General features: G+C 29.1%; 7 protein-coding genes across 10 annotated transcripts; 6 read left to right on the top strand and 1 right to left on the bottom strand.

Annotated features, from left to right (window-relative positions):
- Positions 1-13,341: 13,341 nt before the first annotated feature.
- On the top strand, positions 13,342-15,579 carry LOC114192826 (NC domain-containing protein-like protein). The gene is made up of 3 exons (XM_028082650.2): positions 13,342-13,556; positions 13,697-13,770; positions 14,700-15,579. The coding sequence occupies exons 1-3, from the start codon at positions 13,537-13,539 to the stop codon at positions 15,398-15,400; spliced, it is 795 nt and encodes a 264-aa protein (XP_027938451.1). The 5' UTR covers positions 13,342-13,536; the 3' UTR covers positions 15,401-15,579.
- A 352-nt stretch (positions 15,580-15,931) lies between these two features.
- On the bottom strand, positions 15,932-18,578 carry LOC114190154 (uncharacterized). The gene is made up of 9 exons (XM_028078940.2): positions 18,450-18,578; positions 18,244-18,363; positions 18,031-18,098; positions 17,582-17,690; positions 17,433-17,501; positions 17,281-17,338; positions 16,587-16,822; positions 16,391-16,442; positions 15,932-16,314 (listed from the first exon to the last, which is right to left on the bottom strand). The coding sequence occupies exons 1-9, from the start codon at positions 18,450-18,452 to the stop codon at positions 16,247-16,249; spliced, it is 783 nt and encodes a 260-aa protein (XP_027934741.1). The 5' UTR covers positions 18,453-18,578; the 3' UTR covers positions 15,932-16,246.
- A 15,238-nt stretch (positions 18,579-33,816) lies between these two features.
- On the top strand, positions 33,817-37,452 carry LOC114192069 (receptor protein kinase TMK1-like). Its single transcript, XM_028081640.2, has 2 exons — positions 33,817-36,322; positions 36,648-37,452. Exons 1-2 carry the CDS (start codon positions 33,955-33,957, stop codon positions 37,154-37,156), a joined length of 2,877 nt encoding a protein of 958 aa, XP_027937441.1. The 5' UTR covers positions 33,817-33,954; the 3' UTR covers positions 37,157-37,452.
- Positions 37,453-41,827: 4,375 nt separating this feature from the next.
- LOC114189580 (uncharacterized) lies at positions 41,828-45,127 on the top strand. 4 transcript variants are annotated; one of them, XM_085675483.1, is made up of 3 exons: positions 41,828-42,747; positions 43,469-43,511; positions 45,035-45,127. In XM_085675483.1, exon 1 carries the CDS (start codon positions 41,963-41,965, stop codon positions 42,629-42,631), a length of 669 nt encoding a protein of 222 aa, XP_085531609.1. In that variant the 5' UTR covers positions 41,828-41,962; the 3' UTR covers positions 42,632-42,747; positions 43,469-43,511; positions 45,035-45,127. The 4 variants fall into 4 exon arrangements, with proteins under 4 accessions (XP_085531609.1, XP_085531610.1, XP_027933985.1 ...); XM_085675484.1 differs by having other exon boundaries at positions 44,837-45,127; XM_028078184.2 differs by lacking the exon at positions 45,035-45,127 and having other exon boundaries at positions 43,469-43,637.
- Positions 45,128-48,136: 3,009 nt separating this feature from the next.
- Positions 48,137-49,263, top strand: LOC146884505 (uncharacterized). The gene has a single exon (XM_085675441.1). It carries the CDS (start codon positions 48,332-48,334, stop codon positions 49,115-49,117), a length of 786 nt encoding a protein of 261 aa, XP_085531567.1. The 5' UTR covers positions 48,137-48,331; the 3' UTR covers positions 49,118-49,263.
- A 7,454-nt stretch (positions 49,264-56,717) lies between these two features.
- LOC114192808 (uncharacterized) lies at positions 56,718-58,040 on the top strand. Its single transcript, XM_028082630.2, has one exon. The coding sequence runs from the start codon at positions 56,854-56,856 to the stop codon at positions 57,682-57,684; it is 831 nt and encodes a 276-aa protein (XP_027938431.1). The 5' UTR covers positions 56,718-56,853; the 3' UTR covers positions 57,685-58,040.
- Positions 58,041-62,101: 4,061 nt separating this feature from the next.
- On the top strand, positions 62,102-62,689 carry LOC114189913 (uncharacterized). The gene has a single exon (XM_028078639.1). The coding sequence runs from the start codon at positions 62,102-62,104 to the stop codon at positions 62,687-62,689; it is 588 nt and encodes a 195-aa protein (XP_027934440.1).
- Positions 62,690-72,089: the final 9,400 nt, after the last annotated feature.

Below are 72,089 nucleotides of genomic sequence, written 5' to 3'. Positions count from 1 at the left end.
AGATATCTTTCTATATATCATTTGTATTCCGAAAATCCAGCTACTAACTTTTTCTTGAATCAACAAAAAAAATTTTAAATAAATGGCTTTACGATAATGAACCAAATACAGAAAGAAGTTATAAAACAAATCAAAGTATAATTCCCTTTCTTTTAAAATTACACAAATATTTTAATAATAAGAATGTGAATTCACATAATTATTTTGATATATATATATATATATATATATATATATAGTTACAAAATATCTAAATCATATAAAAAAAGTTACATTGAAGTTATTATAGATAAGTTAAGAGATATAAAGATCATTTAATAAAAGAGAAACAAAATATCTATGTTTTCATTGATAGAACGTTAAATCCAAAATCCATTGTGTCATGAAATAACTTATTATTACTATCTTTTTCTAGTTGACTTTTATCTAAGCATTGACTTGTAATTTACCACCTCCAAAAATCTTCGATATAATTTTTATTTCGTCTTTTCTTTCCCTTCTAATAAAATAATGTTTCTTTTAGTTTTGTTCCGTTGATTCAAAATTTTCACAATATTTTAGAAACGAATTACTAATATAATTGGGTTTTATAATTAAATGACACAAACAATTGCTACGTGATTTTTTTTTTCTTTTATGGTTAATAAATGACAATGTGTCTAATTGAATTTTAGATGATAATAATGCGTTTTTTCAAAACAAATTTATCTTTAGTTTTCTGGTACGGAAGATTGATAACTTTATTTTGTAGATGTTATGTCATTAATTAAAATTTTGATTTTTTTTAAGCATTGTATGATCGTTTACTTATTAATTTGGAAGTTAAAAAAAGGAAGTGATTTTATGTTGTGTTTTATATATGGAAATAATTTGAATATCACTCTCATTTGTTCTTTTATTTATGTTGTTTTTCAAATTAAGGAGGTAATATACATGGTTAAGAATAAATTTAAGAAACATATAAGTAATATTGTCTCCAATTTCATCTGCTAGTTATAGCTTAAGGTAAATATTAATTGTGTAGCTAAGTGGTGTCCAAGTTTAGCTTCATGTGTTTGTATTTTTAAAGGAAGTTAGGGTGAATATTGGGTAGTTTCTCAGCTTTTTTAGGCATGTAGATTTCTATTTATACTGAGTTTGTGAGGGTCATTTCAACTTTGGAGCATGCTTTGAGAGGGCTTTCAGATACTTTGGTTGAAGAGTGATTCTACTTCAGTTTGTCATAGTTTCTTGAATCAACGAGTGGTTTCATAGAGTCTTAAAGAGAGATGACATTGATGCATGCATTTTTGTAAGCATACGTAGTTCAAAGTTTCCCATGTTTTCAAATCATTGTGCTAATAAGTTAGCTAATTTGATTTTATTCATAAAGAGGAGTATAAGTGATTTAATGTTTTACCTCCATGTATTTATTTATATATTTTTATAATAGGTATAGTTTGTCTATGTTTTGTTAAGTGTAATTTTTATCGTTGATTTAGTGTGGTCCCATGTGCTTTATAGTCTTTTATTTTTTTTTCTTTTAATAATTTTTTTATATGATGACAAATAATTGATGAACTTTGGAGTGTCAACTTAGTTGAAATATCAAAATTCATAGTAATGCCTAACATGATTTTATTTAGAATAAAAGTTGTAACGGATGGAAGAAACTATAGTATAACTCACATCTTCCTTGTATGTTACCTTAGTATTTGGAGCCTAAGTATATGGACTTTTATGTGTAATATTTTTTTTTTAAGTTCAATGAAGATTACACATTAATTTGAGATGAGTGATAAATTAGTAATCATAATGTCCATTTTAGGCTTACTTGAGGGGATCGCTAATTAATAATGGAACATTTTTCTTTCTTGTATATATTGTTAGAAGTTTCACATCAACTAGAGATAAGATCATTTCATAGTATATAAATGAAGTGCAAACCTCATCTTACAAGTTAATTTTGTGGAATTGAGTTAGGCTTAAACTCCACTTATCATATACATATATCTTTGTTTGTAAGTTGGGACAATTTTTTTATCCCTATTTAATATATTTATCTTCTATGATAAAAAAAAATAAACGCATATCCTTTCATACCTTTAAACAATAGGTTTCGTACATAATTTAAAATTAGTTTAAAATCTTTAGTTTTTGATTATCAATTCAAAGTCCGATTAGTTTTGAATATCAATGAAGGTTTTCATTTGTCAAAAAAACATAATAAGTTTATATATTTCCATTTACAAACTATATTAGATTTTCACTTCACTCACAAATTAAACATAAATAACAATATTAAAGAACAAACTCTTAAAGCCTCAACCTTTTTATTTTATTTATAAGTTTTAAATTTATAGCATACTTGTTCCATGTACAATGGATTTTTTTTTATTTCATTATTATCAATACAAGCTTATATAGGGACATGACATTTTTAAACCTTTAAAAACCCTAAAGAATAGAAAAGTGACGGTATTTAGTGAGTCAAAAAAAAGATGAAGGAAAGAACATAACTTTAACATATCATGTAGGAGAAGGTTCCATATTAAATTTAATTTATTTTGTCTTGTCCCACTAAAACAGTTGTGTGATTGTTGTTGATTTAGCCTTCATTTTAAGTCTTCTTAGTAATTATAGTATTATATTTTCTAAAGATGGAGAATAATAAATTATGACTCGTTGAGAAGGTTAACACAAAAGTTAATTTCAAATTGTTAGTAATCACCATTCCTTCACCATAATCATCATAATTGTTAGTAACAAGTCAAATGATTTACATAAAAAAAATCCTGAAAAGTAAAGATATAGGTAAATAATGATGTTTTTCTGTGCATTAATTTAATGACATTTGGTGAGTGAATAAAAACTATAAAACACAATAATTATAACACTTTATATACGTATTCTAATTTCAAAATGTCTGTAAGTTTTATTTTCATGCCTTATACTATTTTTTTTTTAATCATTTTGATTTGGTCAAGTTGTAATCATAATCTTATATTATATGTCTTTCTTTCCTCCAATTTTGATTATTTCCAATGAGTCCATAAAAGTTCACCTTTATAATTTACAAACAAATAATACAATATACAAATTTATTTTTCCTATTCTACAGAGATTTTTTTCTTCTCCAACATATTTTTTTCAACAGTAATGTTCAAAGCACGGTATAAGTATTAAAATAGGCATATCTTCCAAAAGAAATATTTACAAACTTTTGATTCATCACATTATTAAATACTACTCTCTTGATTAAACCTAAAAGTAGTAAATATGTTTGTTACAATAAATAATAATAACAAAATTACTCGATCCACCAAAAATTAAATGTACAAATCTATACATCTTATTTTTATTAGATTTTGTCCAAATGTTTATGAAGTGGAGTATAAATTTTTTTTCTTGGCCCTCTGCTTAAAAGTTTGTTCTTATACATTTAATAATTTTATATTATTTAAAAGACGAAATTAAAGATAATTTAAATATATTTTTCATCTTCAATCTTTTGAGACGTCATTTTTCAATATAATTTAGATAAAATTTCAATTTCAACAAATTTAAGTTTGAAATATTATTGTTATTAATTATCAAGTCTAAAATGTCTATACAATTTACAGAAATTATACTTGAAATTATTTGAAAAGAAAAATAACATATTAATGACTTTCTTTTAATAATAGAATTATATATATATATATATATATATATATATATATATATATATATATATATATATATATATATATATATATATATATCCCTTCTTTAAGTTTAAAACAAAATTATTAAAATCTTAATACAATTATCAAAGTTCTAAATTTTAGAAAGGAAAATTTTAAATGTTAAAATTTTGAATTTTCAGTTTAACTACAAATTTTTGGCCTAACTGTGGTAATATATTTTTCATCGGAAGTTCCACACCATTTCAAGAAAATTGTAAAATTTGTCCTCTATCAATTATCCGAGAAATCAAAGAACTGGGTTTTGAGAGAACTTTCTATTACAATATCATCCTACATAATTTAAATTTAATTGTCCGTGATCTTCACTCTCTATTATTCAAAAGATTTATTAACATAATTTTAAAACATTTAAGAGGTAATTTATAATTTTCAAACAAAAGGAAAAGTGATGTGGCAAAATTCCGTGGACCGGACTCCGTTGTTATTCTCAAATCACGGACGTTAGAAATGTGGCGAGACACACGGCAAACTCGTGTTCTTTTAACTATTATATATATATATATATATATATATATATATATATATATATATATATATATATATATATATAATATTATAATTATCCGAGAAATCTAAGAACATACTTAAATAATTAACATTTTTAAATTAGTTTTTAATTGGCGATTATAGTAAAATACTTTAATACGTGAATATTATAATAATTTAGTTTTATCTAATTAGAATTCGTTCTGATATCTCTCTAATAGTGGAAGTCGAGGTCTATTTAAAATATATTTCTCTTATTCAACCTTACCATACCCTTATTAATAATAAAACTATAACGGTAGATCTAAATTTTAAAATAAACCATACCTTATACGTGGATTGAATGATTAAAAGGAGGTTTAAAAGATAAATTATAATTTTTTTTCAGGTACATTTAATAAATTTTACTATATTCAAGACTCGAATTCAAATATAATTTAAATATTATTTTTTCTTTTTACTTTTGATTAAGGTGCGTTGTAAAGACAAAATTAGGATGACAATTTTAGGTTACAAAACGAATAATATTTTTTAAATTAATGATTATTTCTAATGATATTACTAGATCAATTTAGATCAGGTTATAACATTTTTCTAATATTAACACATTTTTGAGGGTCGACATCAAAAACAATTTAAAATATATTTTTCTCTTTAAGACGTACATTTATCTAAGTTAATACGAGTAGGGATAAATCATTTTCTAGAAAATCATTTTTATTGTAAATAAATTATAAGACATAAACATGTTGATTTGGTTGGCATTAGATCCACCCAACTATTGAAACATTGTGAACAAAAGCTGTAATTAGATAAAAGATTATTAATAAACGACAAACTAAATTTTATTTAATATAATTATTGAGACAGTTGATAAATATTTCACATAAATATCCTGTTGAAAAAAAAAAAGAAAAAAGTGCCACAAAATACAAAGCAGTTGGGGGGGCCAGTGAGCGGGGTTAGGCAGCGATAAGGGCAAGGGGTCCTACGCCATGGACCCCACGTGCCAACCCTTCTCCTACGCATGACATTAAAATATTATTAAATAATTTTCTTAAAAGAAAATTGGATGGAAGGTTGTTTGGACAGTTGTGGGAGAAAGTGGGGCCCACTGGTACTGTACACGCGTCAACCCGATAGACCCCTGCGCCCTCAGGAAGATTCGTGTCCTTTTAAATTTTTCTCCGAGGTGGGACCCACCGTGGGATCCTTTGAGTTCGTGTGAAGCGTGTATAGCGAAAGAAGGGTCCCACGTGCGACGCAGAAGTCAATAAAGTAACCAATCCCAAGAGAGATGGCTCTGTGGGTAACTTCTTTTTCTTTTCTCATTTATTTTTAAAACAAAAATAAATTATGAGTATGAAATAAATGTTCATAAATCAACGAGTATAATATTTCAAACATCTTTAATGCCTGTAGACAGAGTAAATTATTATTCAAAGTATTATTCGCTTTAAACTTTTTTATTTTTAAAAATATTTTACTATATTACAAGAAAATGTGTACATAAATAATTTTTTTTAATATTACGTACTAAAACAAACTTCTAATTAAATATTAAATAATAAATATACTTTTATTTCCAATTTTTTTAATTTTTCAAAATGCTAAAATAGCATTATTTGATTATCAAATTTGAAGTACTACTATTAATATTAAAGTCTCTTATCTCTCTGTTATAATTTTAATCGTTAAAATTTATTTGAATAAATTTCATTTGTATATATATCATTTAAGATTTTAGGCTTACAAAAAGATAACATTATGGAAGAATAAAATTTCACGAATTTTTTTTTTTTTTTTATGTTTCTCTTGAAATAAATAAATGAATAAATGCGGGTATATCCATAAACTTGTCCGTGTCGGTTTCCATTATTAAACACGTGTCTCTGACTAACTGCCCCCTCTTTTTTTTTTGTCTTTTACTCTTTTCTTTTTCTTCAATGTGGTAAGTGTTAGGATCTAATATTGTTATTCTATTACGAAAATCGATATGCTGAATTAGTAATACATATTTTATAATTAATTGAAATTTATTTAAAATATAAAACTAAAAAACCATTAAAGAGAGGTAAAACTCGTTAACTTTTATGATTTTCAATAGATTTTGACTACAAAACAATATATTTAAATGAGTGTGTTAAACAATTATATTGCTAACATTTTTCACATTGAAATTTTCCATAAAATAGTATTGAGTGTAATAGAGTGAATTAACTTGGAGATAATATAAGGAATACATATTTAACATCACAACATTTATATTGATTTCTTCCCTAATTCAAGTTGTTACTCGCTTTCGAACATTTTTTTTACTAATACAAACTCTTTTTGTGTTTTGAAAGTTTTTTTAATGTATTTTTATTGTTATCATTTTTTTATTGTACCTCACATTCGTCTTATATATTGATAAAATTTTATGTTAACTTTTTTATAATATATTTACAGATTATGTCTTTTATCTATGCACAATGATATTTTAACCCATTTTTTTTTTATTTTTAATTCACTATTTTAATAACCATTAAATCATTACATCACATTACTTGAAAGAATCAAAATAAATGATCTAATGGTAATTGAAGGAATGGGTTAAAAGTGAGTCAAAAAAAGTGGATTAAACTATCTTTATCCTTTATCTATCGACTTTTTCTTACTTTTTAATTCTCTTACATTAGAAAATATTAATCTCATAAAAGATTATCAAAAAAAAAAAAATTCAACTAACTTATTACCTTGTTTTTTTCAATTACAAATGTGTTCATATATCTAAACTGTTGATTCATGTTGTTTTCTATATTTATTTTTGATCCAATTGAGTTCTTATTTTGTAAAAAAACTCAATATAATATCTTTCGTTAAATTGGTGTTAATATCTTTTGAAAGTTTCACAAGTTCAAGTCTAGGTTTACTACGTGTTAAAATATGAGTCATTGTCTACTTTAAAATCTCTTTGATTTTGACATATTGCAGACTCATATTTTTACACATGACACTTCTAAATGGTGTTGACACCAATTCAACATAAGAGGTCACGTTAAGTTTATTTTTTTAAATAATAACTCAAATAAGTCTTTTTTTAAAGATAGGAACTTAATTCAGTAAAAAAATATAAAGACTAGAGTTCGTATAGGTCAAAATGTCACTTGTTATTTTTGGTAGCTCTAAAATTGTTTATAAATCAAATTTGTCCATTCTTATAATGTGAGAAAGTGTTGGATACAATGCCATTGAAGTTAAACTTTGTATTTAAAATTCTATGTGTTATGAGAATTTCAGTTTTTAAATAATTTTCATATCTCTTAGGGATTGTGCATGATTTACATCATATACTTATGAAATCATTTATATAAATGTTGAGTGGGGCTGCCTGCATGATATTTTGACAAAATCTCTAAAGCACTCATGAATAATAAACATGTGCATGACCTTAGTAATAATAACAAGAATTATAGGGATGCATTGTGATTAATAAATTGCTAACATATACACTTTTGAGAGTGTGGAACTTGTGTTCGTGTGGAAGAAATATTTCCTTCCTATAAATAGATGTCTTTCCTCTCTTCTAAAGTCATTCTCCTATTTTCTCCTATATTTTTTATTCTATGGTCTTACAAACTTGTTTACTAGTTTTGAGTTCATTTGTATTATCCAAAATTTGTTGTTGTATCTTAAAGGGTTTGTACAACACATTGCAAGTAAGTTCTTAATATTGTAATAAAACAAGATGAGAGCATAATTTTGTAAACATCAAGAAAAATGTAACTCAAACTCTTTACAAACGAGCAAATTACTTATTAGTTTCACTAACATTAAAATTGATTTTAAATCAAATTTGTCCATTGTTATGATGTGTGAAAGTGTTAGATATAACATAACTAAGAGATATAAAATTCTGTGATATAAAAGTCATAATTTCTAACACTTTATAGTTAACATTCTATATGATATAAAAATTTTAGTTTCTAACAAAGTTTTTAATAATTTTCATATATTCCTTACGTGTAATGTTTAATTGTATGGTTTGCAACATAATTTGTGAGTCCTCCAATTGCAAATAATTTTCTATTGATTTTCAAAACGTGAGGTGGAGATTATGATTTTCGGTTACTTATTATAGCTTATTACTTGCTTGGTTCAAAAGTGCCTAATAACTATAAATTCTTCATTTATATATAAAAAAAGATATTGTGAAGGCAATTAATGAAGATTTCAAAGTAGGTATATTAAATAATGTAGTTATTACAATATTAAATCCATAATTCGGTTGTTGAAACTTGTAATTGTGTCAACAGACATATGATTATAGGTTGTAATTGGAGAATTAAGTTAGGTTTGCACTGCAACAGTTGTTGAGAGATTCCATTTCCATTATCCTTCTGTTCTGTTGCTACCAAACACTGGGCCTGTCACAAGGTGGAAATAGTTATTGTCATTTTTGGGCACCTTCATGTTGTTTTTTATGTCATATTTTTTTATAAACATAATCCACTAGCAAGTAAAATCTGGCCATGGATTATTCACGTCAAGATCCAATTTATTAACTATCAGTGTGGCATTGAACAGTTTTACAGAAATATTTAAAATTAATATATATTTTTTTAGTTTAAAAATGAAATAATGTAAAAATTAAAATAATAAACTTAGCCTGTAGAAGTCAAGAGTAATTATAATGTATAATGTAAAAGTTTAACAATTAATACATGTAATTGAAACTACAATTGTCAAAATGGATTGAAACTCGTGAGTCAACTTGGCCGGCCATGGGTTCGGATTGGTTGGGTTGAAATTTTTTTACAAATTTCAATACGGATTGATTTTTGATCCGGCTCACCTAGAACCCGGCTCACCCGGATTGAACTCATGGGGAGTCGGCTTGGTTCACCAACTCGCAAATAAAAGGTCACACAAATGTTTTTTGTTAAGTTGGACTTTGCATTTAGGTCTGGTTAGGTTATTTTTTTAGTCAACACAAAGATAATTCGTAGTTTTTTTTATTTTTGTTTGCATTTGGATTGTATAAAAGTTTATTTACATTTTAATTAAAATTATAATTTAGTTTTGACTGAAAAAAATAAAAAAATATCTTTTTTTAATTAAGTGAACCCAAGAGCCAACTCGTTTAATCCACCAACCCGTGATGGGCCGAACCGGGTTTAAATTTGTTTGACTTGTTAATAAGTGAACCAAGTTAGATTAACTCACTAAATGATCAATTTATGGTGGGTCAAGCTGAACCGGGTCGATAAACTTATTTGACAATTGTAATTAAAACACAAAAATAACTTTTTATTTATTTTCTACCAACTGTTCTCGAGTTAGGCTCCAGACCCTAGGCCAGTTTGGCAATTTCTAATTGACATCTCTCCTTTTTTTCGGTATCTTTATTTTTCTCTCTTTTTTTTCTTTTCTTTTCTTTCTTTTCTTGGTGAGATAATAAGATAAGGACATGTGTTTTCTAGGGTTAACAGTTAATGCTGACATTTTTCATGGAACCCCACCACCCCATCATATAACCTATTTCTTTTGATCTTTTAGAAAGTTGAACTTCACTAACAAAAGTTATCACCACCACCAAGAGGAAAAAAAAAAACATAGAGAGAGAGACAAAGAGAGAAGGAGTTGCCTAACTATTCCAACTCCAAACTACTTTATGCTACAATGTTTGTTAATTTCCACATTCTCCAAATTTTTAATTCTTGCTAAAGACAAAGACAATTAGTGTCAAACATTGCTAATTTATAAAAGGGTTAGATGGTGACAACATTGAAGATGTTATGAACTAGGTAATGGGAGAGTATATTATAATGTAAAGATAGACAACACTATAACATCAATTAATATTTTAAGTGTATCGTAAAATCATATTACAATTGAAGATCAAAATTAGGGTTTCATGAAAGATACTTGAGTAGTTTGCTTTATGTCATTGGATTATGGTAAACATATCTCCAAGCATGATGAAACCAATAAACAAAAAGGCTTTTAACGGGTTTCATGTTGGTGAATTTTGGTGGAGAATTGACTAAAATCCCAATATTAAAATTGAACACTTGCTGTTTTTTTATTTATTTATGTGTTTTATTTTATACATGGATTTGCAGCATCTTTCATATGTGTATAATAAACTAAGGTTTTGTGGAATAGTGCCTCAGAAAGTATAGACAAATCCATGTCCAGCTTAAATAATATATTTATAATCATTTCTTTCTATTTCCTAGCTACTTCACTATCACGATCATGTAAATTCCCATTTCTTTTTCATTTGAAGGAAGCAAATCATTTTAGGAAGATATATTTTTTGTACCAACTCAAGATTGCTTATTAGACCTTACATTGTTAACCAATGGAAACTCTTGGGTATTTTTTCACATAGGTATAATCCACGTAATTGCATAAATTTGAAAAATAAAATAATTTAAAAAGAATTATATTTATACACGAAAAAAAAGTTTTTTCTGTAATTCTTGTCATGCAATTAACTTTTCAAATTTCGATAAAGTTTGATTTTTAAATTTTAAAAATGAATGAATGTAACTTTTCTAATCTAATTACGTCAAATTTTGTGCATGTGTCAAATGATATTTTAGGTCAACAATTAAGTAATTTACACCATTTGATACACGTTACAACTCAAATATAAACTTAGAATATCATTTAATACATAAAAAGTAATAATAACATCGATTTTTATTTATTTATTTTTAAAGTTTGAGAACTAAAATATATTAAAGTTTAGAATATGAACAAATTCTAATTGAGTCCAAATTTAGAGACTAAAAATACATTTAAACATGTATATGAACTCTTTAGAAAAAAATTAGTTTCTCCTTCTAACTCTATTGCAAGCTAATGTTTTTTGGATAAACATTGCTTAGCAATATCTTGGTGATTGATAGATTAATTTTTTAAAGTGATGCACAACTAAAGAAAATGCATTAAGTATAGAGGGTTTGGTACAAAAGCAATATAAATGGGCAACTGTATGTATGTGATGGAGAATGAGCAAAAAACATAGAGAATTGTATGGTTGGGCCATGAATCAAGTTGCTAAATTTTGAAACAATAATTGAGAAGGGAAATGGGCCCTCTATTACTCCTATCATTGTTTGTGTTTTTGTTGTTCAATGATGAGATTCCCACATACATGTTAGGGCAATGGTATCCTACATACTTCACACTATATCTTTCCAAAAACCCATAACAAAATCATTTCTCACTTTCACCTTTTTCTCAAAAGCATAAAGGGTATGAATGAGTATATTTGAATAAGCTCATTACTTGGTTTGAAAATACAATAGATTGAAATAATATTTTTTAAGAACTTAAATTAACTAACATACTAACTAAAAAAATGGTTAAATATGTTTTATGTCCTTCAAGTTTCAGTGAAATTTGAAATTAGTCCCTCTTAAAAAAATTTGACCAATTTAGTCTTTCATCTTTAAAAATGCGTGAATTTAGTTCTTTTAACCAAAATTTATTAAGTTTATTTGGCGTTTCAAGTGCATTTCATGATAGTATATGAATTGTTTATATCGTTTGACACATTTTCGCTTCAATATTAACTCAAATATTATCATAAAATGGGTTTCAAAAGTCAAATAAACTTAACAAAATTTGGTAAAAAGGACTAAATCCATGCATTTCTAAAAATGAAGGACTAAATTGGTATAAAGTTTCAAAGAATGATTAATTCCAAAATTCACTAATATATGAGGGACCAAAAACATATTTAACCCTTAAAAAAACAAAAACTTAAATAAATTATACAAGAGAATTTATATTGATTAATCCAATTATGATTTATCCAAAAAAAAACTAATTATATTTTCTATTTTTCTTGAAAAAACTCGATTTTAAAGACTACATATACCAACTAACTAGTCATACATAATCAATATCCAACGATAATAAATTAATTATATGTTTTCATTGATTATTATAGAAGAGTTTCATGAAAATCATATTACCAAAAGTGTGTTTTCTAATATTACAAAATAAATCTTATTGGATTGAAACTATTGATAAAGAGTTAAGAATTATGACCTAAAACCAATGTACTATATACAGTTCTTATTTTCCATAAGACACCGACAGAAATAGTCACGAAAAAGCCAAATATAACGAGAAAAAAATCGTTAATGGATGACACGACTAATAGGAATTGTGTTTTAATTAATTATCGTTGAAATATATTGTATTGGCAAAACAAAAATCAAAATACAAAATTCTCTTAAATTGACAAACTAGTCACTGATATTATTTATTTTCATTAGTCATTATTAAATTTGAAAATCCAATAATTACTTTATGAAAATTAACAAATTGGCTATCAATGTTATTTATTTATATTAATCACAAATTTTGAAAGTCGTATAATTATTCTGTTTAAATTTAATTATATGATTATTTTAAATTGAACAGATTTAAAATATGTATAGTTAAATTTAATAGAATAATTATTTGATTTTTAAAATTTAATTATGAATAACAAAAATAAATAACATTAATAATCAATTTATCAAATTTAATCATTTCAGAGGATTTTATGCTTTAATTATTTTGTCAACATAGATTTTAATAATAATTAATTATAACTAAAGTCAAGTCAACTGTGTCCATTAACATTTTTTCTTTCACAATGAAATCACATCGTACAGACCTGACTTATTTACCTTTATAAATTTTTCAAAAAACATTTTTTATTTTGAAATTGCACTACATTGATAAATTATCAATATATTCAATGTCATTGTCAAGTGTTACACACATCAATTAACTACTCAGACATGGCACTTTTAGTAAACAATTTAATTATTATGGGTTACAAAATATTAAAAGACAAATAAAATTTGTTTAGATTTGAAAAAAAAAAATACATATATATATATATATATTAAATTACTTAAATCTTTTTCACAAAATTTATCTTATCACTTTCAGTTCTTCATGTTGTCATCGTTGATTTGCGTGATATTGGGCTGACAAACCCATACTTAAAGCCCACCTTACTGGACCTTACGCAAAGCGCAAGTTGGCACGTGTTGCTGATCTCAATGTTTTCCACCACTACACACGTGTACAAGTTCCAAAAAATGAAAGCATCATATTGCAACAGCGCGTTGCCACGATTCGTTTCATGTTTTAACTCAGCGTCTTCAACGCCATTTCCACCATCATATTCCTTAACGGCGAAGCTATCGCCGAAGGGCACAATCGTCATTGCACCCTCATCTGTTTCTTCAGTTTCTCAGTATTAAGGATAAGAATCGAAGCCTCCCCCCTTCTGCTCGGAAAGGGAACAACGGTAACGGTCATGGGGCTTCTGTCGAACAGGTACGCTTAATTTCGATTTCTACTACGTTGCTTCAATTGGGTGCTTTTAAGGTTTCTTTTTTATTCCGCCTCTGTTGTTGCCTGAAAAGAAAACAAAATCGGAAAATTTGTTGAATTGAAATTTGAAACTGTGGATGCAGAGTAACTAGAGAGAGCCTGAAACCAGGGGATCATATCTACTCTTGGAGGACTGCGTACATTTATGCTCATCACGGTTCTCCCTCTTCACTTTTCTGTTTTGTTGTTTTGTTCAATGGAAAATTAAGAAGATTTTCGAAGTTTTTCATGATTTAGATTGCTTTAGGCTTATACGTAAGGAGATTCGTGGAGTAAAATATGTTATAATTATTATTTTTGCTGATTTAGGCATATAGTGAAGTTTTTGATGAGACCATTGACATGAAAGGGGGTTTTCACCTTCAGCTGTGTGGATTTTAAACTTTGAAAAATAATGGAAATTGTCTTTGCCCTATATTGGTACTTCCCTTTTTTTTCACCTAGAATGTAGGAAATAGAACAGTAGCGGAACAGAAAGATAACTCAATTGGTGCTGTATTAGAGAGAACTCCATCTTCACTATATGATTATTTTTGTCTGTACTTGTCCATGGGATTAAATATTCGACAAAACTATTCATTTTACTGTCACGGTCACGGACATTGAAAACTATATGATGAAAGAGTAAGGTGAAGAAGATTGTAGCATTAGATAGAACTGATGTTAATGATGGAGATACAATTTTGAAGGTATATGGGTGTTGGACAATGCTCTTACATTAAATACCATTCTATCATTAACAATCAGTGCATAAACCTTAAGTTTAGTGAAAGAATTGGGAGCCATGTAGCCAATGCAATCCTACTTGCAATGGTGTTATTATAATTTATATGATAGTTCTGTCTTACACCGGTGTTCTAAATATCTGTTTGATGATTTATGTATGGTGTATGGTTGGACAATCCACCTATAACTCTTACACTTTCCCTCCTCCTTTCCATTGTGCTATTGTGAGAGTCGCACTAATCATCAAACTAATTCACATACACAACAAAGAAATACTAAGATTGAGTTATCTTTCATTTAAAAATCAAAGTGTGTGTGATGATGACGGATTCTCTTGTTGTGTGTCTGAATTAATGGCAGGCATTTATGTGGGTGATGACAAAGTCATTCACTTCACCAGGCGTGGGCAAGAAGTAGGTACTGGTACTGCACTAGATCTTCTCCTCGTTAGTTCAGGACCAGCCAGGCCTAGAGAAAGTTGTCCAACATGTACAGCACCCCAAGAGGAACACGGTGTTGTCTCCTCCTGCCTGAACTGCTTCCTGGCCGGCGGCGTCCTGTATCGGTTTGAGTACGCCGTCTCCCCTGCCCTCTTCCTCGCAAAAGCTCGCGGCGGAACGTGTACTCTTGCAGTCTCCGACGAAGATGATGTCGTCGTCCACCGGGCAAAACATCTGCTTGAAAATGGCTTTGGATGCTATAATGTTTTCAAAAACAACTGTGAAGACTTTGCTATCTATTGCAAAACTGAACTCCTTGTTGCTGAGCAAGGAAGAATTGGACAAAGTGGCCAAGCCATTTCCATCATAGGGGGTCCTCTTGCTGCTGTTCTATCCTCGCCTCTACGAATGGTTACTACCAACGTATATGGAATGGCAGTGACTGCTGTTGGAGTGTACTGTGCCAGTAGGTATGCTACGGACATTGGAATGAGGGGTGATGTGGTGAAGGTGCCTGTTGAAGAGTTAACAAGAAGATTGGCCACTGGCTTTCTGCAGGTGGTTGAATCCCAAATGCCAATGAACCTTGCTCATCAATCTCCTCAACTTGTCACTCAGTGATCAAGCATTGTCTGTGTTCAAATATTTGGCTAAGATAAAAAACTTAATTAAATGGTATTATGGATTTGGACACATTATTTTGCTGGTTTAACTTGTCTTTTGTGTCTCAAATATATATAATTAGGACATATATGGTGATGGGAGGCAATATATATGAATATAGCTCATCTTAAATTTCAGTACCACTTCAAAAATTATGCATAACAAAAAAAATGGTACTCTATAAAATGCAACTTTGGAAATAAGTTTTATATATTATTTGTAGTTAGTCTAACAAATTCAGTTACCGATTTAAAATAAGTTTTAAAGGCGAAGAATTTACTTTTAACTTGAATTTAATTAAAAAAATGTCACAAGATTGACTTGAAAATTAAATAAAATAAAACAATGTGATGCAAAAAAAACACTTTTATTCGCTTCTAATTTAAACAGATTTTATAATTTTTAATCTCTAATTATTTTCTTTTGAACTGAAATAAGATCAAGTCCAAATTAATTTTATGTTAATATTGGTGGTAGTGGTTGAACTGGTTCGTTGGTAGGACATAATATTTCAACCATAACATACAAAATGTACTATACAAATTTGTGACTTCTTTTTCTATCTCTTGAACAATGATAGGTTAACCTTAAACATCATGCGCTAGATTAGATCTTTTTGCATGCGGCTATTCAAACAAATGAATTACAGAAACCTCCTGCTAGTAGTCCACTCAGAAAACAAAAATACTTCACAATTTTCTCAGATTACTTTCAAGATTGGGGTTGGCGACCAAAAAAATTATTGGAGAGGGTGTTGACCACTGCCTTTGAAATCTAGTTGGAACACTGTTCCCTGCTATGGCCTTACACAAGCAACACAGCATTTATACAACCATCATTTTCTGGGTTATTTGTGACCTGAGCATATTTACCTGCATCCGGGCAAACAAGATTTCAGCACATTGATTTCAGTTAAAATTTCAGTCAATGATTGACAAATAATCTTACCCCACACAACTTTCCCAGCAGGAGTGACAAGACCAAGTTCACTGACATTCACCTGAAATTGCAATGTGCAAAGAAATAAGCAACAAATTTTGGTCATGCTTCATATTACAGTTATATTATATATCAGGAAAAAAAAGAAGGAAGTTAGGAACATCTCAAATGCTTATATAATTGTGAGTATGAAAAATATAAATACCTCAATTATAGTTCCCTTGGTCATGACGCCAAGAGAGGTGTACATAGGGCCATTGGGGTTCTTCTTGACTCCAATTATTTCTAGATTGAACGTGCATTTAAGCTCTGGATGCGTCACATGAGCTTTAGTGAACCGCAGTCCTGTAGGACGAATGAATCGTTCGTACTTTGGAGGCTTTCTGGTAAAACCAGGTCCAACAAACGTAGCTTTTGTAACCATCCTCTTCCATTGCTTGGCTGAAAAATGGAGAGCCACAAACTATCAAGTGTTTTTCTAGGAATGATATGTGTACGTTTTGTCTAATACTGCTGAAGTGCTTACAGTGAACAACGAGTAAGGCACATTCACAAACAACAAGAATTCCAGATTATTCAATAATACAAGTAGACTAGCATGATTTAAGAGTTAGTGTTTTGACTTATTAGACTTAGCAACCAACAACACAAACATCCCAACCTACTCAAGCAAAGATATAGGGATTGTTTGTCTGTGTCCATAATCAACCAAGGAAGGAAAGCCAACAAGAAATAATTGCAAATAAGCATGACTTGCGTTAAGATGCCGAATGGATAATCATGCAATGTAATGTAACTAGTACTTGAAATTGAAAAGTGAAGTCAACAATTAACTTTGGCCAGCTAAATACTTGACTGAATAACCAAGGAAAGTGTAATGTAAATACTCAGTTACTTACTCTTTCTTTTTCCAGTCCGGACTACTTTGAACATCTCATCTTCAGCCACGGGACGTACCTGAAGAAATGAGAAATAATACATTTGTTTAATTACCACCCAAGAACGCCCTTTCTATCCACAGAAAATCAAAGAAGTATCAATGGCAATTCACCTTAGGTAGAGGAACATCCCATTTGCCAGCCTTCTCTTTCCTTTTTTGCTTAATGGTGTTGCTAAGAACCTAAAAATAGAAATCCATAAGATTACTTGCAAAACTTACAAAGCAAAACACAAAACAATCTTTTCAAGACATGAACATGCCTTTGCCCTGGTCGTGTTATCACGATCCAGAAGATACGCAGGGACAGCTCCATCCTGGACATTATCATCAGTCTTGCGCCTAGATTTTGACTCTTCATGCATAGCCAAACTGTTGACACAGAACAATTATGTAACTAGAAATGTATCTCATTAATCTCACACTCCAGAGACAAATCCAGAGATGAAAAAATACTATCCTAATCCAATTATTTGACATCAACTAATAACTAGTATTGATCAACTCCATTTAAGAACAATCAAGATATAAGAAATCAACCACAAGTAACTCTGGCATCAAAACTAATACAAAATACCAATAATGAAAATATCACCCCGATCACGAACACCCCTAAAGATAAAGACCATAAAAGCTAACACAGAACATATAAGGAGGAAAAACAGAAGCTAAAACACAATAAATTTGGAAAATAAAACAAAACAAAACTCACGTCTTCTTCAACTGAGCCTTTTCAGCGTAATTTTTCTTGGCAATCATTTTTCCCTTGATACCCAGAGCCTGTTCAATTGGAATTAACAAAAATACAAAGATTAAATTGAATCACGAGTCATGGCAATACAACTACGTTACAGTTAGCATAGTCAATTAAGTTTATCTTGTATTTAGAAAAGAAAAAAAAAAACAGAGCAAAAGTGAAGGCAACCTTCTGGGCCATTGCAGAGCGCTTGTGAACTTGACGCGCCTCTTTCTTGCGCTTACGCTCGAAGTGATCGAGACGGTAGCCATAGTCTCTTCTGTGACGTTCTATGTAATCTCCTTGCGGCTGAAAATACAAAAACCACAACGTAAAAATCAAAAAAACGAATGCAAAGAACAAAAAGAGTGTGAAATCCCAGTTGCAGAACGAACCATGGTGACGACGCGACAGTGTTTTCAGAAGCAGAAAAAATGTTTAACGTTAGAGAACGCGTCGCTTATAAACCCTAGGCTGCGACAGCAAAGGCTTACGTTAGGAGTCGTAAGCCGAATAGGTTTTAAGTTTGGCCCAATTTAAGTTGGGCTTCTTCACGAGACCACACTAATTGTCTCGAAGAAAACAGTTGTATATAAAAGTAATTTACCTATTTTATTTTTAAAAGAAAAATATTAAACATTGCCCCTATTAAAAATAATAATTAGTAAAATTCATGTTGTTAGTAAAATGCTAATCATATTCATGTAAAACAATAAAATTATAATAAGACAATGATATTTTAATTCATTTTTTTAACTGACTTTTAATTTATTGTTTTCATTACTATTAGATTATCATATCGCATTAAAAAAACAAATAAAAATATATCATCTAAAAATAATGAAAATGATAGGTTAAAAATAAATTAAAAAAATTGATTAAAATATTATTATGCATCCTAATACAATCATTTAACAACTAACTCATTGTTTAAAAGATACAAATAAATGCAGGACCAAAATAAAAAAGAATTACTAAGGAACTTATTTAATAAATGCAGGGACCATAAGTAAAACAAAACAAAAATATTGGGAACCTCAAGTAAAAAAATGCATCTATTAGTCTTACTTATTTAATAGATGGATCATCACTTAACAGGTGTGAGTAAACTATAACAATCCAACCAACAAAATAAATTATAAAGTACCATATACAAAAATTTTATTTAACGAACCACACAAAAGTTATTTAAACTTAAATCATATATCAAAGCTATCTAAAAAGTTAAATTATTTTTATTGATATGACTTAAATTTTATAAATACATATTTACTTTTTTTAGTGATATTTTATCTTTTAAAAGCAGAAAATAATAATCCCTTAACCTACTTAATTATAAATACGGAAAAATTATATTATTTTACCATTTAATTTAAAAAGGTTAGTTATAGAGAGACTGATATTATTTTAATGGAAATTTATATTGAGTAGGATAATCCAAATTCAATATAAAAAAATTTGGTTGAGTTCAACCCAATTTTCCATGATCCAATGGTGAAGATTATTGATTCTTAAACTCAATCCAACCTTGACAATATCATTAAATAGTACTAATAATAATAGTAGTATATATTCAATTTATTCTACTAGATGAATATATTTTTAAAATATTAAATCATGTATCTTTTTCAAATAAAGTTATGTTAGACATGAATTTTTACATCTCACACTCCAACATTTATCAATTTTTTGTCAACTCTCATCGATCATTTGTCATTACATGAAAAATTATTAAAAGTAAAATAAAATAATACAAAAATAATGAAGACCATGCCAAACTCATTATAAAAATTACATTTTATGAAACATAGACAAGCTATACTTATTGTAAAAAAAAATATAAATAAATATAGAACTTAAAATTAGATCACTTATATTTTTTTTTATGAATCAAAGATAAATTAACAAACTTATGATATCACGATGATTTCTTTCAAGAAAAACATGAGTAATTTTGAATTGTGTATACTTACAAAAATACAAATACTAACACCATCTTCCTCTAAAACTCCAACAAATCACTAGTTGATAAAAAAAAAAAAAAAATCATGACAGACTAAAGAAGAAAAATAAAAAATATTCTTAAATTAAATTTTTTTTATCCACTTGATTCAATTGGATCTAACTCATATAAGGAAAAGTTAAATTGCATTAAATATACGAAAATTTAGAAACACCACCAAATTCAGTCCAAAAAAATATTTATTGGATTTTAGGATGAATTTATTCAAATCCAACTCAATTGGTATATGTACAGAAAAAAAAAAAAAAAACGTGTTATGTTTCTATATTTCTGCAAGAACAAATTGAACGTTTTCTTATCTTCTTAACTGTTGCACACTAAAGAGGTCTTAACCACAACAGTTATCCCAATCATAGAATTTGTCTTGTTCTTATAATTTCACTCCATTTGGATATCACATGCTCCACTCACCACACATTTCAGAATTATAACACGAATCTAAAGTCCAAGTAAATTCTCATTCCCCACATTCTTACGAGGAAAAAAAATAAAGCAAGTAATTGTTTTTGGTTTCGTGCATGTGCCAATGTTTCTAATATCCTCACAGTGTTCATCCTTAAATTTATAATTATATTTTTAGAATGTTGGTGAACATGTAAACCTTAAGAAGAAATTTATTTAGCTTACCTTCTTATGAATCTCTAAGTCATTAATTCGTAGGATACATGAAAAGAGACGTGATACCAAAAAATTAAAAAAATCATAAATGATACATGATAGTTACTGATTACGTTTCATTAAAATTTAAACGAACGTTTGCAAAAAGAATCAAATCACAAATTACAAAAATTAAAAGCATTTTAACATTTCGAAAAAATAAGAACGAAACAAAACAAAATTTACGAAAATTGAGATAAAAAGATATTTAAGTAAAATAAAATTAAATTAAATTAAGAATCAAAATTTACTTAACCGTTATTTGTTTTAATCAATATCTATACTGAATTAATGCTATGTGCCAAATGACTCTCTTTCATAGCTTACCAAAAATATCTAACTCAACGTAGTAGGAGATTTGTGTATTCAAATTTTGGAGTTTTGTAGTAACAACCAATGATAACGTGCACACACAACAGTTTCTAACGTGTTACTCTTTCTCTGTTCCTTTCAGTTTGCAGAATCCAATGTTAATGTTATTCCACATTGTACAACTACGAGACCGTACCATTTTATTCTCTTTAGTTTGGCTTTGATCGATACTAAAGTTATATACGTTTGGAATTTCTTTTCATATTGCAAAGTTCTACTTCCTATTTAGTTTAAATAGTGATTACAATGGCACAAATATAGTTTTGACTATAACTGTTGTTCTTTTCCAGGTATAAATATGTACTCAATATTATATATTATATTTAGAGATATTAAAATAAGTTTTGTAAGTCAATTCGACTTATTCCATATTCAAATTCATTTGAATTAAAAAAACTTATTTTTTAAGGTATACTTATTGATTTGATCTTCCAATTTCTTGATTTGGTTCAATTTAGTCCTCAAATTTTTAAAAAGTTTAATTTAGTTCTCAAGTTTGGTACCCTTATCTTTTAAATTGGTTTAATTTAATACCTTTCGTTATATTCCAGTTAACATCATTTGTTAATTTGATTGGTTTGTTTTTGTTGGGTGTAGTTAACATCATTTTAGTCTCGATGTTTTATTGATCAAGTGTATTTAGTATAGTACTAAATTGATTCACTTTAAAAAAATAAAGTTACCAAACTTCTAACAATTTGGGAATCAAATTAAACAAACTAAAAAAAATTGGAAACCAAATCAATAATTATACCTTTTTTTTAAATATGGGTCAAATTGACTTTAATTCACGGTTGAAATAAAGTTGAATATTAATTCATGTTGTATCATAAGTTTACAAAAAAACTTCAAATCAATATGTAAAGTATTATAATTGTCAAGACAAAATGTAATAAAACGTACAAAATTTGAAAAAATTAAAATTTATTAAAACAAAACATGCCACATGTCTCATTGCATTTGTGAATGATTGTATTGACAAGGACAAATAAATTAAGGAAAAAGTTTCTTTCATATCATTTGAGGATTACTTGACAATTTTTATAAGATAAAATAATCGTAATAAAAATTATTTTTTATATTATTAGAAAAAAAAATGAATAACAATGAAGTATAGTATCAAATGGTAATAAAAAAGAATGATACCAAAATATCAGTATCAATAAGTTAATTACCAGAAAAAAGAATGATGAAAAGGGACAACAAAAAATCTAGATAAGAAAACTTATGAACACCTCACCTAAAGGTCGTAAGCTACAAAGTAGGACATCATAGAAAAAAGGTAATTTTTTTTCATAATGAAATACTCATTCAAGAAGAAGTGCAAGGTACATAATCCAACAGAAAAGGGTTTCATAACTTGAAACTTGTCTTTTGTTCATAGTAAGCCACTCATTAATCTTTTTTGAAAAGGATGATTACAACCCATTTGGTGAAAGTCCAATACCAAACATTTTTCATGACCTAGTTCAAGATGGAAAGAAATATGGGGTGCATAATTAGGTTAGAGAAAAGGGCAAAATGAAACAACTTTTTATCCCTTTGGTCCTAATAAGTGCACTCTTAAATTCACCAGACACTACAAACAAAACAAAAAACATTGCACCAGACGATGGGTCCAACTTTGTCTGTGTTCTACCCCACACTCAAACCCACCCCAGAACCCTCACCATTCTTCAGAATCGTGATAATAATAATTGAGTTTGTGATTTATCTCCCGCGATAGAATCTAAGAATTTCAATTTAAAAAATAGACATGGTGATAAGTGGAAAATGGAAATGGACCCACATTTTTGTTGAAATGTCTGTTGAAGGAACAATGATTGGTTAAATATGTCCAATGCACTTAATTTGCAACAAACTAAGTTGCTTTTTGAGGTTTACATGCGATGCATGGTGTTGTTGAGAATGATAATTAATGTTCTAACTAACAACAATAATTTATGCTTATTTATTGGTTTATAAAAAAGGATTTGCTGGGTATGTAGTAGGATGCTCCAAATTGATTTTGATATGGAACATTACTCTTTAAAAAATGAATGTTCATTCACTGAATATTTGTATATATTGAACTAAAATGTTTTTTATTACCAACTACAATGTCAAATTTAAATGTTAGGATAATGAAGAATTTGGATTCTCTTTAGAAATTTTTTGTGTTTTTTTTTACTGTATCTTCATACTACACTAATTAATTACCACTAAATTTTGATATTTTAAAATATATTAAAAAGATATTTAAAATACTAATACAGTGTATTTTTAATGTTCAGTAAAAAATAATACTAAAAAAATTAATAAAAAATTTGGACTCGATAAATGAATTGCGTAAATACTAAAGGGTTGGTGAAAAGTGAACTTTTGAGTACTAGTAAATTTTCAGCATTCCAAAAGGTGGGTGAGTATTTAGCAATGAGAAGATTATAGTAACAAATTGCTTTTTAATTTGAATTTTATGGTTTAAAATATATTTGCATAGAAAATAAGATCATAAACCGAGTATTATCATAAACATATTTAATTAATTAAACTAATCAATACAGAAATATAAACAATTTCAATTAAATAGTAAAAAAAATAAAAAATGTAACATGAATAGATAAAATTATTAAAACTTCGAATGTAGAATTTTCAAGATTTTGCAATATTAAGCACAGTTTATTTATAGACTATTGTAACAATTATTGTATCCTTATAACGTAGTTTTTTCCATTTTAAAGTGCATAGATAATTGAAAATGGTTTTATTCTTAAACTTATATATATATATATATATATATATATATATATATATATATATATATATATATATATATATATTTTTCAACAATCGAAATCCTAAAAAACGTGTTTAAAGAATTTAACTATTTACCAACCATGTTAATTAGATTGATGTTGTTGCTTATACTAATGATTCTATGTAAATTTTTATTTACATTTTAATAATCGGAATCATTGTTAAATATATGTGTATTGTGACTTTAGTCTACCATACATGCACAAAATATACGACTTTTTGAATGTTAAAAGTGAAAATGACGTGTTTTTAGAAAACGTGACAGATTTTTAAGTACACAGTGAATAAATCAATGTATTAGTTCACATTGATGAATGTAGTTATTCTTAAACTAGGGTATTAAATTAATTATAATTAATATAGTTTTTAATTATACTAAAAAACATATAAAAATATTAATGTCAAGTAAATTAAATGTTTATATCATATATATTAACCATTTGCAATTTAACATTGGATCTTTACTATTTGATTAACAAAAAAAATGATTGAAAAAAGTTATAAAGCCTTAGTTAAAAATTAAATATATTAAAAATAGTAAAACAATGGGCTCTTTATAAATTTTTTTCAGTGGTTTATAAACTAGTCCAACGAATCATTCACCAAATTTGGAATTGTTTTGCATTTTGGGGAATTGAATTGACTAGGCAACTAAATGGTTCACCAAGTTTATAAACAATTTCAATTATAATATGTGTCTTCCATATTTGACCCTTTAGAGTATCTAAGAATAACCATTAATTATCTCACTCAACCAACTTATATTATCAATATATGACAACAATAGTATTATCGTATGATTGAGGTAGCTTCTTTCTATTTATTATCATAATTTTAATTAGTGTTGGGAAGAAGTTATTTTATTAATTGATTTTATTATGCCTTTTTACTAAAAGTAATATTCTTGAAATAAAAGTAAACTAATTTTATTACTATATTGCATTCATATGACTAATGGAATGAATATACTTAAGTAGAAATCTATAGTGAAAGAAATTTTTGTTGAATTATTTTAGTAGACCTTTCACTAGTGCTTAATTCAATCCCAATGGTTCATCCAATTTTTAAAAGGAGTTTATTATGGTGTACTTTTTTTTTTTTCTTAATCCATTATTATTATTGTCAACATTAAATGCAAAGATGACAAGATGAATATTTATTTGGCAATATCTTCAGCAACAAGGTTCAGTTTTTTTTAACATCCTATGTTACCCTATACTATTTCTACTAGGTTGTTCCTTAAAACAATTAAGGAAACGCGTTTTTTTAATATAAAAGTTGTAAGTTTAAGTTAAATAAGATAAAGTATTCTCTTCTATATTTATTAAAATAAGGGTTAAATATGTTTTTGTCCCTAAAGTATCAGTGAAATTTGAAATTAATCACTCAAGTTTATCTGACGTTTCAAACGCATTTCAATATAGTATTTGATTTGTTTATACTGTTTGATACATTTGAGTTTTAATGTTAACTCAAATATTATCATAAAATGTGTTTAAAATATCAAATAAACTTAACAAAATTTGGTAAGAAGGATTAAATCCACGCATTTCTAGATATGAATGACTAAATTGGTACAAAATTTCGAAGAGAGACTAATTACAAAATTTACTAACAAAATTTGGTAAAAAGGACTAAATCCACGTATTTCTAACTATGAAAGACTGGATTGGTATAAAGTTTCGAAGAGAGACTAACTACAAAATTCATTGAAACTTAAGAGATAAAAATATATTTAAACCTTAAAATAAATAGTAGGCATAATTGTTAAATAAATCGTTTTTCTGATATTTGTAAATGTTGTATCATTGGCAGAACTTAGTTAGATCTTACTTCCGTTAGATCAATTATTTTCTTAATAAAAGTTAAGTCATAATTAATATTGTTAGTAATTAGGAAGTATATGCTTATTTTATATATTTATTCATATATGTAACATAAAAGTGATGTTGTACGGGTGTAGAAGAAAAATAAACTCTCACGTTACTTCCGTCGTATGAAAAATAAACTCTAGTAAATTTGTGTAAATATTGATATTAAAATTACGTTTAGTTTAATTATATTTTTCGAAAATCATTGATTAAAATATGCTCATATCATGCTAATTCAAGTAAGGACTTAACTTAATTTTACAAGTTTTCTTCCATTTTTTTAATTAGACAATAATTTTTTTCTAATTGATAAAAATAGGTAAAATAGTGCATATATCATATTAAAAGTTTCACTATTTGTTTATATTGGTGGAACTATATGCAATTTTTTTTTAAAATTCATTTTTGTAATTTCATTTTGATGTGTTTGGAACAATTTTTCGTAAAAGAATTGAAGAGAGAGAACTACAAAAGTTAAAATAATTTTTTTTATAAATTAAAATTAGTTTATATATAAATTAGTAGTAAAAGTTTTCTTTTATAGTTTTTCTATTTTTTTTAATTTATTCATAAAATAATTGGTTTATTTTAATTTTCTTTTAAAAAATAATAAATTTGAGTCGCGTATCATATTTGAATGGTGAAATATATTTTTTCCCAAACCTACTAGCAAGTTACCCTTAAATGTTTAGTATTAATTAGTTACCTAACTTTATTAATTGATATGTATTTCATGACAGTTCTACACAATAGGATTTCTAATAGCAGTAAGAAAATAAACATTCTTATTCTTCATTTCACTGTCTCTATGTTCATCTTTCTTGCATGTCTTCAAAGTTATTTCGATCAATATTAGGCATGCCAAGTTCTTCCATGGAAGATTCAACTCTTTCAATTCTTCTATTATGCATATATTTTAAGATTTGAGTTCTTTGAATTATTAAATTTATATTTATAATCTAATTCAATAGTATAAAATTGGTTTGAAAAAATAATATATATATATATATATATATATATATATATATATATATATATTATTCTTTCATTAAATGTGAAATAATTCCCACAAAAATTGTTAAATGTGAAATAAAATATTTATGAGTATATGAAAAAGATAAAATAATAAATCTAATAAATAGTCAATTTTGTTGAAATAAATAAACTTTAGTATTATTTTAAAAATCAAAACTTTGATTTATTTTAATCTTATGAAACTAATTTACAATATAAAATTTACATTCAAATATATATTTACAATATAGTGAATAAAAATACACGAAATTAAACGTATAGATAAAATTGATGGGTTGATGTTGATAGGGCAGTGGTGGTCCCTTTTCACGAGATCCACCACAAAAGCCAAAAGCTTTCATCTCAATTAAGTCACACATGTTCTATGCCACTTATTGCCCTACGCCTAAGGCTTTTTCTTCCATATTTCTTCCTTCACAATTTCTCACCAATATACGTGTAATGTTATATATATATATATATATATATATATATATATATATATATATATATATATATATATATTGTGGGTTGTACAATTGTTTCGTGGTGGAGATCAAGTGAACCAAGTCACAATCCAAGTGAAATTCCTAGTAAGATAATTGTTGAGGAGAAAATTGTTGCAAGTGATATCAATTATTCCATGACAGAGGTCAAGTAGAGCTGGATCATAATCGAATAAATCGTGACACTTGAACTTAGGCTATATTTTAAATAAAAAAAAGTTGTGTCCTAACTAACAGTTATGATTTTTTATTGGACTAATGGTAAGCACCCGATCCTAATAATTTATAAATACTGTAATCATTTTATAAAACTTGTTACTTCCTCTGTACTTTCAGGATTTATTCTTCGAAATATTACATTTTCATCTTGGTTATACATAAAATAGTCACCTCGACCTTGAACTTGAAATTGATTGATATTAACAATAATGTATAATAAATAAATAGTGTATATATATATATAAATAATATTTGAATACATTTTTATATAACTAACTTAAATTATGGTCTATGTTATCTAATACTCAATTAGTGTTTAATTATTTGTCTAATGCAAAATTAATTTTAAGGAAGAGTTTAGTGAGTTTACTAGATTGCAGTACAATAAAGGAAAGTTGTGAACGTCAGAACCAGCGATTTAGTCTAAACGAGGCACGTGATTCCTGAAAATATCAAGATTCTCTTACATAACACAAAAAGTTTTCTTTTGTTTTGTTTTCTTCTGTATCACCACTTTCACTGCAAGCCAAAAACCTTAACAAAACAAAATCAAGATGTAAGATAAAAAATATAATTACTTGTTTTAAATATCTTATGAATTTCAATATTTTTAATAAGATTTTTATTAAACAAAGTATTTTATTAAGTTTTTAAATTATTTTAATTTTTTTAAATATTATATCGTTTGATTTTGTCATTAGTTATATAACATGATTATTATTTTTATTTTTATTTTTATATCTCCAACTTACTAATTAATTAGTATCTTCTTCTTTTTTCAATATTTTACTGCTTGTTAATAAATTCGTTTTTTGATAATGAAAAAAACAAAGTTAATCGATACGGAAATTGAAGAAAGAAAAAATATTTCTTAATAATAATAACATGGGTTACCATTTGTCTAAAACAATTTGAAAGTTATCTCCTAAAACAAGTAGAACATTAGAATCTATGTCTGGACAATTTTTTTTTTTTCATTAGTACATTTAGGGTGAAACACAAAATAAATTTATCCATAGGTTAAAATTAGATATGTAAATTAATGTAGATATATTTAGACGAACTTTTTCTTAAATATTTATATGAAACAAAAATAAGATGTAAAATTTATATTATTTTTCTTCTATAAATTAAAATTATATTACGAATAAATTAATTTCTAAAAAGGTTTATATAACTTTTATTTTTAACTTATGTCTAACTTGGTTGTAGTTTATGAGAAGAAACTATTATTTATTTTCTTTCCTTTTTCGTTAAGAGATTTTATGAATAACACGATCAAAACAAATCATTTGCAAAAGTTATTTTATATTATTTTATTTTATTTTTATTTTTTAATATTTATATAATAATGTTAACTTACGAAAAAATCAGGCTAATTTATAGAACTTCTCTCGTGATTTTTTTAAAAACTTTACTTCTAAATTATAAATAAAATAATTTTAATTGATAAGGTAAATTTGTTTCATTCTTTTTTCTTTAAAAAAATTGCACAGATAACATCGCCATCCAAACAATTGATTTGTAGAAGTTCTTATATATATATATATATATATATATATATATATATATATATATATATATATAACATTTTTATTTTTCATATGTATTTAAACTAATTTTATCTTATAAAAAAAACTCATTTCAAAAGTTTTAGTTTATCATCTCAAAATATATTGATAAGTATAGAGTTATGTTAATGAACCAGATTCAAGGACCAACTCTTGTGAGATCAATAAATATTATCATCTAGATTCAAACTACATTTTTAAATCATGGATATAAATAAACATGGTGTGTGTCATGATTAAGGATTTTAAAATTCCTTTCTAAGAATAAAAAGTTTAGTTCCTGTGAAACATTTCTCAAACGAGCTCAACTCATTTATCTGATTCATAAGTTTAACCTATTATCATTAAGAATGAGAATAGATAGAAGAAGTTTAATTAATTATTTTGTCTATACCCATATTAAAAAAAGGAAAATACTCATGGTAAGATCTATGCCATGTGACTAACTATTTTTTAGTATTCATTCTTATATTCCATGAGTACCTAGTATATATATATATATATATATATATATATATATATATATATATATATATATATATATATATATATATATATATATATACTTGTGATTTAATATGCAATAAAAGAATTTAAATAAAGCTTAAAAAATCATGATACGTAATGTTTAGCTAGTGGAACAAATAAAATAGTTTAAATAAATCTATATATTGAATATAACACACTTGAAATAACTCATTCTAGATAAAGAATATAGTAAAACATTTATACAATAATACGAGGTTTAATGAAGTAAAAAATTAACTATAATGTGATATTGTTTCTAATAGTCAGACATATATATTAGAGTAAAGAATAATATATATATTAAAATAAAAAAAATAGTTAATTATAAAGTAATTATTGACAAATTAAAATTTAATATTGCAACATGATCATTCATTATAGCTACGTAAATATTCGATTATGACTATTGAACATAATCATTGATTATGATTTCTTTAAGTATTGGTCACTATGCTATAAAATAATGATTTTCTTTGTATAAGAAGTAAGGATAAAAAAAGTAAAGTTAAAAACATTCAAATATTTTATTCACACCAAATTAAATTATCATTAACTTTCAAATTTCAAATTAATCCTTAATTTTAAGTATCATTGCATTAATTGATTTTATATCATTTTATAATTTATAAATTTTCAATTACTATAATCAAATTGTTAGATAATTTTATTTTATCATAATAATATAATGATGTTTCCATCATAATGGTATACCTTTTATATTTTTCTTGTATTTTTCATTAATATTTTTTTACAAATTATTATAATAATAAAATATTATTCTCAATTACATTAAAAAATCAAAATTAGAATTATACTCAGTTTTTTTCTAAAATTTATTTACACTGCAAATATTTTTTATTTTGTTATTTCTCTCAAGACAAATTAAAATTAATCTCAGTATTTTAATTAATTATTTTAACTTATTTTATTTTATTTTTTATTTTTTAAAATTACTATAAAAATACATTAAAACTATTTTATAATTTTTTTATGTTGATAGTTAGGAATTCAGTTTTCTGAAAGTCAAATTCTGAACTTACATACTAAATATGTCTAGTTCGAAAAATAAAACCTGATTCTTTTTATTTGATTTATTTATTAAAAAAAACACTAAGATGTGTGCCTCTCTTCATTGTGAATAATATATAACTAGATCCAAACTTACACTAGAAGTTGGTATGGAATGAAATGGAATGCGTTAATGTTTTTTTTTTTTGTAAAAAAAACAAATTAGTTACTCTAAGTAAAAAATGTCAAGATTTGATAATTCAAAAATAAAATTAATATTTTGTAAGTGTAAAACTAAAATAATGAATTATCAAATTGTTAATAATGAGTTTAAAGTATTATTATTTTTGGATTGAAAATTTATTCCAATATTTGGTGTAAAAAAGTCAAGATATTTGATAATTCAAAAATAAAATTAATATTTATAATTTTACAATTAAATTAATTAATGGTCAATGTTAATAATCAGTTTAAAATATTATTATTGTTCAAAAAGTCTTCAAGAAACGTCAAAATCTTGGTCAAACTGACAAAAAAAATTACCTTTTATTTTTAATTTCATACAATAAAAACAGGAAGCAATTAATTGACAAAAGATTAAGATAAAAAAATATTCATTGCAATATCATAACCTTAGTCAAACTTGATTTTTTTTATTCTATATATCTAAACTTAAAATTAACTTAAAAACTAGCAAATACTGTTATCCAATTGGGATGTACCACAAATGATATACCAAAGTAATAAAAAATATTTTTCATTAAATAACAAAGAATCATTTAATATAGAATCATGTTAAAAAAAAATAGTCTCCGAACTTAAAGTACGAACCGTGAGGCACGTATTTTGAGAATGACGAGCTGTACCCAATTACAGTATATTTATATAATAATTGACTTAAAATATATTTTTAAATCAACAGTAATCCATAAAATATTTTAAGTGCAGAGATATATATTTATAAAATGGGAAAAAATAAAAAGATAACTAATTTTGTAAAATATAAGTTTGAAGTTGACCAAAGTTTAAAAATAATAGAAACTACAAAAAAAATATTAAAATGATTTTTATAATTAAGATGTACTTTTAGATATTTATCTATTAATAAAAAGTTACACCGTCTTCACTTCTTTATTAATATGATAAATTTGAAGTTAGACGTTTGAGTATGTTAAACCATAAAACCTTTAAAGGATAAAATTAACTTTGATATTTTAAATTCAGTAATTAATTTTAACAAAGTTATTTTAATGGATTTAATTTAAAACAGCATTATATATATTAATTTATTTATTTCTTTATAATATTTTTTATTTTTATTCCATAAAATTTGACTTTAATTTAAAGATGATTCCTAGTTAAAACTTGATTACTATTTGATTTTGCATCTTATCTTTCGATTTTAATGACAACATTAAAAAATAACAAAAAATATGTCAATGTAATTTAATTATTTTTATAAAATAAAAAATTAGCGTAAGTTAAATCGACGGTTTTCATGATTAATAAAAAAAATTAAAAAAGTTAAATATTAGCTTTTAATTTAATTTATAATATATAATAATATATCATTAATATATAATAATAACATTACATAATTATTAATAGTATTGTCATTATATATATATATATTAATATTAATATTATTAACAATATATAATAATATTACTAATATATATTAATTATTAATATTAATATTACTAATAACTAATAGTTATTACATGTAAATATATAAGTAATAATGTTAATAATAATTAAGAATATTATATAATAATAATATTATTAATATTAATAATAACACTATTAATAATTATATATCAATAATATTATTATATTATTAATGATAATATATAATTATCATTATTATATAATATTATTAATTATTAATATTAATAATAATTAATAATTAATAATAAATAACAATATTATTAATATTGTTACTGATATATTAATAATATTATTATGTAATTATTACTAATATTGATATTAATAATAGTAGTATATTAGAATTATTATTATATATTAACAATATATTATTATTTATTATAAATTAAATTAAAAGATAACGTGGACTAGGTCAATGTTAATATTTTAATATTTTAATTTTTTTTAATTAATCGTAAAAGGTATCGGCTAGAATGATGTTATATTTTTATTTTATGAAATTAATTAAATAAAATGTAGTATGCTGTTTGTGATTTTTATAATTGTTTAGAAGTAGGAAAAAAACAATGATTTTGAAAGTCTAAGCACTAAATAATAAATTTCGACTAGTGATATTTTTAAATTTAGATCAAATTTCAGCAACTGAAAATATATTTTTCTATTTTATTAACGTATTATTATTTAACATAATTAATTGTTTTCTCTCCGCATTAAATAAAACACATTATCTTAAAACTGCATTAAAGTTATTATTAAATAAAATACATTTTCTTAAAACTTAAAAGATACACCGATAAATAAGAATTTCTTAAAAAAAACTAACCATTAAAAAAATGGATGAAGTAACCAGGTAATAAATTTAATTTTAAAGGATGAAAAAAGATCCATAGACACAGCAGTGTCCTTCTTAGAAGTATATAAGAAAAAACATTTTATTTTTCTAAATTTTAGTGTCACGACTTTTATAATTAATGAAAAAAAAGAGTAAATGGGGTATGTCCCGATAGTAAATTTAGTTCACATTTATTAAAATTATATATATATATATATATATATATATATATATATATATATTAGTATTCATTGTTTTAAAATTCATATTTATGGTGAGCCACTCTTTATCTATTGTATAACTTTATTGTACGAGAAAATATGAATGTACATCTTAGAAATGTATAATCGAATAAGAGAAATAAAAAAAAAAGAAGCTAAAGAAGTAATTGCACACGTGAAATAATTAATGTGAAATTAATTGATTTAGTTTTAGCATGGTTATTTTAACCTCTGCGTATTCTTCGTGTGGATCTGACGTGACGTTGTGAAGTGTTATTGGACCAATGAGTTTTGCATTTTTAAATTATCTGTAATGAAAAACACTGTTCTTTTTAAAGAAACCAGATAAATTAATAAAAATGTTATGAAAGTGAATTGTAAGAAAAGGTGACAAGGGGAGTTTAGGTTAATTAAATACTAACCTATATTACAAAAATAGGACGTGGGTGGTGGAAGTGATTGTAATTATTAGTGCAGAGACAAACATGGCCTTATAATGTAACAGGAACATCAAACTCAATCTTAATACATTGCACTCACTGTTCGTAGTTGGTGGCAGCAAGCTTCTTCTCTATGGCGATGCCTTTCCAAAACGCAGCGTTTTGAGCGACGCGGCAATGGCAATGGCTCTGTCATACTCTTTGCCGTTGCTTCTTTTCTCTCTGTGGACGGTGGTGTTAACCGAAACGGACCCGAACGATGTGGGGATTCTGAACAGTTTTCGAAGTGGTCTGAAGAACAAAGAGCTCTTACCGTGGCCGGAAGAAGGAGGAGACCCGTGTGGGAATCCGCCATGGAAGTACATCTTCTGCAATGGCAACAGAGTTTCTCAGATTCAGACCAAGGACTTGGGTCTGGTGGGCCCGCTACCCTCCGACTTCAACAAGCTTTCCATGTTGGAGAATCTGGGTCTGCAGAACAACAACCTCACCGGGCCCCTACCCTCCTTCAATGGCTTGTCAAACTTGAAGTACGCATTTCTCAACCGCAATGGGTTTGAATCCATTCCCGGAGATTTTTTCCGGGGGCTTCGAAGTCTGCAGGTGTTGGCTTTGGATTACAATAATCTCAATGCCTCTTCTGGTGGCTGGGTGCTTCCTCAAACTTTGGAAGATTCGGCGCAGTTGAGGAACTTTTCTTGCATGAGCTGCAACTTGGTGGGTCCCATTCCTGCGTTTCTCGGCTCTTTGGCGTCGCTGGAGGTGCTGCAGCTCTCCGGGAACAGCTTGACCGGGGAGATTCCGGCGGCGCTGAACGCCGTTCCGGCGTTGCAGATTCTCTGGCTGAACAACCAGCGTGGCGACGGACTTACAGGGAAAATTGAAGTTGTTGCGAGCATGATTTCGTTGACGAGTTTGTGGCTTCACGGGAATAAGTTTAGCGGGAGTATTCCGATGAACATTGGGGATTTGGTCTCGCTGAGGGATTTGGATCTTAATGGGAATGAGTTTGTTGGGTTGATTCCGCGTGGTTTGAGTGGGATGAAGTTGGAGCGGTTGGATTTGAATAATAACCACTTCATGGGTCCGATCCCTGATTTTGCAGCGGATAAAGTGAGTTTTGAAAGCAATAATTTTTGCTTGTCGAAGCCTGGGGCTATGTGTGCGTTTGAGGTGATGGCGCTGTTGGATTTTCTTGGGGGGTTGGGTTACCCTCAGATTTTGGTTGATTCGTGGAGTGGCAATAATCCGTGTGATGGGCCATGGCTGGGGATAAAGTGCAATGGGGATGGAAAGGTGGAAATGATTATTCTGAATAACTTTAATCTTAGTGGTACTTTGAGTCCTTCTATTGCCAAGTTAGATTCTCTTGTTGGAATAAGATTGGGAGGTAACGATATCAGTGGTAGGATACCCAGTAATTGGACTAGTTTGAGATCATTGACGTTGTTGGATCTGAGTGGTAATAACATTTCCCTTCCCTTGCCGAGTTTCGCGAAAGGGGTGAAGCTTGTGATTGATGGGAATCCTCAGTTACATGGTGCCCCAGCACCAGGTTCTGTTTCTGGTTCTAGTCCTGGTTCTGGTTCTGGTGAGGTTGAACCTCCTTCATCTGATAAGCATAATCCTAATCCATCTAAAGACACTGGTCCCAATCCAAAGTCTGGCAGTGTCTCTCCTGAGTCAAATAATTCCAGAAGGAAAGGCTTGGTTACGATTGTGGCTCCTATCGCAGGTGTTGCTGCTGCGGCTTTTGTTCTCATTCCGCTTTCTGTGTATTGTTTCAGGAAGAGAAAGGGTGTCTCTGAGAAAGCAGGGTCTCTGGTGATTCACCCCAGAGAATCTTCTGATTCGAACAATTTGCTGAAGGTTGTAATTGCTAACGACGGCAATGGGAGTGTTTCCACAGTGACTGGCTCTGGGACTCTAAATGGAAGTGCGGATTCTCATGTCATTGAATCTGGGAACCTTGTGATATCGGTTCAGGTTCTTCGAAACGTGACCAAGAATTTTGCACGGGAGAATGAGCTTGGACGCGGTGGATTTGGAGTAGTTTACAAGGGAGAATTGGATGATGGAACTAAGATTGCGGTGAAACGAATGGAATCGGGTGTTATTACCAGCAAGGCCTTGGATGAGTTCCAGTCTGAGATTGCAGTTCTATCGAAAGTCAGACACCGGCATTTGGTATCTCTTTTGGGTTATTCGGTTGAAGGTAATGAGAGGATTCTGGTTTATGAGTACATGCCACAAGGGGCTCTCAGTATGCATCTGTTCCATTGGAAGAGCTCGCAACTGGAGCCACTCTCTTGGAAGAGGAGGCTCAATATTGCCTTGGATGTTGCTAGAGGAATGGAGTATCTTCATAGCCTGGCACACCAGATCTTCATTCACAGAGATCTTAAATCATCAAATATTTTGCTTGGGGATGACTTTAGAGCAAAAGTCTCAGATTTTGGATTGGTGAAACTTGCCCCTGATGGCAAAAAATCTGTAGTGACCAGGCTTGCTGGTACATTTGGATACTTGGCACCAGAATATGCAGGTAATTGTGTTTTATTTCATTTTGCAAATCTTTTATAATAAGAAATTTTATACCATTCCCGAATTTAATCGCTTTATATTTGCTGTGACTTCTGTTGATTCTATATGCTATTACTGAGAAATCTTGAAAAGAAGTGAACACAATGCTAAAAATTTCACAGAAAACAGAGAGAAATATCTCCCCGGGGAGGATAGACTTAGTATGATTCTGCATGATATCATTATCAGGGACCATATTGAGACTTTTACAGTCCCAAATGCATGATCCTGATGTGTTGGACACACTGAACTACACTGATTTCTGCTTTTTAAAATATAAATTTCAGTGACAGGAAAAGTCACCACCAAAGCAGATGTTTTCAGTTTCGGCGTTGTGCTAATGGAGCTGGTAACTGGATTAATGGCACTTGATGAGGATAGACCCGAGGAAAGCCAGTACTTGGCATCGTGGTTCTGGCATGTGAAATCAGACAAGGAGAAACTAATGGCTGCTGTCGACCCTGCCCTTGACATAAAGGAAGAAATGTTCGATATTGTCTCCATCGTTGCGGAGTTAGCTGGGCACTGCACTGCCAGAGAACCAAACCAAAGGCCAGATATGAGTCATGTTGTGAATGTTCTTGGACCGCTTGTTGAGAAATGGAAACCATTCGATGATGAGACTGAGGAGTATTCTGGCATCGACTATAGTCTTCCCCTCAACCAAATGGTGAAGGATTGGCAAGAGACAGAAGGGAAGGAATTGAGCTATGTGGATCTTCAAGACAGTAAGAGCAGTATCCCTGCAAGACCTACTGGGTTTGCAGAGTCTTTCACTTCTGTTGATGGCCGCTGAAACAAGTTGTTTGTTGATTTCTTCAATGCACCTTTCGAAACCTTAACATTGCAGAAAACTGTAGACAAATGTGTTTGCATTGTGATGGTTTTGGAGATCATGTTAGTCTTGATGATGCAGCTACAGTTATGGTTTTATACTCAAAACCTTGCTCCTAGTTGTTCCTTTTCTTCACTCTCAGTGTCACTTCTTTTACTGTAAGTGGTGTAGTGGTGGATTTAAGAGTTTTCATGTGTATGCTTTGTATTTTCAACTCTGATATTTAAGATTCAATGGTTGTAGATAATGAACCACAATCAATGAGAGAGCCTGCTATTTGTTCATTGATTACTGTTTCTGCTATATTGGACATGTAAATCAGTTTAAAGAGCATTGTACCAAAAGGGCTAAAACTTGTGCATACTACAACATTCTTTCTTATTATAGACATATTTTTATCTCATTTATGAAACAAATTTATCTATATATATATATATATATATATATATATATATATATATATATATATATATATATATATATATATATATATATATATACAAATTATGATGTTAACTGCTAAAAGTCTTTTGGGTGTAAAGTTTCCAGTTTTATCCATAAGAAATTGTTCGAATTATAATTTTGTAATATTTTTGGTGAATATTTATGACGTGGCATTACTTTACAAATTATGAAAATAACATTCAAACTAAATTATGAATAAAGAAGATCCAACCAAACAAAATTAGTTGGTAAACAAAAATCGGATGATATTTTTGCAAGCAATGTTTTAATGAAAACTTAATTAAAATATATAAATTACACAAGACATCAAAAATAAAAAAAAATGAAAAATATGTTTTCAAGGTTGGGAATTGTATGATGATTTTTTAATGTTTAAAACTTCATTATTTATTTAAGATGTTTGTCATTAAGTGGTGAATGAATTTAAAAGTGATTCTTTTACAATGAGAATCATTTAGAGGAAACTCACTCCCTTCCTAAAATATACGAAAAAAACATAATGAAGTTAAAATATATGATTTTTTTGTCAAGAATAAAAAATATATAAGATAATGGAGCAAAGAACAACACAAAATAAGAAAAATGAGTAGATAAGTCCAAAAATCTTCGTCAAACATAAAGGTATAACAATACATAAAGATTTTCACAAATAAACCACATCTAGATCAAATAGAAATAATTAAGAAAGAACAAGACATGTGTAGAAAAAAAAAAAAAATGAGACGTACACATGCTGAATTGCTAAAACACGAACCATAACAATTTTGTGACGGTTTCGCTTCCTTATCCTAGTCTTTGTTGTCATTGAAAGTCATGTATATGTAATCTACAAAAAGAAATCTCTAGGTTGTATAATATGAGTCTTAATAATACATTAACAAATGTTAACATTAATATCGGGTGTATAAAGAGATTATATTGTGGTTGTTCTTATACTAAATGTTTTGGCTTATGTTTCGAAATTTATCTCATTAATTTTAGCTAAAATATCTTAGAATTTACCATGTAAAATTGTTTTTGCATAATCGAATACTAACTAATTTATAAGTTAATTTATAAGCTAGTTTTACTAAATAAACTCTGGATATAAACTTTATATACTATAAATATAAAATTTATACATAAACTATCTATAAAATACTTAAAAATATACATTTTTCTTATAAATATTTTGATTAAATATTTTTTTATCTAATTAAAATAATTTTACCATTTGGTAAAATATATAGCACTAGAATCTCTTTGTGAAGATCTAGAAAATGAATATTTAAGTTGTAGAATATTTAATAAAATGATACTTGAATATATTATTAATAAAATACTAAATTATAAATATATTTTTCAATTATTGAGTTCATTTTATAAAAACTTACTATCTCTCTAAACTCTCTTTTTCTCAATATTTCTTTATCTTCTCTTTAAAAGATTTATCTCATTCTTCATCCGTTCTTTGTTGAGCTCACAACATATTATTCTACAACTTTATCGGACCAAAATCGTAAACAAAGTAAGTTCTCTCTGTACCTTTTTTCTATAGCCAAATTTGTTTTCCTCGATTGCATGCAAGTAGAATTGATCACATGTGGTTCAATTTTACTCAAATTAATTCTTTGTGTGTATGTGATCTTTGTAGTATGTTCACATTGTTGATTTGATGTTCTTTTGTGTAAATAGAGTTACCTATATGAGTGAGCTAAAATTGCTATGTGAAGTTAGAGATTTGCATGCATATTTGGTTGTTAGATTAGGGATTGATTATGGGGCTAATTAATAAGTGTGTTGAATTGAACAAACTAATTTGATGAAATTGGGTATTTTGAGTGATATACTAGGATATTCAAATTTGCTTTGTCTAATGATAAAATTTAAACTATAAAATGGTAAATAAATGGAAGGAAGTAGGAAGATCATTTGGACAATCCAATGTGGGGTAACCTAGTATAGCAAAATCAAAGTATTGGGCGCCATGTGAAGGTAGATTAAAAATTCCAAGTCGGTGAGCTCATGGGAAGGTAACATTGGGTGCCACTCTAAAAGCTTTTGGCGCTCTCTGGACAATAAACTCGAGTGGTTTAGGGTGTTAGGTGCCACGATAGACGGTTGGACGCTTCCTTTACAAAGAGCATCAATGGTTTTGGCGTTGGGTGTGAGGTGACTACAGTTAAGTGCTATTGCAAATTTTTAAGTCAAAGAGCCTCACGACTACTAATGCTGGGGAAGATCCACTGGCGTTGCCTGGTTTTGCAATTGTATGTCCATTGTATGACTTTTAAATGAATTTTAATTGAACATGGATAAATTATGGATGAAAAGAAATATGTATGAAATATGTGAATGATTATATATATACTTTTGTTTTTAATTGGATTTCACTTTGGTTAGATATATATGAGTTGAAATGAGAGTCTGGAGATTTCCAAGATGGAAATGCTACTGTTTAAATGTTGTTTGAGTTCATTGATGTCAGAGTTCAAAGTGAGACTATCCTAACTCAACTAAGTATTGAACTCACGTAGATAAAGATACTTAGAAAGAAAGTTAAAGGAGATCTGGATCTGCATCCGTAGATTTGACCTTGAGGGTTAAATTTACTAATGGGTTATTTACCCTATTATACTTTTGGTATGAGATGTAGTCATGAGATAATGATGACTCTTGATGGAAAAGGGTGTGTAGGTACAAAATCTCATATTCTAATCAATACATATCGAGTCTTTCAAGAATCGTGTCGAGTGTATGATTATGAAAGAATGTGAATGTGTCATGAAAAACTTTATGATTATTTTAGCTAATTATCTGTATTATGAATTAATGTGTGAATACAATAATATGAAACATCCTTTATTATAACCATAATGTAAATTATCACTAAAAATCTATATCTATCTCTTTATATATATGATATTTTATTGTGGTCATACGTAAAATTGTTATTATGGCCAAAAATTTTTAGTTTAATTTTAATAACTTTAACTTATTCTTTTATGTATTTTGATCTTTCTATTATGGTTATGCTACTCATGTGAGTAGAAAGTAACGCAAAAGTTGATAAGAAACAACACTATGCTGTCAAGAGATAATTGATGAGTCATAGTTATAAGCATAGATACTATAAAAATATTTTGTACCAGTCTTAAAATTTTTCTGATATTTTAAAATGTTGTTTTGAAAGAAAAGTTTATATCTTTAAAAACTCTACTTAATATGCTTATATTTATTGTCATAATTGTGTATTTTGATAACTGACTGGAAGGACGTGATAAATGCCCTTCCCCTTAGTATTAAAAATTGAAAATTGGGTTGTTACTCTCTCCGTAAAAAAATAGTTATCTCTAATATTTATATTTTCTTTAAAAAATATATTATTTTAACCGAATATATAATTGATTTGTGCGTTGAATTATTGTTTGAAATAAAAGGAAAAATATAATTCTGTTGTGTCCTTTTATTATTTTTGCGAGATATATTTGTTATTCAATTTAATCAATAAAACACATTCCAGTTTAAAATAACAATAAACTGATTTTTATTATGAAAATCACTTTTCAAAAACTTTTTAGATTTGTTTAAAAGTTACCCTCAATCAAACACGTTCTCGCATCAATGACAGATTTGAACAGCACACGACCACGTCCTTCTTTCCACGTAAATTAAAATCCGAAACAAAAAGTATATATATCTATTTGTTTATAGATGAAACGAACCGTTTCTACCTTACTTGGTCCCCAAGTCACACGCATAAGCCATACATAGGATCCGCGCGTCAACCCCAAGAATTCTCTGGATTTTCCGCTCCTAATTACCATTATTGCTAGATATTCAATATTCTCTTTAACTAATACAAATCCACACAAATTAATTTGCATTATACCACTTTAAACAATTTTCACACCCATATATATTTAGTTTAGGTTATTATAGAAACTACTCTTATATAAAAATATACACATTTAAATTAAAAATTTATTTCTTATCACAAATAATATACACATGAGATAATATGTTATTTATATTTTTTATGGTATATCTTTATTTATTTTAGGTGAAGTTTTAGTTAAATCTCGATTAAGATGCGATGAGATTAGAATATAGAGTGATAAAAATGTTCTAGTAGTAGACTGAAATGTCGGAAATAGCCCTAACCGCCTCTCTATATTTTCAAAACAACACCTAAAACCCCACAACGCGCAGCACAACACCGCACCACCTTTCTATAAAGTGGTGTAAACCCTTGGGTTCTGTTTACCACGCAAAGTTCCAAACGCAGACGCGCGTTTTCAACATCAACGATTCGCCGGAAAAATGATAGATGCAGGAGCCGCGTCTCTTGCCGTCGTCTACTACGACGGCAACCGTGAGATCAACGTCGGCACTGTCGTGGTGGACCCCTCGCTCAACTTTAAGAGTCTGCTCTCGGTCTTAAGCCAGATGATCGGGATCTCTCCTCATCAGTTCTCCGTATACCTCGCCGCCATCGACACCGACCGGAAAATTCCAATTACAGCCAAGGTCAATCTCGCCGCCGTGCGCCGGGAGGTTACGGGGCAATATTTTTTCGTCAAGCGCTCCAAGCGCGCCAAGAAGGCGTATGCGAACGCGAAGAAGAAGCCGCCGGAGAAAGTCATGCTCCTCCGCCGCGCCGCCGCCGGAGATCCCCCTTTCAATACGACGTTCGGGCCGCCGATTCTCGGTCGCGCTGACTACGAGAAAAGATTGATGAATTTTCAGATGGAGAGGGACTCCTTTCGGATGAATATGAGCGCCGCAATCAACGGCGTCGCCGTCGGGAGAGAATCACCGAAAACCGTTCCCGCCTCCGCTGCCATTTGCGAAGACTGTTTGAAGGCGAATACGGACGGAATCAACGTTGCTTTTCACCTGTGCGTTCTCGATACGGTGACGGTAGGGTTCCGGTCGTCGGCGGGACCGATTTCCAGGCCGGCGAGAAATTCCGGTGAAGACGGCGCCTAATTTCTGTTGGCGGTTCAGTTTTTTGTTTGTCTCCGACCTTAAGTGAAGAATTGTGCATAAAAAAAAGGAAGGGATAATGATCACGTGTGGAGGGGTATACGATAAGCCAAAACGAGGTATACCTTGAAACTTAAAAGTTATGCTTCACATTTAATTAATTAGTTTTTAGGTGACTATAGGCATAGTATATAGACTATATTGCCCTAAGGGATTGGGCTTTTAATTATTATGATGGATGTGAAGTGTTTTCTGGAGAGAGGGTTGTTTTGGGAATTTCATATTTGTGTTGCTTGTGTGACACTATATGGAGAATGATGCAATGTGGTGCATTTGCAGGCTTGGTAGTAGTGTGTAGGGCCTTATCACTTCAGAGAGGTTGAAATGTTTGCTCATCAAATAAATGCTTCCTCTTCTTTTGGCATTGCATAGTGCATGAAACTTGTACCTCATAAAAGAGTGAAAATAGATAATTTTTATGTTATGCTAGAAACTTCGTGTTTCGATCTTATCTTGTTCAGTTTAAAAGGCATGTTTGGCTTTTCCATATTTGTTTTTACACTTTAGAGCTGTGAAGTTAATCTATTGAAGGATGTTAGTTGTTAATTTTTAAGCAATAATGTTTTTTTTCTTCCTTATGTGACGTTTGGAAGGGGTCGCCACTCGCTCCGCACGTTATGGAGGAGATTTATGGTTTTAACTTTCCGAGTCTTAACTTTAGACTTTGATGAACGAAGAAATAACTTGATTCGTTTTAGCAAAATTACTGTTAGTAACAGACAAACAGAACGAAGTAATAGTGGACTTTGAATCACCATTCATGAATGATTCAACTTGCAGGTCGAAATAGAGAGCGTGTGAGCCATACATTTTGAAAACCCTGGTATCTATTTGTTATTCCTTATCCACTCTAATTATTGTTTTTATTCAATTCAATAATTACCGGATTATCTCATCACAATAACTTTTATTTTCATTGAAATATGATGGGTTTTGAACCTTTTGCAAAGCTTGGGATACTGATCTTTGGTTCATTTGTTGCTATATTTAACTATCAAGCAATTATTATGAGATATTATTTTACAATTCTATATTGGAGCTATGTAAGAATTTGGGTTGGGTTTGGTAAAGGAGAGCTAATCACTTTCAATGTTAAATTCTGTTGGAAGAGACTTCTAAAGGTAGGAAATTTGGATCGGGTGTACATTTTTAGTCACAAAACTTAAAAAATATGTAACAGATGCACACAGGAATCTATTCATTAAATGTCCAATTACTTTATCTAACTCTGAAGTTAAATGTGCATTATATAGACTTTAAACTTGAAAACGTAATTTGGGAACAGTAACTATTAGACTTTAATGAAAAGTGAATTTGAAGAAAGAAAACACCTATACTTAAAAGTAAGAATAAGATAATTGAGTTTATGTGCTAATGAGAGTTTGATTTTTATTTGTGTATATGAAAATAAGGGTTTTTTTTTTTTTTTCTTGATGAAATATTCTTGGTCTGCTGTCAGCAGAGGTAGATCTTATTTTGGTGATCTATGAAGAAAATATGATTGCTTGGGAATTCTTTGGAAGTTAATGTATGATTTCTGAGTTTTTGTTCCAATATTATTCGTATGGGGTTAAAGTTATGGATAATTTTTTTATTAAGCAATTGAAAAGACATTGGGTGTGATAAATTTGGTTCTCTTACAATTATCAGTAAAGAGTTAATTTATATTTTTAGAACTATTTAGTAGTGAAATCTATTATATTTTATATATTATATAACTATTCTTCAATGATAATTTTCTAGGAAAAGTTGAAATTTATGAAATTATTTTAATTAGTTAAAAGAATTAAATTTTAATTTTTTTGAAGAGGAATTTTAGGGTTAGGTGTTACAAAGTGGGTTGGATTATAGTTTTGAAGTCCATTTGCAATAACTTGGTTTGTCCAATCTGTCACCAAATTAATCCACTACATGTTACTTAACTAAACTAGCAAATTATGCGGGCCTGTCCAAATTTTCTGATTTGAGTAAGAAAAAAAATGTTGTTACGGTCATATATGAATATTAATTTTTAATTTCGTGGATACTCGACCTGACTCGAATCTCCAATTTATAAAAGCAAAATTTTTGTTTTAACATAATTTTATGTTGTTGCAACCCTTGATTCTTCCTTCTTCAGTTTTATTTTTCTTTCATGTCCATTATTAGGGTATCAAATTTTTTGGCTGTCATGGTGTTGTTATTGTTGATGTTGTGGGAGGTGGTGGTGGCATTATTTGGTGGCCACTGCTCGTCTTCTTTCTTGAGTTCTTGTTGGTATATGTTTTTTATTATGTGATATCTTCGTCTTTTTCTTTGGTTCGTGGCTATTGTTATTATTGTTGCTTTGGTTCCTCTTTGGTTTAGGAAAATTGAAAATTATAGGTGAAAGAAATGATCTTTGAGGATATGTAAAGGAGGTGCAACAAAGATGTATATTTATTTATTTATTTTTAGATATATTTCATGATCTTTGTAATTTATGTTACTCATTTTCTTCCAATTTCCTTTTTTTTCTTCTTTGTCTTTTATCTGGATAACTCGCTGTACATCTGATTTAGTCATAATTCGAATAACTAAAAAATCCGACTAATCGAAGAAGCTAAATAATCGGACAGTTTTAAAATTTTGAATTCGAATTAATGAGAGTATTAGACCCGAATTCGACTCATTTTATTCATTCCTAAATGTGAAAGTAAGTTTCTCTATCTCTTTGGCTTGATCCTTTATATATCACATTTAACTCTTTTACTTACCTAATTTTTCTTATTAATATCTCTTTGGCTTGTTAATATATATGTAAAATGTGCTGATATTTATTTTTTAAATTATTAAATATTATTTTAAAATGTATATATTAAGATTTATTTTTCTTAATCATATAATGTTTTAATGTTATAAATTTAAATTATCCTATTCAAATTGAGAATTTGAAAATTTTAAGAAATTTAAATGGGTTTATCTAAATAAAAATAAATAAAAATGACTAAAATTTTAAATTCCAATAAAAATGGTGAATTTCATTAATATTGTCTAATATATATATATATATATATATATATATATATATATATATATTTTTTTTTTTTTTTTTCAAAACACTATCTGTCACTGACTGACTGATATTAATTTACCTTTTTTATACAAACTGAAACCAAAGGTCATGTTAACAATGGATTTTGATTGGTTGGTATATTAAAAGTTTATATTGATTGTTTGTGTAAAAAGTATTTAAGGGAGAAATTATAACCATTGAATTTTAAACAGAAAATAATCATGGGCATACGAAATTATGCTCTGAATTGTATTTGCAATGGTTAAATAATTCCGATGTCGGACCAATGTGTTTGTTTTTGACAAGGTGAGGTAAAAGAATAGATATGTTACAAATTACAATACTTAATAGCTTGTGATCTTTACCTAATTATACTTTTTGTTGTGGGTCTTCAGTTCTGATCCCTATCTTAACTTAATAATATTTTAGGTTGTAATTATCTAGATCACCTTTTGTATTAGTGATTCAATTGCATCTAAAACGGGTACAAATTTCTAAAAATTAAGGATTATACCATTTTGAATGGGTCATTCCGTTTCCTGGGCTTGAATCAACATTGTCAATTCAGAGTCCAGAACTAGTAACAGATAATCATGTTTGATCAATTTAGAGTAATTATATTTTCCTTCTACAATGTTTTTACAGTATTTATTTATCCTCACAATAACCATTTTTCATTAGTTAACATTATAATTTATCATCTATTATTTATTTCTCCAACTTCGACTCAATCAAAGATTTCTTGTCATCACCCTCAGTTATTATGGCAGATTTACCTATACTTGTCATAAAAAGTTTAATTTTGATTGCAAAAATATCATCAGTCAATTTATTATGATAGATAAACCTACATCCATCATAATAAGTTAACCTTTTATTATAAAATTGACACCAATTAACTTATTATGACATGTGACTACACCTGTCATAATAAATCATCATTAATTTGTATTTTTTCATTTGTGCTTTAACAAAACCTTTGCTTTTTACTTAAAATCTTAAACTCTATTCTTAGTTAACACTTTAGCTTGTGCAGAGGAGTATCCTAATTCTTAATCATCCACACCTCAGTCCTTGTCACAATTATTTCTACTCAAATTTCTAGATATTAATATCTCTAGGAATCTTTCACATCTTTGAAATATCTCGGAAATCATATTTTCACTAAAGTTAAGCACACTTTAAATCTTGTATGTATAACTAAAATTTAAGAGGTGATGCTTTTAAAATTGGAGTCCATGCATGTTATCTTTTCCTTTATGTTTAGAGTTTTGTATAAGGGTGGCAAAATGGGCTAGCCTGACCCATTTTGGCCCATCCTGTTCTTGGCCCGCTAAAAATGGGTGGGGTGGGTCCGGTCTCCCACTGTAAAATGGGCTAAGAATTGCAACCCGCTCTACCATAAGGCAAACCAGTCGCCAGTTTTTTTTAATCTTTTTTTAATTTTTTTTAATTTTTATTTATAAAATTTGTTTGTATATATATACTAATAAATGAATATTTAAAACATATTTGATCATATATTTTTTAAGTTTTTAATTGATTAATTAATATTTTTAATTGGATAAATTTAAATAACTTTTATATTTACATGTTAAATTACTTATTATAAATAATAATTGAAACTTAGGTTTTAATTGTTAATGATTTAAATTATAATAGTATTCTATATTTACATCTTTACAAAAATATAACATGAAAAATTTAACATTTTTTGTTATTTTTAATTTAAATTATAAGAAAAAGGGTCAATGGATCAGGGTCGGTCTTTGTCTTGTCAGTTTGACACACTAAGCATGTTGGATCAAAATGGACTAATGAATTGAAAATGCTAGTCCGATCCGCTCCATTTTGCTGGCTGACGGGTTGGTCCGTCAGATCCAACTCATTTGCCATCTATAGTTCTATATCTAGAATAATCTGTTTATTAATCAGGTGTGAATTCTTGTTTTAATTTTTATGTATTAAGGATAAGTAATATTGGTATTATTTTATTTTATTTTATTTTTTTTATCAGCAAAAAATTAAATTAAATTAAAGAGAGTACTTAAGAGGTGCTCTAACCCTTATACAAACGATCATGAACAAAATGATGCTCTTACATATCTTTGCATTCCAATAAAACATAATTTTTAGCCTGAACCAAACCCACATGTACCATCTTTGTGACTCTCAATCATAGATTTAAATTTCCAGCAGATAGAATTTTTATTATATAGATTTTTATTTTATTAAATACACGTTATTTGCTAATTTAAAAGCACGTAAAGAAATATTAGTCTTTTTTTTATGTGTATGTATAAATTTAGGTGATTTGGCACATTGTGAAATACCATAAACGTCTAGTTTATATTTAGAAAAGTTGATTATAACTAAACGATAAATTTACATATATAGACCTAATTAAATTTCCCAATGTTTTTAGGTCTAAAAAAAGATGGCAGATACAAATTTTTACTAAACAAGTCAACTTACAACGCAACTCGTGTTGAACAAGGCACTGTCTAGTTGTTTTTTCTATCATCGTTTCCAACATCTATACTATAAAAAATTGAGTGTGTAAACTGCATAATTCATCAGAACATTTGTACGACAAGTTTTCCTCAAACATGGCACCTTCAATTCTTCGTGGTGAATCCAGGGTTGACAGAACTAACACTTACTCCTTAATTCCCGTTTCCCACGACGAAGACGAGAACGAGGTATCATGTGAGGAGTTCTGTGGAACTCCTTGGCGAGTTGCTAGAACCTTTGTGGGTTTGATTGCAGTTGTTGTTCTGTTGGGAATTGTTGTGATAAATGAACATAACATCAGCACAATGTCGCATATTGCTCCACCCAGATTTTTCATTCATTCTCTGCGTGTTTCCACGTTCAACATCTCCCAGGGAGAGTTAACAGCGACGTGGAACGTGGACTTAGCCATCTCCAACGAGGTGAACTCAACGTTCATAAACATTGTGAACTTCAAAGCCATGATCTTGTACAAGGATGATATACCTCTAGCACTGAGTTCCCCGATTCAACCAGAGAATTTATTAGACGCACATGGGATTTTCTCCGTGAGTAAGAACGAGAAGAAGACGCTGCATTTGAGTTTCAACACTACTGGGTGGGAGAAAGATCAACCGGTGGTGGATGATGATGTGATTCAAGAGATCGATGAACAGATGAAAGTGGGTGTTATCAGCTTTGGATTGAAGATAAATGTGGAAGCTGAAATGGATCTTAACATGATGAATGTGCCCTTGACCATGGAACCTTATTGTTCCAATTTGGAGGTTGATTTTGCACCATTGGAACGAGGTGAGGCTGCGACAATATTGGACAATGATGTTGATGAGGTCAAAGAATGCTTTAACAACGTAGATCAATTGAACGATTTAGGGTATTAATTAAGAAACTCATCAAGTTTTGAATTTTGACCTAGCATTCGTGCGGGTTTCATGCAAGGGTTTGGGCTCTTGTTTTTGGTTATTTGTAGGGGAGGAGACAAGAAATTTGTAACAAAAACAAATGGCTAAACCTATACGTTACTTTATTATTTTATGATATATGCCATTTTTTTCGATTCTATTGTTTTAATTTGATCTTTTTATATTTTAATTTTTTTAATTAAAATATCTAATAAGTTAATGGAATTTCTTGACATGTCTGTCAATAAAGTTTTTTTTTAAAGTTTAAATATTGACGTGGACTTTTTAAAAAATATATATAAAATATTAAATCGAGACTTTTACAACTCGGTTAAAGAAATTAAAAGGAGCAATTTTTTAAAAAACATAAAACTTGTAAAAGTTAATGTGCCGAAATCCAAAACATAAAGGAATATAAAATTAGCCTCTTTAGCCAAAATAACTTATGGCTAGCTATCGATTTATTTTGTTGAGATAATTAAAAATTGATTTTTTGGGTGATGAATAATATGTATAGATAAAGTTATGAATATCTGCGACAAGTATTTTTTTATTTTTAAAGTGACATTAAATAGAATGCATAAATTCAATAATCATAATTCTAAATTACTAATCATAACCATATTTCATAATTCACACTATAAAATAGCAATCTTTATTTCATGTCGTAGTAAACCATAAATTCATAACTCATGAATATAAATAAAATAAACCATTTAAATAATTTTTTTATTACCAGTATTGTTTTTTAATTCGTAATTCTTTTTTATGTTTTTTATTTACATGACTGTCTTACTGAGAATTGGATCCTCCTTTTCAGCAAGCCCCGTTACAAACTCATGGGCCATTTCTTCTTGCACCACCATAATTTCTACCTGCATTTCCCAAAGTAAATTGAAAAAACCAATTTACCCCTTTATTCCGATCTTCTTTCTCGAGGTGCACTCTTCTACTATATCCTCTTCTACTAGATTATATAATTTAAAATGTAAAATATGTATTTCGAATTTTAAATTGCATTTATCATTTTACCTTGCAGTATGATTCGGTATATAAATTTTGGTTTTCAGATTATATATTTAAAATATTTTCGGATTATTTATTCCAGAATTGAAAATGAAAAAGGATAAAATTAGAATTTTAAAAATGTATGGAGGTGTCAGAAGAAATTATGGATGTGCAGAAATGCCCAAACTCATGACGCCTTCCTGAGGAGCCCAATAGACTCTCTTCCTAAGCCCGATAACAATTTCTTATATCTCTCTGCCTAATAATTATGTGAGTTTAGTGATTATGGATTTACGTTATAAAATAATTTTAGATTGTTATCCAATTCTAAATTATGATAATTATGAATTAAGTTAATTATAATAAAATTATCATAATAATTTACGATTGAATAATATGATAAAACTATATTATATAGGTGTATAGTTTTCCCTACAATTATCATACCAATATTCCTAATTCCATTTATATGTCAACGTCATAAATTTGTTGTCATTCTCATCATACTCAAACATATTTTTACTCTATTAAAATAGAGTTCCATTTATTTTGCATATTTTTATTTATTCTATAAAAATATAGTTCCATCTATTTTCAGTCTATGTAAATATTGTTCCTTCCATTTCAATCCCTACGAAAATATTATTTAATATTAAATCTCTCATATCTTATAATTGTTGATTTTTAAGTTAAATATGTTTTTAGTTCCTTAATTTAAGTAAAAAATAAAATTAGACCATTTTTGAAACTTTGACCTAATTTAGTCATTAAATTTTAGAAATGCATGAATTTAGTCCTTTTAATCAAATTTTGTTAAGTTTATTTAACATTTCAAATGTGATTTATGATTGTATTTGAATTAACATTAAAGCGAAAATGTGTCAAACAGTGTAAACAATTCAAATACTATCATGAAATGCACTTGAAATGTTAAATAAACTTAACAAAATTTGGTTATAAGGACTAAATCAACGTTTTTCTAAAGATGAAGGACTAAATAGGTCAAAAATTTCGTAAAGGGACTAATTTCAAATTTCACTAAAATTTAAGAACCAAAAACATATTTAACCCTTTTAATTATTATAATTAATTATAATTATTTCAATGTTAAAAGTGAAAAAAAAATATTAAGTCATATGGCGAAGGGAAAAAGAAACATTTCAAATTGAGATAATAAAGATAATCGTATCGTTTTTATTTTATATTTCATTCAGTAACTTTAATATTGTATTCCAATTTATTACATATTGGTATCTAATAATTTTATAATTTTATGTAATATTATTAATATTTAATAATTTTTAATCTATTACAAATTAATATTTATATATAACATATAATACTAATATATTGCAACTGTAATGCTAAAAGTACAAAAAAATTATGATTTTTTTTTTATTTGTGGATAAAATTTATGTTTTTGATATATTTTTTTCTTGAACCGCTTAAATTATAATATTACATTAATATATGGAAAATAAATTTGAAACATCTATGTAAATTATTGAATAAAAACTAAAATAAGATGTAGGACTGTACTTTTTATATTAAATAATAAATATATTTTTTTAAAGTAAATTTTGTGTAAAACGCATTTTTTCTTTTTTTATTATTTTATTGGTGCTCAGTAAATTAAAAAGGACAAAGTCACTCTACTTGTTCTTTTATTCAGAAATCCTTTTAGTTTCCACTTTATTCTTCTCTCAACTTTGTCCATTCTTCCAAGTCACTATTCTTTTCTCCTTCTTATTCTCTTCTCTCCTTAGAATATGAGTTATGGCCATTGCGGAATTTTGCACAGAGCTGAGCGAATGTCTTTCTTTTTGTGTAAGTAGAAAATTTCAAACCCTAGTCTCGTATCTTTGTTTTTAGTTTGGAGTCTTGTATAAGAGCCTCATTTTCGCCTCCCTATGCTCTTACGTTTAAGTTCTTTGGTCTATTTTGGGTGTGGAGCTCATCTCTGTCTAGGACTTTCTTCCCAAGAGTAGTATAACAGTTCAAGATGAGAGAAGCTAAACCTTACTTTTTGCACGATGATTTTGTTTGAATTTATGGTTGTGTATTGATGTTTTGTTTGGTACCTCAAATTAATCTGTTGATGTTGTTCTTTGTGGATGTGAGATGAAATATCCCTAATTTCATGTTTGGGAACATATGGGTTAGAAAAAATTGGGGTTTTTGTTGAATGCATGTGATTTAAGATAAATTTGATGAGAATTGAGTTTGTAACGTGAAATTAGAGAGGTGTCTGACTTACATGGGGCTTAAAAAGAGTTTTAGGTTCATTTGACGTTGTTAAATTGCAGAATTCGTGTTTCTACGTTATGCATACTCCTTGGGCGAGTTGAGCTTTCTAACTTTGACTTATCTCGCAGAATTTTGAATTCCCACTTTGTTAATTGTCGGATCGAGCTGAAATTTTTACAACAGATTCTAGACATATGATGCTTTGTTTTGACCATTGTGATCCTTGTTTGGAAGTCTATAGTGAGAGCAGTCTTTTTTAAAGGTTCCCGTAGATTAAGTTGTTGATAGCTTTGACCTTTATCACTTGTTTGTTGCATAACTTTTTCTATAGGTATCGAATAAGATTGATTCTTTTTGCATCGAGTTATTGATTAAATTATCTTTCACTTGATTGTAAGAACATAATTTTTGGATATTTTTACAAGTTGCATTTTAAAAAAAAAAAAAAACCCAACCGATTTGCATATGTGTTATTAAGATATAATGTAGTATATTTGGTGACTATGTGAATGTGTGGGGATTATATGAATTTTTGGAATGTAATGATATAATAAATTGTGATGACGACCTTGCCGATGGATATGCGTATTGTACATTGATGGTATAATGTATGAGACTTGACTTGGTATATTTTTGTAAAATATGTGATTGCTTTACATTTGAAATTTGAAATGGCAATTATCCTTGTATTGTATGTGGAGTATGTGAGGATTTCATGGAGAAATTCATTTGGTGATAAAGTAGTGTATGTAATGACTTAAGGATTCAAGTAAGGTTACATCCTAACACTCTAATGGATTAATTAGACTCATATAGAAGATTGGTTCATGTGATGAGAGTAATAGGAAGTCATAGTCTCTAGCAGGATAATGACCTTAGATGAACATGGATTAACCTTGTGTGTGGGGTAGGGTGAAACCCATTGGCAATAGTTTTGCGAAGTAGTAGAGGCCACCAGAAGTGCAAATTTCCAGTGAATCTAATTTCATTACATGTATCTGGATAATCGAATTAGAGTTTTTTTTATCAGCAAAGAATAAATAAATAATAGAAGAACACTTATGGGGTGCACCAACCCTTTTGCAAAGAAACAAAAAAAATATTAAGCCTGCACTGCAATGCAACACTTCCCTTCAAGGTCAAACTAACCTCAATCTAGCAGAAACAAAAAATTCAACAGATACGGGTACCACCCAACAAAGACCCATAATAAGCTAAGAGTAGCAAAACCATTACTTAACTACAAATCCATTAAAATCCAAAATATAGGCAAAGATATAAACTAAGCAAAATCAGATGATGTTGCTATATTTATAGACATGATCACTATCCATAGAATCCTTTGTTTGCTATCACATATTGCTGCTTGTTCTTAATAACTTGTTTGTTTATCTGTTAAAAAATATTTTCATTAGCTTACCCTTCTCTTTTCTATGCTTTGTTTTCTTGTGATGTTTTCTTTTTGCAATGATCACCAATCTTTGTGAGAGCAAACTAGGGAGCCATTGGTGATCGTCAAGATGGTGGAGATGTTGCCGTTTAGATTAGGCATGTTGAATGTTTCTCTTTTGAGCATCTTTGGAAGAACTATTTATGTTTTGTATGCTCTGTTGAACAATCTTTTCACAACTTTCATTGTCTTTATTGGTGTTTATGTTAGGTTGTTTCACGTCCATGATACTTCTATTAATTCTAGTACATTTTGGATGATTGTAATAGTTATTTGTGATATTTTATTTATTAAATTTTTTTGATTAAATAGAATCTCACACCTTACAAATTTAATTATATCAACTTTAAATATTACTTTTTTTTTACCTTAATTACATTAACTAATATATTTCAGTTTTAGAATGAAATTTACTATAATTAATGATAAAGATAAGTTAGTCAATATATTACTATAATTTTTGTTTTTAAAGAAGTTGAATTCAAGTTCAAATAAATAAATGATCAAAATTTTATATTTGGCAAGGATAAAGTGAACCTACCCGAACTTGTTTATCAGCTTTAAATAAAAGAGCAAGTAAGAATTAACAACTTTATATGACATTAAAAATGTGATTTAAATGTGTTAAAAAATCAAAATTCAGATAAAAATATCATATTTAAAACTCCTTGAATTGGTTAATTAAGATTATTAAAAATGATAATTCTCTTTTTACAAATATTTAAATCTAACTTTGTGCTAATTGATCTACTTAGTTAAAATACCAATTTAAAATATAAAATATTTAAAAAAATAAATGTTGATTATTAAGCAAACTAGAGCATATCTGAATCTGAATCTAAGGTTACACTTCTCAGATTTTAGAAGAATAAAATTCAATTCAATCAAAAACAATTATCATTGAATATAGCATTGGATTCTAATATGAAACCTATATAAACTCGACTCATTAAATACGACACGTTAGATTACATGTGAATTGATTGAATTTTGTTATTTGGCTGCACAAAATACTTGATTTAGGTTGATTTGTGATTACATAGGGTTATGTTGATATATGGTGACACAAACTTTTTATTTGTTCAGTGATATATATAATTTTCATTTGGTAATCACCATTCCAAAAAAAAGTTTTTGACCATGCACTAGTGCAGTAAGGGCTTTTTGCCCCGGTTGTTTTCCTCATTTTGCCTCGGGTCTGGAACCGAGGCATATTGGGACGAGGCCTAAAGACACCCCTTTTGGCCTCGGTCGTTACCCGAAGCCATAAAATTCCTTTTATGCCTCGGTTCTAAATGAACCGGAGCCATAGTGTTCTGTAACCTTGCCAGCGAAAAGCAGCAGCCACCACCATCTTCTTCCACCGTGACCGCGAGTTCCGGCATCGCAACAACAGCCAGCGTTCCGCAATAGCAACAACATTGTCTGGACCTGCAACCACCAAGGCAGCACCTGCAACGTTCACCATCAACACAGATCCACTGCCTGCACGCGAGCCAGATTCGAACCATCATCAACGCTCCGCAGATCTGAAACTGCGACCAACGCCTCCATTGCAGCAACGAGAGCAAGATGCATTCTTCGCAACGCTCCAACACTGATATGCACCATTAACGCTCACGCAAAGCTTCATTGCGCCGCGACACACAACCTACAACAGCAGCGTCAACGAGCCATGGAACCTGCACTAGCCACCGCAACTCCACCATCTCCGTCGCACAGCCACATCACAGGAGAAGAAGAAGCACAGGCAGCAGCGCATCCAACCATCACCACTGCGCCTGGAACAACCATGCCAGAGGGAGAAGAGAAAGGGTACTGTTGCAGAGAGGGGCGCGGGGAAGAAGAAGAGAAAGGGGGCTCGCGAATTTGGTGCCCTAATTAAACCATATGGCCTCGATTATTAATTAAACCGAGGCATATAGCCCTATTTGGCACCGATTCAGACCCACCCGAGGCCAAAGAGGTAACGACTAGTGGGTTTTTGGCTTCGGGTCTGTGTAACCGAAGCATATGAGCCTCCTTTGGCACCGGTTTTTGGCGAACCGAAGCATATACATCTCTTTTGCTTCGGGTTAAGCTGAACCGAGGCATAAAAGTTGTCTGAAATTGCAAAAATGCCACCGCGCCATTATATGCTTCGGTTCCTGGACAACCGAGACATATAAGGCGAGGTAAAAATCAATTTCTGCACTAGTGATGATTATTTTTTATATTGGATTTCGGTTTTCAAACCAAAGCATATTTATGTGAAAACATGACCTTTAATCTTGTTGTCCATAAAAAAAAAAAATTGACATTCTATTTTGATTCACAAACTATCCAAAGCCAATACCCTTTAAATAATTAATTTAAATTAAAAAGGGTATTTAAACACTTTACTACATTTAAACACTTAAAACTATTAAAAAATATTTTATATATATATATATATATATATATATATATATTGAGTAAGTTAAAGTCATATAAAAATTTAAGATTTTTTCCTATCATAATTGAACTATAAAAACTACTCAGTGAAAAATATATTATTATATAATTTAAATAACAAGTTTTTTTTTTAAACACTTAAAATTCTCCGGATCTGATTTTTTTTTTTATCATTACACATTTGTATCCCTTTATCTTGATTTAGTGTACGAAATAAGATGTTACAAACCCATGCAACATAAAATTACTCGACCATCAACAATTTACTACATTTGGCTTCCTTCACTTAATCCATTTATCTAATCTTATCTTATCACACATTGCAACATAAAAACAACCAAACCTACGATCATCACACATTCCTATCAATCTAATTTTGTCTTTCGTACCATTCATCACCAACAACGCTCCTTTCTCCTTGTTTCTTCCTTGGGCTCACACACTTCATATATCTATCTCCCTTCATCACATACCCTCTCTTTCCCTCTCCCTCTCTCACCTTCACACTCATTGGGAGAGAGGACAAATCAAATCAAACCAAACCAAACCAAACCAAAGTCAAAGGTTTTGGTTTCATATGGGTTCTTCCGACCACGAAAAAGATTCATCTAACTTTTCCTCCGGAAAATCCATGGACCACCCACCACCGCAACCAACCCCCGCATACCCCACCCATGCACCACCGCCAATGTATTACCCGAATCCTCATGGATACCCCCCGCCATACCCTAATGCATACCCACCCGGTTACCATTACCCTGCACCCGCCCCTTACTACGGTCCCCCTCCCACCTACGAAAGAAGACATTCCTCATCGTGTTGTGCTCGCTGTTGCAGAAGCTTCATCACCTGCTGCTTGCTCATGCTCACGCTCTTTTTCCTCATGAGCCTCCTTCTAGCTCTGGCGCTACACCCACAACTACCTGACTACAAGGTTGTCTCCTTCTCTGTCACAAACTTCACAACCCAACCAACCCTAGGTGGTCAATGGGACACCAAAATCGCCATCGAAAACCCTAACGACAAACTCGTCGCTTATTTCTCCGACTTTAAGATTGACATGTCGTACAAGGAGGGCGTGGTGGCGGTCGATCGTGCGCCCGCACTTGCGTTGCATACCAAGTCTCAAGCTGAGGTGGTCATAAGGGGTTTGCTCCACCAAGGGAACGGGAATTTATTGGACCCGAACCTGATGAATGATTTGGTCAAAGAACGAAGCACCGATTCCGTTACGTTCAGTTTGAGGATGTCTTCCATGTTGATTCTTAAGTCTGGTACGTTAACCACCAAGAGTGAAGAGCTTATTGCAGTTTGTCATGGGTTGAAGGTGAAGTTTCAAAACAATGGTGCCACTTACGGAGAATTGGAGAACAGCGCTAAACCTGTTCCATGCATGTTATATATTTGAAGTGGGTCATGATGAACCTATAAATAGCCTTTTTTGCAACACTACCGGTGGATTAATTAGGGTGAGATTAATAAATATAATTCGGTAATGAGTTTGTTCCTGCTATGTAGTAGTTGCCAAAATACTCGCTAACATAATGTAAATTTTTTAATTCACCTTCAATTACCATGCAAATTTACGATCTCTGCATCGGTTTCATTTTCTCACAATTTTTTACAATGTCCAATGATGATGAAACTGAAACACTAGGGAATTTTATTAGTTTCTTAAAAAAATATATATAATTTCATGTGTTTTATTTTAATTTGGAGGATGAGAATAGTTACTTGGGTATACAAATATCATTTAGTAATGTTGTCTTGTATTAGGGGATCGATGGTTTCGATAAAAATAAGTTCGGGCCATGTGGAAAGATGTTTAGAAATTTAATTAATTTTGTTTGTTATTATTTCGTTGTTTGCAATTTTCATATCTTTCTTTTTCATATTCTAGTTTGATTGTAGTTAATTAACTAGTTTGGTTTCTAATATGAAAAATAATTCATAAACATTAAAAGGTGCCTCAACATTTGATATACACCTAGAGAGAAAGTAAAAAATAGGTTTATAGATTATATAATATAATAAGAAGAGAGATAGAAAGAAAAAAAAAAAGAGTGAATAATGAGTGTAGATAAAAGGAAGATGTATATGTGTATGGATGACAATTCAGGGCGAGCCAGGCGGATTGGCCCGCACACAAAAAACGCGGGGCGGACTGCGATGTTGAACCCGCTGGCACGCAATGGCCCGCCTCACATAGGACCGTAGCCCGTGCGGGCTAAAGGTTGGGCAGGACAGGCTGGTCCACTGGCCCGCTTACAAAATTATATGTTCTCATTTTCTTAGTTCTCACATCATTCATCATGTTGTTTCTTTAAGTTCCTTTTATTATTATTATTATTATTATTATTATTATTATTATGTTTATGTATAATCATTGTATATAAGATAATGATTTTAATTTTTGAATATGAAATATCTTTTTATGCATTTTTAAGTACATGTTTTGTAAGGTGACATGTTGCTATTGTATTTTAGCTATAATTTTCGTTGTTATTTTTCTTATCTTTGATTAGGTAAACTAATTGGAATCATTTCGATAGAAAATGAATATAAATTATTATGAAAAAATAAAAATAAAAATTATTTTGGTTAACAAAAAAAAATATTTCACTCATCACAAATGCGAGCCAGCGGAGCAGGCTAAAAAAGTGAATCCGAAATTAAACTGCGGGACGAGCTAAAACGGACCGAACCAAAACGGACTAGACTGGTCCACTTTGCCATCCCTATATACGTCTGTCATTTCTCTTCTAGTAATCAAAAGCCATACAATGTCCACACACGCACACTCGTAATATATAAAATTCTCGATACGTATAAGAGAAAATTAACATGTAGGGTGCTTCATTACCGATGAAATTGGATGTAGTTTAATTAGATTGAAAGTCCTTTATGCTCTTACTATATGGTTTTTCTACTTATAGGGTTTTGTTAATGTTAATAGTCTTACTTATTTTGTCTGGGTGAGTTTTTATGATATGTGTTTGTAGATTCTTTTTCTCCCAAAAACCTATATAAAAATCCAAACACTAGTGTAAAAATAGAAATTTAATACTACATGCTTACAACAAAATTGTTATGGAAAGTAATAATGTTTTTTTCAAATAAACAAACACATATTGTATTGGTTTCTGTACTCCCTAGCGACCAGGCTCTAGACGACCTATGTGTATGTGCGTATTGGGCCGACCTTAGGACGATTTGAGAGTATAATTTGTTGGGCCAACCTGCGTCCAGCCTATGTGTTGGGCCGATCTAGGACCGACCTATATATTGGGCCAATTTCAAGCCAACTTGTGTATTGGGCCGATCTACTGTCGATCATGTGTTGGACCGACTTATGCAGCTATTTTTCCTCAAAACTACACCACCTTCTCCCTATGTAACGGCTACACGATCACGTTCCCACCAAGTTCGGCATGGCAACATCATTCCACGATTGTAGAGTAACTGAACTAAGAACGAGTGAAAAACCTGTATAAAACGAAGCAGCCACACTCTGAAATAGGGGGGATGACCGAAAAAGACATGTTTAAAGAGAGACAAAAGTATTCATTTGTATAATATCTGGCAAAGAGGCCGAGTTGCGACCGGTGTGCACCTCGGATTCCTTTTTGCGAGAACAATTTCTATTAGTATATATTCTTTTGGTTAGTTTGAAGGATACAATCTAACTAGGAGATAAAAAAAAAATTCTATCTTTTCCCTTCAAACCTTCGACTTTCTCACCATAGAGGTAGACATGTAAATGTTTGAGAAATTAAAAAGCATGAGGTTTTACTTTTCCTTAAGATTAAATTCTTAAACTTGGGTGTGTTTTCTTGGTTAGACTTTGAATCTTGTTGCAATTAAGAGATTTGATGTTGTCTTACTTCAACATTTCTCTCTTAATCTTTTAGTTCATGAATTTTCAAATCAATTAAGGTAATGAAAACTAACCTAACTTTCAATCTCAAATTTAAGGTTAAAGATGATTTTATGAAGTGCGTAAAGGAACCATTTCACGTATATGAGATTTGATTCCTAATTTGCATGTTGTATTAATTGCCTCGTGATAAATGTTAGATGAGGTAAATCACAATAAAAAAGGATCGATTTCCTAGAAGCTTGCTTATCCAAATCATAATCCAAATGTATTTCTTGAATTACTACATTATTAATAAGAATGAGTTATGTTCTAACTGGTTATAATTTTTGTCAGATGATAAACACTTTGATCCAATAAAATGTATTAAAGGCCTTGTCATGAGTTTAATTCTTATTGAAACACTTGTTATGAGACATTGTTGCATAGTGCATCAATTTTATTTGTCTTGTTATAAATATTGCAATTGAAGAGTTCAATTCAATGTCATCTGACAAAGGTCAAATAGGAAAATCACATCCAATTGTGATATTTGCATTGCTATACTTTAAGTTGAAAGAATTGTATTTTTATTATGGGTTATAAAAATTTACAATAAATAAATGCAAAGATCACAAGGTAATTGATTTAATGAGTAATATGATGTAATTGCTTGAATTTGTAGTTTATGAATGGATTAAATGATATGTAAATTTAGTTGTAAATGATTTGTTTTTATTTGAATAGAAAATGATAGAGTGATAAACATGGCTCCTTCAATTTCATAATTTAATTACAAATTCCTTAAGTCTCTTTCCGCACCATGCACAACCAAGTCTTTTACAGTTTTATGAGGGGGTTTTCTTTCTCCAACCCTATTTTCTTCCCACACCTCCTATACAGCTTGTAATCCTCAAATTAGCCCTCATTAAAATTATAGTAAAAAACCTTAAACCTCCTTTTTCTTTAATATTTTTCAATATGAATATTTTAGAAAATACTTTTTAGATCTGAAATATTTTTGTACATGGGAGCCGAGTACATCCGAGCTTCAAGGATACATCTCGGTCCAATTCACATTTGGACCTAGGTGAACAAGCGCGTATATGGTATATGGACTTACAAGTACAAATGTACATTCCACATTCCAGACGGCCTTGGAATGACCTTGGGGAAGAATATGGATGATCTCGGACTGACCTTGATGAAAGATATGGGACGACGTCGTTCCGATCATTTGTTCTAGAGATATTAAGCATGTAAATAATTAATTTTTTACCCACTAATTAGTCATGTTGTCAGTTACAACATGAACAACCTCTTTCTTGTCTATAAATACAAATGTTTCTTCCAGAGGGGAGGATAGACTTTTTTTGGACTAATATCCCATTTAGTTATGAAACTCACAATTTTTCTTCTGCTCCCCTAATTGACAAGCTTATTTAGTTGTGAGAATAATGAAAAATTTCAATATTCACTAAAAGGGTAAAGAACCAAAAATATAATTAAGGTATTATTTTTTCATATAGAAATAGGATAATGATATTTTGATTTGTTTTTTTTATCCATTACTTTAATTACTCTTAGATCATCACATCACATCACTAAAAATAAATCAAACTAAATAATTAAAGGGTGATTAAAGTAATGAATTAAAAGTGAATAAAAAAATAGTCAAATATTATTATCCATAAAAAAAATGAGATATGAGTGGATGATAATTTATACTCTTACCTTACAAATTATTTTATTACATTCTTAATAAATAATGTAATTTATATTTTAATTGAGCATTGGAGTAAAAATTTTGAGCTTAACACTTAAAAACATGTGCACCCTCATTTCCTGCTTAAAAACAGATACTTAACACTCTCCATTGTCCACTCTGGTTTGCATAACATAACGCTCCTTCTTCAACAATGCCAACACCAAACACCACCTCACAAATCCTAACCCTAGATCCTCAACCATGGCCACAACCAAAACCTCCTCCAATCTCCACCACCTCTCCGCCGCAACCTACGTCATCATCATCTCTCTCCTCGCCGTGCTTCTCTGGCTGGCCTTCACACCCCACACCCCGCGCTTCCAACTAACATCCCTCATCGTCACCTCCCTCGCCACCAACTCTGCCGCCGAGCTAACGGCGAAGATGCACGTTAACGCCGTTCTCGGTAACCCTAACTTCGCGCTCTCCGTCTGCTACGAGACCCTCCACCTCGCGCTCCTTTTCGACAACCTCACCCTCTCTGCCACCCCGGTCCAACCGCTCCCCTTCTCCACCGCCGCCCAGACAGACACCCCGGTCCGAGCCCGGTTCTCTGTCGCCCACAGGCTGTTCCCCGACGGCATCGCGAGAGGAATCGCTGAGCACCGTGGTGATGGTTCGGTATCCTTCGGAGTCACAGTTCTCGCTCGGTTTAGGTTCACGTGTGGCGCATTGGGCACCAGAATTCGAACTTTGAGGCTTGAGTGTTACCCGTTGCAGGTTGCGTTTCCTCCCCACAACCACGGCACTGGAACGTTGGTTACTCCTTCTGATTGTTATGCAGTATAATGCAATACCCACCTGGGTCTGCTTTTTACATTGTTCTTCTTCACTCTATATATCATAATAAATCCTAGTAAAATTGCATTTGGGAAATAATGCTTGGTAAAACTGTATTCGGAACGTGCGAATTGTTAAAAATCCTAAATTTGGATCATCTTTTATTTCGAAAACCTTCTATCATTGCTTTTTTAAATATATATTTTAGTGTTGCTACTGTCGTTTTAGAATTTTCATTACAATATAACAATTTGCAGCAATTCCAGATGAAGAATTTGCGATTTATAGACGTTCACTTGATAAGTAATATTGATCAAACGAGCCAACAGCGTATGGGTTCATCATAATATAATTAGTTCGTAATACCCAACACGATTTCCAGTTCTTTTAAATTGGAATTTTACTTCAAAAACCTCTTCATAACTGTGGAGAATGTTGATGGGTGAACTACTTCAAGCCATGTTATTTGCTTACTCTTCATTTAACTCAACAAAAACATGAAGTTCACAAGACACAACAGAATATATGAATAGTGCTGAAAATTAATCACTACACTACATTTGCTTGGGTGGTTTGAAATGAGACAACCACATGGAGAAAATCAGATCGGTGAGACTTGAATCAGCCTCTGATAGCAAACTGTGCTTAGTTAATCACATCTTAACAAATGGCTAGTAAATCTTATATTTTTCCGAGTAAAATTGACCAAGAAGCACGAACATTTCATCGACCATCCTATATGTTCAAGATTCATTTCAACATCTCTGCAGAAATTACCTCTTACTTCTCATATAGTATACATGGCTTGATGATTTTCAATATCCACTATAAACTAGCAATGATGTTGATGCTAGACTCATGGCTATGTTTCTTATTCAATAATGGGAAAAACAAGATTTATAAAACATTTTGTCTCTACAATTATTATCTATGCTAGTTTTTCTCGTAGGTAATGTTCAGCTTATTGTCACTCAAAAAAGATGTGTTGGTATATATGAAAATCCAGCCAAATAGGCCAAACTATGGCAGAAAAGCGTCACAAATGAACGAGTCTCCCACCAGAGGATATATTACACAGCGCAAAGAATGTTTGGTCTGCTTTTCACAGAAATAAATTCTCCAATAATGGATACATAGATTTTGAAGCACTTTAGTAAAAAAATTCGATGCACGTTTATATTAGCTCGGATGTTTCTTCCTATTTTTGTTACTTTCTATACTTCACAAGTAGTTCATAAAAATATTCCATTTTACAATTTGTATAAAAAAGTCTTTTCAGCTATCAATTCCAAATATACAGAGGGAAATATAAATAATTAATCTTTCTATCATGAAGTCTGATTCATACCTACCCGCATGACCACAATCTTAGATTTTATCCTTCTTAGTGAACAATAATCTATCCAAATTCCCAATCTTACCTTTTAGGGTTTTGAAATGATAGGAATTAACCATAATCGCCATTATGTATATTATTATACCAACACTGGTTACCACTCACGACAACAGGCAAAGCAGAAACAGCAACAACAACAACAAAATCTATGAACACTTTAATGCATGCATCAAAATCAACAATTGAATAGAACACAACGAAGCATGAAAAATTTTGTTTCTTCTTTATTATTGTTAAAAAAAGGTTGAAGAACAACGATGTACAAAGCACAACTCTGTGCAGATTGCAGGTCATTAATCGCATATTAATTAATCTACAGTTCACACTGGATTGGATCGACCAACATTCCGATGTTGCTTTCGTTGTTGACGTTGTACACAGGAGAGAACCCAACCTGCAAAGCTTGGCAATTGAAAGACAAAAAGCGAGGCTTGGAATTTATGCCACCAAACTTAAACTTAATCCACGCATGAAAAGTGATTCCAAAATTCACCGAACCAAAAACACGCCGTTTCGCCGCGAGTTCCCGGAGCACCTTCTTGTTGTCCACCGTGAACTCAACCTGGAACGGGATGTTGGCAGGGACTCCTTTCGCGAGATGCGGCGCTTCCAGCGGGACAGAAGCGACGGAGGAGTGCTCGAACCACATCAGCAGGTTCGGGTTCTTGTACCATACGGCGAGCACGGCGTTAGGGTTTTCCATCAGGCCCTGGAAATGAAACGTGACCGTTTGCTTTTGCCGCGCCGTAGCATTTAACGGCGCAGCGGTAGCGGTAGCGGTAGGGGTCACGGTCAGGGACGTTACTTCGAAGGAGGGAATGCGCGGTGTGAAGACGACACACATGAGCATCACGGTCATCCCAAAGAGGCAGATGACGACCACCGCGGCGGCGATGTGGAGGAGCATGACGTAGTTCTGGCGGTCCTGGGTGTTCATCGGCATGGTGAGTTTCTGACGGTAGAAAAGAAGTTAAGAATGAAGAGTTTTGCACGAAAGCGAGGGAGAAGGGAAGTTGCAGAGAATTGGGAGCGAGAAAGCTATGCTTTTCAACGATAGAAGAGTGCGTAGAAGCTTGATCAAGGGCTCTGTATATATAACCACAACCTCACCTCATCAATGTTCAAAAGGGTGGTTTCTCTTCTACCAGAAGAAACAAAACTACAATGGAGAGTGCTGAATGGAGTTTTTCTTTCCCTGATTTTCTGCAGTTTTTGCATGAACTTTAGCGACAAGGATTAAAAGCATGACACTCTTTTATGTTAGAAAACCAAAACTAACATCAATCAATGGTTTTATCACAGTGTTTTTAATGATGACAGTGATGATGTATAACCGTGTTTGTGTTTGTCAGTCATAAATCACATAGGTTAAATAATAATCACTATGCATTAATGACGAGTGCTTAGTAATTGCTATCTATTAAATGCCCTATTAATTGATAATCACTCTGCATTTAATGTCCGTGTATTTAATAAGTTTATTATCGTGATATCATTTTGAGAATAAAATGTATTTTTTTTAACTTTAATTATTTTCAAGATGAGAAAGTAGAGAAATACAGCTTAATTTTGATATGGACTTTAATTTAACAATTAAAGTTCATAAATAGGAAATGAATGCACAATGAGCAACTGCAATTACACTAATTGTTTTGTTTTGACATTAGCCATTTTCTAAATTGAAACAAAAAAAAAATAGTGAAAACAAAATATTTTTATTTATTTTTTGTTTTCCTTTTATAAATTTAATGTTAAAAATATAATGTATAATCCATGATAATTACAAATTTACAGCACGAATACCAAGATTTAATAATAAAATCATTAAACATATTCATCCAATTAATAATTTAACTGTTAGAAAAAAAAATTCCAAAAAAGTGAAAATATTTTTTATTACGGTTTTTTTAATAAATTTGTAAATTTATAATATTTTTTTTAATATTTTGATCTTTAATGGGAAAAATATTTCTTTTTTCTCTTTATTCTTTTCTAGAATTTGTTAAGTATGTAAACGTGTGATTAAAACTAATATGTATTCACCTATTGTTTTCAATATTTTTTAAAAAAATTGCCCCTTGTAAATTTCACAAACAAAATTTGTCAATTTTATTTATTGATATCTTTTAAATAATTATTTTTTTCGTGAAGTATTCAAAATAGAATTGACATGTACGTATTTATTTTAAATTATTTTATTTGATTAATTAATGTGATGTAAATGCTGATTTTTCCTCCCAAAATAATACCTTTCTACAGAAAATTTCCTAGAAATTATTTTTTCAAATGGACAAGTTCAGGGTTTTCTACTTTTTTCCCTTTTCTAAAATAGAGAGAAAATAAAAAAATAAAAAGATAAGACTTACAATTAAAATTATGGAAAATAATTTACAGTAATTAATTAAAAATATTGGATTTAAATTTTACTTACTTTAAGAGAAGAAATAAAATAAGAAATAATTTATGTCTTTTTAATATAATGTGAAATTAAATTTGTGGTTATTGATTTTTTGAAAAATAAAAATTATAATAAAATATATTTAAGATCAATAATAATAATAAAAATGATAATTTGTCTTTAATTTCTCTTCTATCTGTTCCTACAAACCATTATAAGAATAAAAGTTGTCACTTTAAATTATATTATAAAATTAATATCTTCAATTTTTTGTCTAAATAATGCTTTTATAAAATTCAAAATGATCCAATAGAACATTATTTCCTAAATGGACAGGATTTCGGAATTCAATTAATTCCCAATGGATCGAATTTCGAAAGCTTTTTTTAAAATAGAAAAAATGTTAAACATTAAATGTTAAAATTAAAATAAGATAAATGTATTTTAAACTAATTAATTAAAAACGTGGGCTTAAATTTTAATTGCTTTGAAAAAAAAAACTGAAACAATTTTTAGGGTGAATAAATTTCAATTTTGTAAAATGTAGTTTAGAATAACATTTTTACAATTATAATGATTTGCAAAAAGATAAATTATAAATTTTAAAACATTGTTATTATTATTATTGATCATAAATATTTTTTATAGCAACATTTTTATTTTTCAAAAATAAATAATGATATATTCAATTTCAAATTATATTAAAAAATCACAAATTATTATTTGTTTTATTTTTTCACTTAAAATAATTAAAATTAAAATTCTATATTTTTATTTAATTATTTAAATATTTTTCCAATTTTCAATTGATTTTATTTTTCCTCTTCATTTTAAGAAAAAAAAAAACTGAGAATCTGAAAATTCCTAAACAAGTCTATTTGAAAAGGGGTGGGACAAATATACGTTTTGCTATCTCATATCCATCTCGAGAGAGAGAAAAAATCAGCTCCATGCCCTCATCCTTGTACTCAAACTCAAAGGATATCAAATATTTGTTTCATCCTCGTCCCACCGGGTGATGATATATACCCACATACCCGCACCCGTTTTCTTACTATTTCAATATCAATTAATTAATTTTTATAAAGTAATACAAAATTATGATAAAGAAAACATACATTTAATATTAAAAATAAGTTTGTTTCTTCAATGTCAAATATTTATAAAGATGTTATAATTATATACATTTCAAATTAGAATACCAAGTAAAATTTCATGAAAACCAAAACATTCATTAAATTTGTAAACCTTAGTAAACCTAGTTGATAAAATTTAAGAATATTTTTAAAAAGATATAAAAGGAAAACAAATATTCAAATTAAAAAATATTTTAAATTTTTGTTTACTTCAATTTTTTAAATTGTAATGAAAACTAATAATAATATAATTTTAACATAGATCTTTCATCTTTTGAACATTAATATTTGTTGGATTGTGATAAAAAGAATTCATGACAATTGCATTAAATTATTATATTATAGTAAATAAAATTTATTTATACAATTATAAAGATAAAATTACATGTATGATAATAATGATTTAGAAAATAAATTAATTATGTAAAAAATATCAAAATAGAATTCCACACGATAAAAATAAACGACAAATAAAAATATTAAAAAAATGATTTGTGTGTCTTAGGAACAATTTGAGAGACCATTGAAGGAAATCACACAAATGAAAACGAATATAATTAAGGGTATGATAGATGAAAAAACCTTAAAGATTTAAGAATTTTTTTCAAATATCAACCTTTAGTCAATGGTTGAGAAATTCCAGCATTGTTTTAGTGAAACAAAAAAGTTATTATGATGAAAGAAAAATTAATAATAATAGAATAAGAAGATAACTTTCTATAGGGTTAAATATGTTTTTGGTCCCTCAATTTTTAGTGAAAATTGGAATTAGTCATTCTTTCAAACTTTGGCTCAATTTAGTCCCAAAACTTTAGAACTGCGTAGATTTACTCATTTCAACCAAATTTTGTTAAGCTTATAACATTTCAAACACATTTCATGATAGCATTTGGGTTGTTTACACTGTTTGACACATTTTTGCTTCAATGTTAGCTAAGAAAATATCATGAAACGCATTTGAAACGTTAAATAAACTTAACAAAATATGGTTAAAAGGTCTAAATCCACGCACTTCTAAAATTGAGGGACTAACTTGGACCAAAGTTTCGAAAATAGACTAATTCCAATTTTCACTTAAAGTTGAAGGACCAAAAACATATTTAACCATTTTTTTAATACAATCTAGTAAATGAAAGGTTTATGTTATTGAACATTTCAATTAAGAGAGTTAAACATTTTAATGTGAAAACAAAAAATACAATAAATAAAAATATTATAAAAGTAAAAATATTCAAATGTGAGACTTAAAAATATTTAATTAACATACATAATTTTATCATAATTGCAGTGATAAGAATGAAAAATATCTTAAGAATACGAAAGAATTTTATGATAAACTAAATAATTATAAGAAATAAAAAATAGATTGGAAATCGAAGTAAAATGTAAAAAATAATCTATGTGAATACCATTAGTGTTACACTAATGCAATTATCATATTAAAAGAGTGTAACTTTGACTTTAAGAACTTAAACATTCTACCCATCTTTAAGATTAGAAAGTCTCATCTATAAGATCTTGAAATCTAGTCTAGATTGAACCTTGTGTTCAAAACTTTTCTTTGTAAAATCTAGGAGTGTCATGTTTGGCAAAAGAATAATCATGTGTTTTAAAACTTGCAGAAGCTAGTCAAATAATATTTGCTATACACCTTTGAAAAACTATACTATAAGAAATATTTGTGTTGTAATACAAAGTAACTCCAAAGAATATTTGTTTCTGAAGTTTAGACAAATTTGAAAAGTTGATCAAGAATTTAATGTAGAATCCAGTTAATTTAACTAATATAAAATTTGTGTATTTATCTTCTTCTCCACTCTTTCCTTTTTATCTTGATAACTAACTATGAATTGTGATTTTAATGTTTAGTTAAGGTGAGGATTTATTTTAGCTTTTATATATTTTTTTTAATTTATCCATTAGTTAGACCTTATGTTTGATATCCATTCATCACCATCTTTCAAAAATATCAGACAGTAAACACCTATTTTAATAAAGTTATTGAAAAAATCATTAAAAACACAATACAACTTCCTTTTTATGTTTTATCACTTTCTACAACATAAATAAAAGATTGAGGAATAACTTACACACTTAAAATATAGGGTTAAATATATTTTTATTCCTCAAGTTTCAGTGAATTTTGGAATTAGTCCCTCTTTGAAACTTTATATCAATTTAGTCATTCATCTTTAGAAATGTGTAGATTTAGATCTTCTTACCAAATTTTGTTAAGTTTATTTGACATTTTAAACGTATTTTATGATAATATTTGAGTTAACATTAAAGTGAAAATGTGTCAAACAGTGTAAACAATTCAAATATTGTCATGAAATGCACTTGAAACGTCAGATAAACTTAACAAAATTTGGTTAAAAAAACTAAATTCACGTATTTTTAAAGATGAATGACTAAATTGGTCAAAAGTTTAGAAGAGATACTAATTACAAATTTCACTAAAACTTAAGGGATTAAAAACATATTTAACCCTAAAATATATGACAACGTCCGAATGAATCTAAGCACATGCTTAAAGGTCACATATAATATTATGTGATTGTAATGCTTAACAATTAAGAAATTTATTAGTATATATTAATATTTAAAATATGTTGGGTAAATCACCTCAATAATATATAAACTAGTGTTAACTATTTGATTATAAGAAAGTTATCTAAATTCTTTGAGTAAATACTTAAATTAATTTATGAATGATGAATAAATGGAAATTTATAAAATTCAGCATAATTGTTTACAAGTGCTTAATATCTCTGCAAATATAACACAATCAAATCACTCAAACAAAGAATGACTCATTTAAGTATTTACTTGTACTTATTTTCAATCTTTCCCTTAAATACTTTCTTGGTTTGTCTATGTTAAATCATTGCTAAATTCAAATCCAACCCTATCTTGCTCCTATTGTTCGGTACATCAAAGGAAGCTTACAATTATTAATAAGATGTGAATACAAAACAAAAGCCCTCTAAGAAAAAATAAATTGAGAAAAAGAAATAGATATAAAGTAAAAACCTTTAAATATTTATTTAATTTGATTACTTTTATATAAATAAATAAATATATGAAAAATAATGGTGAGCTTCACTGTATAAAATTCACCTTTCTTTCATATTTTCTTTCGACCAAAGAAATAAATTAAGTTTCTTCGTCGTTTTTTTCCCAACTTCTCCACCAAGCAAATAATAATACTGTTTTCATGATACAAGTTTTTTTTCTTTTTAATATCTCAATCCATATTAGAATTGATTTCTAAATTTTAGAAGCTCATATGTTAATGAATGGGATATGTCCAAAAATTATATGAATAACAAAAGAAACACCCAAAAATCAATGAAAAGAAGGTCCATCATGAGCCCAAGCCCATTATCCTTACCTAAATGAACACTGGCCTAATATATTCAAAGACGGGCATGTGCTTCAGATTAACAAATAACTCAAGTTATTATACGGTCTTTAATTTATATGAATTATACATATTTTTGTTAATAAAAACTAATAATTTAAAAATTAGATGCATTTTTTTAATTTGGAAAGTGTGAATTTAGTTACTTGAGTTTTTTTTATCTCTAAAATTAAACTTTGAACGATTCATAAAAGGATATATCATATATATATATATATATATATATATATATATATATATATATATATATATATATATATATATATATATATATATATAATTTATTACATCGTCTAGATTTACATTGATTTTAAAATCGATGATATATACTAAATAATTGATGTTATATATTTTTTAAAATGGATAATGATATTTTAATCCATTTTTTTGACCAATTTTTAATCTACCTCTTCAATCACCGTTAGATCATCACATCATATTATTAAAAAGAACCAAAATAGATGATCTAATGGTGATTGAAATAGTAAGTTAAAAATAGATAAAAAAATAGGTTAAAATATCATTATTCTTTTTAGAATAGTGAAATATCAAAAGAATGATTTGTATAACAAAATGGGAAGACGAAAATCACAAAATCTAAATTAGAATGATGAAAATAAATGTAACTAAATATTGTAATTAATTTAAGAAACTTGAAGTCATGTGCTATGTATATTGTTAGGTTTGGGTGGTGAAGTAGTATTTGTTTGGTCGATGTCTTTAATCCATGGAAAAAGCTTTATTGAAAAAGTCATTATTGTATCGCATCAATATGATTATCCTTCATTGATTCTTTTCATTCAAATGCTGCCAAACCAAAAGAGCAAATTTAGAAACACTGACATGAATGTCCAAACATAGATTCAGAAAAATGTCATTCAATTTATAGCTTAAATGTGTAAGCACTTTAATTTATTAGGCCAAAATATTCCCTTACTATGTTTTGACTTAATTACTTCCCATAAATTATAATTAATTTGATGTGTTAGGGCTATTAATTGGAAAATAATAAATAAATAGAACAGAAAAAAAAAACATAGTTACGCAATAATAAG

This window comes from Vigna unguiculata, chromosome 7 (assembly GCF_037176805.1).
Source record: "Vigna unguiculata cultivar grain cowpea cultivar isolate G323 ecotype 2 chromosome 7, ASM3717680v1, whole genome shotgun sequence".
NCBI classification, from domain to species: Eukaryota; Viridiplantae; Streptophyta; class Magnoliopsida; order Fabales; family Fabaceae; genus Vigna; species Vigna unguiculata.
This window is presented reverse-complemented; position numbering and strand designations above follow the sequence as displayed.

Coding starts and splice junctions, on each gene's coding strand:
- LOC114192826 (XM_028082650.2), top strand. CDS start 13,537: ATGGGGCTTCTGTCGAACAG. Junction 13,557..13,696: donor ATGGGGCTTCTGTCGAACAG/GTACGCTTAATT, acceptor CTGTGGATGCAG/AGTAACTAGAGAGAGCCTGA. Junction 13,771..14,699: donor GTACATTTATGCTCATCACG/GTTCTCCCTCTT, acceptor AATTAATGGCAG/GCATTTATGTGGGTGATGAC.
- LOC114190154 (XM_028078940.2), bottom strand. Junction 18,099..18,243: donor GCTCTGCAATGGCCCAGAAG/GTTGCCTTCACT, acceptor CCAATTGAACAG/GCTCTGGGTATCAAGGGAAA. Junction 17,339..17,432: donor GGGATGTTCCTCTACCTAAG/GTGAATTGCCAT, acceptor TCATTTCTTCAG/GTACGTCCCGTGGCTGAAGA.
- LOC114192069 (XM_028081640.2), top strand. CDS start 33,955: ATGGCAATGGCTCTGTCATACTCTTTGCCGTTGCTTCTTTTCTCTCTG. Junction 36,323..36,647: donor CTTGGCACCAGAATATGCAG/GTAATTGTGTTT, acceptor TATAAATTTCAG/TGACAGGAAAAGTCACCACC.
- LOC114189580 (XM_085675483.1), top strand. CDS start 41,963: ATGATAGATGCAGGAGCCGCGTCTCTTGCCGTCGTCTACTACGACGGC.
- LOC146884505 (XM_085675441.1), top strand. CDS start 48,332: ATGGCACCTTCAATTCTTCGTGGTGAATCCAGGGTTGACAGAACTAAC.
- LOC114192808 (XM_028082630.2), top strand. CDS start 56,854: ATGGGTTCTTCCGACCACGAAAAAGATTCATCTAACTTTTCCTCCGGA.
- LOC114189913 (XM_028078639.1), top strand. CDS start 62,102: ATGGCCACAACCAAAACCTCCTCCAATCTCCACCACCTCTCCGCCGCA.